The sequence below is a fragment of the Tachypleus tridentatus genome, chromosome 4 (assembly GCF_004210375.1).
Source record: "Tachypleus tridentatus isolate NWPU-2018 chromosome 4, ASM421037v1, whole genome shotgun sequence".
Taxonomy (NCBI): domain Eukaryota; kingdom Metazoa; phylum Arthropoda; class Merostomata; order Xiphosura; family Limulidae; genus Tachypleus; species Tachypleus tridentatus.
Genome location: NC_134828.1, coordinates 66,066,907 through 66,120,210, shown reverse-complemented (window position 1 = coordinate 66,120,210; position 53,304 = coordinate 66,066,907). Strand labels below are relative to the sequence as shown.

Sequence of the window (53,304 nt, the reverse complement as noted above, 5' to 3'; positions counted from 1 at the left end):
TCTAAGTGTTTCGATATTGGTCAATCAATCGTAGTTTTCTTCTTTTTTTTGTAACATGCGTATCTGTGATATTAGTTATTTTCGATACCGATTTGCTTCATGCTGAATAAGTTTCCCCAAACTATAGAAACCATTCTTGAGTTTAAACACTGAGCTTTTGTTAAAGTAGTCGATTCTTAACTTCTAACCCTTCTTTTAACTATTCCGTAATTGCTGTAAAATGTTCACAATGTTCAAATCTAAAATGTCATATATAATAGTATATCCTATCCGTTGTCTCAGCTACGTCCCATTAACCGCCTCTTTAATGTGTCATATAAAGTGTTTGTTTGTTTGACGTTAAGCACAAATCAACACAATGGGCTATCTGTACTCTGCCTATCACGGTATCGAAACCCAGATTCTAGCGTTGTAAGTCCACAGACAGACGGCGTTATATAAAGATATTTCTCATTTTAGTATAAACAAAATTACACTTTTCGTTAACGTGTTAATTAATATGATTTAATCTAATTTAATTAATGTACAATATCGAATGAGTCGATAGTCTCTGTGAGACAGAAGTGAAACATTCTTCTATAACCAATATTATTGATTTAAGCTACTTCTAAAAAATTATTTTGTCTTCAAAAATATGTTGCTAATAAAGAGGTTGAGTTCGTTATATTAGAACAATTTTGGAGTCTCATCATGTTGTCACGTCCGGTCACGTTCTATCTGACAACTTTGAATCTTGATAATAGCTCTACATCATATTTTTTCTTGCAAAGTGCTCCGACGTAAGGCTGTTATCCCAAAAGCATACCACCCTTCCTTGCAGGCTCTCAATAATCTATTTAGTGTACGAGTAGGACGGTTTTCCATTTCAACAGTCTTATGGAACAAAAAACCACAGGTTTTGACTATTTAGTCGATAAGTATACCTGTTTCATTATATATATAATTATTTATCTGCTTGAGGTCTACGAGTGTTGGACGTATATCTTGTGAAAGCGACTTCTGTAAACTAGTGATATGCTGTCGCTTTTTTAGATGGAGATATTTCTAATTATGTTGCGTACTGTTTCCTGGGGCATGCGTACGGCTTTTGCCACAGATCTCTATGTTTGTGGATTCTCAACCTATTACACTTTGCTTACTGTGGTTGTTGCACTGTTACCTGTTGCAGGTCTCTTTCTGGATAGTACACTTTGCTTACTGTGGTTGTTGTACTGTTACCTGTTGCAGGTCTCTTTCTGGATAGTACACTTTGCTTACTGTGGTTGTTGTACTGTTACCTGTTGCAGGTCTCTTTCTGGATAGTACACTTTGCTTACCGTGGTTGTTGTACTGTTACCTGTTGCAGGTCTCTTTCTGGATAGTACACTTTGCTTACCGTGGTTGTTGTACTGTTACCTGTTGCAGGTCTCTTTCTGGATAGTACACTTTGCTTACTGTGGTTGTTGTACTGTTACCTGTTGCAGGTCTCTTTCTGGATAGTACACTTTGCTTACCGTCGTTGTTGTACTGTTACCTGTTGCAGGTCTCTTTCTGGATAGTACACTTTGCTTACCGTTTGTTGTACTGTTACCTGTTGCAGGTCTCTTTCTGGATAGTACACTTTGCTTACTGTGGTTGTTGTACTGTTACCTGTTGCATAGGTCTCCTGTTGCAGGTTTTTCTGGATAGTACACTTTGCTTACCGTGGTTGTTGTACTGTTACCTGTTGCACTCTTTCTGGATTACACTTTGCTTACTGTGGTTGTTGTACTGTTACCTGTTGCAGGTCTCTTTCTGGATAGTACACTTTGCTTACTGTGGTTGTTGTACTGTTACCTGTTGCAGGTCTCTTTCTGGATAGTACACTTTGCTTACTGTGGTTGTTGTACTGTTACCTGTTGCAGGTCTCTTTCTGGATAGTACACTTTGCTTACTGTGGTTGTTGTACTGTTACCTGTTGCAGGTCTCTTTCTGGATAGTACACTTTGCTTACTGTGGTTGTTGTACTGTTACCTGTTGCAGGTCTCTTTCTGGATAGTACACTTTGCTTACTGTGGTTGTTGTACTGTTACCTGTTGCAGGTCTCTTTCTGGATAGTACACTTTGCTTACCGTGGTTGTTGTACTGTTACCTGTTGCAGGTCTCTTTCTGGATAGTACACTTTGCTTACTGTGGTTGTTGTACTGTTACCTGTTGCAGGTCTCTTTCTGGATAGTACACTTTGCTTACTGTGGTTGTTGTACTGTTACCTGTTGCAGGTCTCTTTCTGGATAGTACACTTTGCTTACTGTGGTTGTTGTACTGTTACCTGTTGCAGGTCTCTTTCTGGATAGTACACTTTGCTTACTGTGGTTGTTGTACTGTTACCTGTTGCAGGTCTCTTTCTGGATAGTACACTTTGCTTACTGTGGTTGTTGTACTGTTACCTGTTGCAGGTCTCTTTCTGGATAGTCCTTGGTTCTGAAGCTATTTCACAATCCTTTATTCTTTAATGCCGTTAAGTGTAAGGAATATCCGTCTCTTAGAAATTTTAAATAACCGATCTGAACACATATTTATAATTTTAGTGTATGAGTATTTTACGTTGAAAAGGGTTGTTATATAAAATTCCTAAAAAAGGGTCAATTTTTTCTAGTAGTATAACATTGGCTACAAAAATACGTTTAAATGTATTTCTTATACACTGTGTACCACCGTAACTTTATATCTACTGTAGTTTTCATATGACTTATTGATTTGTATATTGAAAACTGTTTTAATACCGTTTGTTTGCTTTTGAATTTCCCGCAAAGCTACACTAGGGCTATCTGCGCTAGTAGTCTCTAACTCAGTTATGTAAAACTAAGTTGAAGGCAGCTAGTCATCATCACCCACCGCCAACTCTTCGGCTACTCTTTTACCAACAAATATTGGGACTGACCGTCACATTGTAATGCCCCCACGACTGAAAGGGCAAGAATGTTTGGTGTGACGGTGGTTCGAACCCACGACCCTCAGATTGTGAGTCCAGCGCCCTACTCATTTGGTCATGTCGGGCAGTTTTAATACCGAGAAGTATAAATACGGAATTAGTAAATAAACCATTTTCAACTTTTCATTTTTCACAACTCAGTTTCGGATAACCACCGTCCATCTCTTTGTTGACTGCTCTCAGAATATCAAAAACAAAAAAAACTAATAAACTCAGACAGTCGATAAATAAAATAATATTTCGGTCTTGTAGACGTCTACAGGAGTTTTATCATTCTTTGGTAATTTTGTTATCGGTCGTTAAATTATTAGTTACCAGACTTGCTAGCTCAGACGGAAAACATGTAATTCATTCTTTCATAAAGGAACATAAAGTTGTTTGATTATGAAACATGCTGTCATGCTCCGATTTATCAGTTCTTTTTCTTTCCAGTCTTCTCTCTCTTTGCTGTTTTCTATTAAGTATTAGTGCTGTCAATCGAAATTTATAATCGTAATATTGTATTGAAAAACAGACATGAAAATAAATTGAAAAAATCAAAACCAATGAACGTAGAAAAGTCGAAATAAAAACAACGGTTTAACATTGTCCTTTGATGTATCTAAGGAAGTTTCAATGCGTTTTGTTATTATTATTAGTTGTATTTCCATACATATATTGTTTTCACGCTGAAGTTATTTTAGAAAATCCGAATTGCCTATTATTTGTAACCAGTAGTTGAGATTTTTATCTGTTTTGTTCTGTAATTTCAAGATGTTTGGCTAAATTTCTAATACCGATATGTCACTTTTATCTGTTTTAAGTTGGTTACTGTTCATTATCTTATGCTTAAAATTAAAACAAACGGAACACTGAAGACAGAGAATTACTGAAAGATAAAGACAGACATTATAGTTTATTAAAATTACATTTTGTCAATTGAACGTTAATTAATTATTTGCGATATTAAATAAAGTTCTATTTTAACTGTAAGCATTATGATTAAGCTACACCTTGAATTTTTTTATATGTTTAAGATTGCTAAAGCTCACATAAGGACCTTTAAAAATCGAAATGTTGTATCACAGTTTTATATTCGCCATCAACCTGTCGAGCTTTTTAAAGCAACAAATGAAATAAGTTGTGTCGTATACTTGGCGAAGGGACACGCCTTGTAATTTATTCCGATAGAGTAGCAGTACTTCATAGCGTTATGCATAAGAATAATCCATAAAATTCTCTCCCTTCTGTGGCAACATAACCGACACAACAGCTGTTCTTCTGCACAGCTACTACTACATCTACTATTTTACTAGTAATTTAGGTTGATAATATATAACTATGTCTGAGTGCTCAATAAAGTTGTCTTCAAGCATAACCAAGTTTCGCTTTTTTGGTGTTTTCGCTAACACACCACATCTATCTTAACACACCACATCTATCTTAATACACCACATCTATCTTAATATACCACATCTATTTTAATTTATCACATCTATTTTAATATACCACATCTTGTTTAATTTTATAAAAAGTTCTTTTTGTTGCGTAAGCGAAGTCTTAATGTATATCATGTTCTTATTATTTTTCATAAGATACTCCAGAACATTTGTTTATTTGTTCTGAAGTTATGCAGAAAGCAACATAATGAGCATTTGGGCTCTGCCCACTAAGGGTATCGAAATCTATATTCTAGTGTTTTAAGTCCGCAGACATGCTGCTGTGTCACTGGGGGGCAAAATATCCCAGAAATATGTTTTCGTTTCAGTTTATTGTTCAAGATTTGACAACTAAGATTGAGGAATAAGAACATAGTTTCTGTTCACTCTTAATCTTTTACATAAATTTACATCAAGCTTAAACGACTTACGAAACTATGAACATAAAACTATGGAAACTACCACTGTTCTGCCTTCATTGTGGATATTTTAAAGCGTTCATTTGTTTGTTTGTTACTAAGCACAAAACTACACAATAGGCTATTTCTGTTGGGCCTACTACAAGTATCGAAATCCGGTCAGTAGCATTATAATTCTTCAGACTTACCGCTATGTCATGGGAGCATTATCAAAGGGAAGAGAACAAATAGTACTGAGTAATGTACTGGACTTCACGTAAACAGATTATTCTAAGTTAACATGCATGCCATCAAATACGACATCTTTTGGCCCGGCATGGCCAGGTGGGTTAAGATGTGCGACTCGTAATCTTCGGGTCAAGGATTCGAATCCCCGCTGCATCAAACATGCTCGCCCTTTCAGCCGTGGGGGCGTTATAATGTGACGATCAATTCCACTATTCGTTGGTAAAAGAGTAGCCCAAGAGTTGGCGGTGGGTGGTGATGACTAGCTGCCTTCCCTCTAGTCTTACACTGCTAAATTAGCCCAGATAGCCCTTGAGTAGTCTTGCGCGAAATTCAAAAAATAAACGAACAAACGACCTTTTTGTAAGTGTTAGGTACAAGACATTAAGCAATCACTAAAAGTAATTCAGATTATTTACGTATAGAGAGTTTTTCTCAGGATTATAGTAATTTTGGGACAGGTCATGAACTACTGACCACAACAAAGCAAAACTATTTTTATTTAGATTGGAGGTCTCATTAAGTCACCAGAACACAAGGATTTAGCGGCGCGACGAGATTTCATGTTACACGTGTAGCAAAAGTAACCGTTGCTGTTATCTGTTGTTCGATGGATAAGGAGGACCGTGGAACTGGTCCAACCAGTAAAATAGATAGTTGTGTACGTGCAAGGACTATCGTAACTCCTAGATGACGGACATCCTAATTTTTTTTAACTGTTCAATCTTTGTTTTATTCTATAACAACATATTAATAAACTTCACGTATAATTAAGCATTTTTCTCCCTATGAAAAAGATCGACTTTTCGAAAATGATCGAGTTATAGGGTTTTATATTTTTGTCTAGAGCTATTTTCTGAACCCACGTGTTTTTCTAAGACCGTAAATGAAACTTCATCTAAAGAGCATGGACTCATATCAGTTAGCTATACCCCTTCATTTCCTAACACAGGTTTTTTAGGTGACTCTATGCTCGAGTACCTGAAGAAACACTTAACATTTCTTAACGAACACCAAATTCTTTCAAAATAATACAAACGACTATGATTATTATTCTTGCACTTTACCAAACGTAATACTACCAGATATTGCGCATTTGACCGAACGTTGTAGTACCAGATGTTGCGCACTTTACCAAACGTAATACTACCAGATATCACGCACTTGATCAAACGTAATACTACCAGATATCACGCACTTTACCAAACGTAATACTACCAGATATCACGCACTTGATCAAACGTAATACTACCAGATATCACGCACTTTACCAAACGTAATACTACCAGATATCACGCACTTGATCAAACGTAATACTACCAGATATCACGCACTTTACCAAACGTAATACTACCAGATATCACGCACTTGATCAAACGTAATACTACCAGATATCACGCACTTGATCAAACGTAATACTACCGGATATCACGCACTTGATCAAACGTAATACTACCAGATATCACGCACTTGACTAAAAATAATAGTACCAGATATTTTACTTCTTTAATGAGCAGCATGGTTGTTAATATTGAAAGCATGAATGTGATTTAAGTTCTTTATCAAACGGCAAGAGGATTAAAAGTGGAGCCTATGTGATGACAACTGCACACTGTTCCTCTCAGAATGAAACTATTACAGAGATTAACATCGCCGATAAGGGACTGTAGATGCTAATTTTTTGCAATGAAACCCAAAAGTTAAAATAACTTTATACTTAAATGTTACTAATATTAACAATTGCTCTTGTAAAATTTGATTTTTTTAAAAAATAAACTTAAAAGTATTTTTGTGTTATAATGTGTTCCATCGTCTGCAGTATATTTTCTTCGTATTTATATAGAGGCCCAGCATGACTCATTAATGACTATTACGGCCCGGCATGGCCAGGTGGTTGAGGTGCTCGACTCGTAATCTGAGGGTCGTGGGTTCGAATCCCCGTCACACATGATCTCCCTTTCAGCCGTGGGGACGTTATAATGTGACGGTCAATCCCTCTATTCGTTGGTAAAAGAGTAGCTTCAGAGTTGGCGGTGGGTGGTGATGACTAGCTGCCTTCCCTCTAGTCTTACACTTCTAAATTAGGGACGGCTAGCGCAAATAGCTCTCGTGTAGTTTTGCGCGAAATTCCAAAAACAAACAAAACAAACGTATTTGTATAACAGAAACTTCATTCGTTCGCAAATAATAAGTTGCAGGAGGTACAATACTATCTTTCTCAGTCTGATTACGAAGACATCCAGATTTTAAAGTTTGTATCCAATTTTCAAAAACTATAACTTTAGAAGTTTTCGTTAGACTTCTACAATTTGCTCATTTTTTTCCACTCTAAATTCTTGTATGAACTTGCATAAAACAGAAAATCACTATAGGATCTTATGATCGAAATAAGTAATTTAATAACATTTTTTTTTCTTTTCTTGTTGCAAAGCTACATATTAGAGTACTCGAGATCTGTCAATTGCAGGATATCGAACCTCAGATTTTAGCGTTGTAAATCTGTGGAACCTGTGATCCGGAGGAACATTATTCTCAATAAATTAGTTGTTATTTGTAGAACATCAAAGTTAAGCTTACTTTCAAGTAAGTCTCACATGAAACTACAGCTAAACTAATCTGTTACAACAATCTCAACTAAATACTTGAATATGGAACCTATAGCATCATAAAATGTGGAAATTTTCTTTACTTATTTGTTGATTTTTATATTATTCGCCAAAACAAAAGTAAGTAAAGAAAAATTCACAGATAAAATGCCCGCTAGACTGCTGAAAAATAATGAATAATTAATCATGACGGTACAGTCACATGTTTTTCAAACACCTAAAGTCCTTTACATTATTAGTGACGGTTTGTTTGTTTGTTTTAGAATTTCGCACAAAGCTACTCGAGGGCTATCTGTGCTAGCCGTCCCTAATTTAGAAGTGTAAGACTAGATGGAAGGCAGCTAGTCATCACCACCCACTGCCAGCTTTTGGGCTACTATTTTATTAACGAATAGTGGGATTGACCGTCACATTATAACGCCCCCACGACTGAAAGGGCGAGCATGTTTGATGGGACGGGGATTTGAACCCACGACCCTCAAATTACGAGTCGAACACTTTAACCCACCTGGCCATGCCGGCCCTAACCTATTTGGAAAAACCCATTTATCATATATGGGTATAAAATTAAATATATGAAATCTGTTTTTGAAGATTTTGCACGTATAATATTAAAGAAAATTAAACAACACCTCTAAATATACAATTAAAATAAGATGTAAAGATGACACAGAACTTTGCTACAGTTAATGTGGTATCATCATGCGTAACTTACAATCGTAAAACACAATATAAATAAATATACAAACAGGGCTGTATCGTAGATAGTGAGAGAATGCTTGTTTGTTTCTTTCTTTAGAATTAAGCATAAAGATACACAATGGGATATCAGTGCTTTGCCCACCACAGGTATTGAAACCCTAATTCTAACGTTGTAAGTCCGTTGTAACTTGCATGTAGATGACACGGTTGCGGGATTCACATCTACAAAACACACACATTTAATTTTTTTAATCACATTAACTCTATACATCCCAACATCAACTTCACATGTGACCAGAAAGAAAGCAATCAAATATCATTTCTTAACCTCAAAATTACAAGAACCGATACACAATTTAAAACATAAATCCACCAAAAAATCACCCATACTGGACTATACATTCCTTGGGACTCAGCACATGAAACAAAACAAAAATTCAACATACTAAGAAACCAAATAAACATAGCCATAAAACTATGCTCACCAGATAAAATTAACGATGAATTAGACAACATAAAACAATACTCCATCAACATCAATAAGTTTTCTCCACAAACCGTAGAAAACATTATACGCGCACACCTAGACAAAGCAAAATCAACTAATAAAAGTAAAATATATTCCACGAATTAAAAAATCACGAAACTATATACTGCTGCATATCATATATTCCTGACATCAGCAGAAAAATAACCAACATTTGGCAAAAACTAGTAACAAAATATGACATTCCAGTTAATACCAAATTTGTTCAAAAACCAGGCACAAAACTGAGGTCTATACTATGTAAAACCTACACTGACAAACACCACACCAACATTATTCATAAAATACAATGTGATAACTGCCACGACTTCTATATTGGAGAAACAAGTAGAAAAATGGAAACCAGATTCAAAGAACACAAAAAGTCACCTTCACACGTTTTCGAACACTGCATATCAAATAAACATAACATAACCATAGAAAACACCAATATACTAAATAAAGAAACAAACATAAACAAACGCAAAATTAAAGAAGCTTTACTTATACAACAACTCAAGCCCGAAATAAACCAATACAAAGGAACACCTTTACACCTATATTTAAAAAAAAAATATATATTTTTTCAAACATCTAAGCACGCTCTCTACATTCCTGCACTCAGTTACACAGCCCTCTTCAAACATTTGGTCAGGTACCGGTTAGTTACCTCTTTCTTTCTCTGTGAACCTGACGATGACCGAAGAAGGTCGAAACGTTGTTCGCTCCTCTAGGTAAAATATTTTCTCAACCCAAACGAGCCGTTTTTACATAAATATATTTCTTTACAAGTGGATTTTCTCGACATCACAAATCATTCATGATTACGTAGTTAACGACAAACAAGTAAAATGATGTGGTAGATATAAATGCTGAGGCACACTCAATATATAGCTGTCATTACTCAAAATACTACATCACAAACGTTGAAATATTTAAAACAATTAATCAGCTTTTATAACACCGTTGGGCTCACTTATAACAGTTAATGTTTGTTTGTTTTGAATTTCTCGCAAAGCTACTCGAGGGCTATCTGCGCTAGTCGATCCTCATTTAGCAGTGTAAGATTAGAGGGAAGGCAGCTAGTCATTACCATCCACCGCCAGCTCTTGGGCTGCTCTTTTATTAACGAATAGTGGGATTGACCGTCACATTATAATGCCTCCACCCCTGAAAGGGCGAGTATGTTTTGTATGACGGGGATTCGAACCTGCGGCTCTCGGATTACGAGTCGAATGGCTTAGCCACCTGGCCATGCCGGGCCGTAACAGTTATTAAGGAGTTATGTTTTAGAATGGTCAGTGTCAGAAGTTATCTTACAGTTTTTATTTCTTGAACCTTACAACTCTGTTTACTTTCCAGTGCGAATATTTATAGTAACTGTCATGCAGAGACTGATCTAACAACATACCAGAAAGAAAAAAATCCCCATAAACCTTCTTCGAAGAGTATGTAGTTTTGTTATTTTTATGACAAACTTAACTTATGGGCCACCTCTAGATTTTTCCGGTAAAACTTGAGAGGCCAATCCACATCTGGTAACTGTTAGTTGTGTAAAGTACATATAAGTGTATTTTTGTGGCTATTTGTTGTTTGAGGACAGGATTGTTGTTTAATGTTTTTCAACCACGTGCTTTATACAGCTAAAAACCAGCACCGTAGCACTATGTCAGTACAGTTTTTAATGCACTTTAACAACAATACCTGTGTGGAGGTAAACAAGCATGACCTTGAATTTCGACAAGATTGCGTAAATGTAAAGACTCGCCGAGGACATTGACTTAATATATATATCTCATTTAAACTGATAAACAAGGAGGCGTGTTGCTAGAAGTTATAATAGGATTACGACATTAACATGAGAAAGTGTGTTACCATGTGCATTTTGTCAATTGATACATTAAGATTTATGCCAGTAACATCATGACCCAATTTCGGCAAGGTAGGATGTCGTTTCATATATCTTTTTCATATTATTTCACTTGATTTATAGTGTTTTGTTTTGTTATTAATTATTACGGCACTTTCTGGGATATTGTAAAAAAAGATGACTTCCTGTTTTCTATCTGGAACTCAAACATTTGTTGTTTAAGAGTACAGTTGTTTACAAATATAACTCACCATATCTATACGAATAAGCTGTATTCTTTAATATACTTTAAATGTGGCAATAAAGAATGGATTTTATGTCACTAAGTTTAACAGTCAGTAAAACAACTGTATCTATTCATGCACAGTATGCAAAAGAAACATATTCAATCATAGAGTAAAGAAGAACAAGTGTTTAAGTATGAAAGTGATACGTATTTTATAAAGTATTTCATCTGCCTAATGAATGTAACGGAATTATGAAAAGTATTACAAGTGAGAAACATTCCTATCGTTAGAAGTGATATGAGTAATCATAGCTTTAATTATAATCATAGCCTTTAAATCGCAACTGGTTAAACAAAGTCATGCTTTTGCATTAATATCTTTTGTTTGGACAAATCCTCACTTGAAAATCATAAAGGCACCCATGTACAATGTAATATTTACGGTATAACAGGTGTTCTAGCATGTAAACAATCAAGTATGATAAATAAATAACTGTCAACAAAACATTCCCCCAATGTGATTCACTTCATATGACCGCAACACGCTTATTTTCATTTAGAAACTATACAAATTCTATCATGCATTTGAAATCCAAAAATTAATTCACTATCCACTTTGGAATTGTTTATCTCATAGTCTGCCAGTTTCTCTAGTTTATAGCCTTTTTCTACTAATGTCTGCAGGTACACAAATATCCTTTTTTTTACGGATCATCTTATTGATGAACATAAGTCATTTACGAATATGCTACCACGAAGTTCTAAATTAAAGAAAGAGTTACGACAGAGTTTATTTTAAACACTTGTTACCTGGTTATGTACTATTAATTTCGCATGTGAGAAACAATTTTGAACAAAAACAAAAACAACTAGACTAATAAATAAGTAAATTTAGTTTTCCGAAATGTGACCCGGCATGGCTAGGTGGTTAAGGCATTTCACTCATAATCTGAGGTTCGCGGGTTCAAATCCCTGTCACACCAAACATGCTCGCCCTTTCAGCCATGGGAGCGTTATAACGTTTTGGTCAATCCCACTATGCGTTGGTAAAAGATAAGCACAAGAGTTGGCGGTGGGTGGTAATGACAAGCTTCCTTCCCTCTGGTCTTACATTGCTAAATTAGTAACAGCTAGCGCAGATATCCGTCGTGTAGCTTTGCGCGAAATTCAAAACAAACCAAAACTGAAATTGTATAACCTCAGAACCTAATTTTAAAGTAGGTCCATGTAAATCTATATTTTCATTACACAATTTCAGAATACTAAGTTTCGTTTATATATGTGCTGTTGTGCAGCTATATAATGTAAAAAATTGAACAGTGGCTATCGACATTTGTACTAAAATCCAATGGATACATTGCTATCATAGGGACTACAAAGCATGTTTGCACAAACAGTATGTTTTAAATTAGGCTGTCGTAACTCTTGTTTGTAAGTTAGTCTTTATAATTTCTACTTTTTTGTGTGAAAGACAATGTTTCAGTCCAGTGGCCACCTCCAGAGCAGCAGCTGTCTTCAATTTTTTTCAGTGTTTTAGCTTAGTTCTTCTTCTACAACATTAGCTCTTTTCAAATCTCTTGTAGTATTTCAGTCTAGCTATTTTCAAATTTTTTACAATGTCTTAATCAATTTTTTTTTCCTATTGGAGTTGTTAAAATGAGTTAAAAGATGAAAGACATTCATTGATTTTATAAATAAGGCACAGTTTAAGGTTTGTTTACTGAAACAAAAGGGCGTTAACCATTTTAACCAGGGAATAATGGAAGGTCTTAATTTTTTATTGCAGTTTGTACTACGAAGTTATTTTGTAAAAGATCCAGACAAACAAGAATAAAGATGGAGATATTTGTATTTTCTGTGAAATATTTATGACGAGAAGTTCTGTCTTCTGGTTTACAGGTCACCTATAATGATATATAAAATTGAATATAAAATAAAATTTAAAAGATATATGCCTTTTGAACCCTATAAGCATCTTCGAAAAAAAAAAAAACTTTCTTAACTGCAATAAAGCAAGGTTAGGTTTTTAAACTTTCATTTTCTTTTACAATTATTAATTAAAGTTGCCTTACACCGAATTAACTGGATCTTGAGTACAATCCAGTGAAAGCTGTTTTTGTTATCACATAAATTTCTTTTAGAAATTACAATAGTAGGTTTCCCTATCAAACAGACGCGTTTGACACCTAAAAAAGAAACTGTGGAAAAATATACCTTCAACATTATACAACATAACTTTAGTTACAAGTCTGTGTTAGCTTTTAAATAAAAATTAAACATTTGCTTTTAAAGGTATCAGAAAACATTTAAAGCTATCTGTTTAGAAAAAAAAACACAAATTTTTTTGCAGAAATATCGTTATATTTTTCAAGTTTTCATTAAGTATTTTGCCCGTGGATCTGAAAACCCTAAAATATAGGTTTACTTTCGAAAATTCTCTATCAGTTTGACGAAGTGTAGGTTTGCATTTATGCATCTATCCTGCGTAAATAACGTACACAAACGTGGTTTAGCATTGTAAAAATAACTGATTATGAAACTCGATAAAACTTGATATGATTTTATCATAATTGGAGCAATTCATTACTTAACCATTTCTATGAAAGCAGTTGAATTATTTATAAAAAAAAAAAAGAGAGAGAGAAAAGCCGAACTTGCTGACAGGTGTAGATCGTAAAGTTTTGATATCAGGTTTTAGATTGGGCAATTTAATCATACTGGACCAATTACAATGCACGTTATTTAATAGTGTTGTAATAATTTAAATTTCGAAAAGGGTGAAACATTACCGAATATTTACATAAAAAAAAATCGAAAAACTGAACTGTATTTCACTGGATTTGGTTATTTTGGCTATGTTGTTGTCATGTTGTTAAACACAAGGTCGCAACCAATGAGCTGTCTGTGCTCCGTACACCACGACTATCAAAACTCAATTTATAGGGTTCTAAGCATTTAGATTTATCGCTAAGCCACTGCAAGGCTAAATTGTGACAACATTTCTTCTCGTAACACAGCTTCTACAAAGCTGTTCTTATACTAATTAATAGTGATATTCCTTTAAAAAAAATTGTCTTAATTAATAGTGATATTCCTACAAAGTATTATTAATCCGAATTACTAGTGATAATCGTAAAAATCAGTATTGATCATAATTAATAGAGATATTCCTAAACAGTAGTGTTGATCCTAATTAATAATGATATTCCAAAAAACAGTGTGATTCAAATAATATGATATTCCAAAAAAGCAGTGTTGATCTTAATTAAAAATGATATTCCTACAAAGCAGTGTTCATTTTAAGTAATAGTGATATTCTTACAAAACGGCGACGATCCTTTTTAATAGTGATATTGCAACAAAGCAAAGTTGTTCGTAATTATAAGTGATTTTCCAAGAAATTGTGTTGGTCCGAATTAATAATGATATTATTACAAAATAGTGTTCATCCAAATAAAGTGATATTCAAACAAAGCAGTGTTGATCTTAATTAATAATGATATTCATCCAATCTGCGTTCATCTTAATTAACAGCGATATTTATACAAAGCAATGTTGATCCTAAGTAATAGTAATATTCTTACAAAGCACTTTTGATTTTGATTAATACTAAAATTCTTACAAACCAGAGTTGATCCTAATTAATAGTGATATTCTTATAAAGCAAGGTTGATTCTAATAAATAATGATTACCCGAAAAAGTTGCTTTGGTATTAATTAATAATGATATTGTTACACAGTAGTGTTGATCGTAATTAATAGTGATATTCCTGCAAATAAGTGTTGATCCTCCATAATAGTAGTTTCCCACAAAGCAGTGTTGATCTTAATTAACGGTTATATTCTTACAAATCAGTCTTCACTCTAATTAGTAGTGATATTTTTACGAAGCCGTGTTGATCCTAATTAATAGTGATATTCTTAAAAAGCAGTTTTGATCCAAATCATTAGTGATATTCCTACAAAGTAGTGTTGATCCTATGTAATAGTAATATTCATACAAAGCGATACTCCTACAAATCAGTGTTGATCCTAAGTAATAGTGATATTCCAACTAAGCAGTGTTAATACTAATTAATAGCAATATTCTTACAAAGCATTTTTGATTTTGATTAATACTAAAATTCTTACAAACCAGAGTTGATCCTAATTAATAGTGATATTCTTACAAATCAAGATTGATTCTAATAAATAATGATTTTCCAAGAAAGTTGCTTTGGTATAAATTAATAAGGATATTCTTACAAAGTAGCTTTGATACTAATTATTTATGATATTCTTACAAAGTAGCTTTGATACTAATTATTTATGATATTCTTACAAAGTAGTGTTGATTCTAATTAATGGTGATATTCTTACAAAGCAGTGTTGATCCTAATTAATAGTGATATTTTTACAAAGTGGCGATCATCCTACTTAATAGTGATATTCCTAGAAAGGAAGAATGATCCTAAGTAATAGTAATATTCTTACTAAGCAGTGTCGTTCCTAATTAATAGTGACATTCTTAGAAAGCAGTGTTGATCCAAATGAATAGTGATATTCTAACAAAGCAGTTTTGATTCAAATAAAGTGATATTCCAACAAAACAATGACATAAATTAATAATGATATTCCTACAAAGCTGTGTTAATCTTAATTAATAGTTTTATTCTTAAAGAGCAGTGTTGATTCTAATTAATAATGATATTCCTAGAAAGCAATGTCTATCATAAGTAGTGGTGATGTTTTTAATAGCAGTGTTAATCTTAAGTAATAGTGATATACTCACAAAGCTTTGTTGATCCTAATTAATAGTGATATTTCTACAAAGCATTGTTGATCCTAATTAATAGTAATATTCTTACAAAGTTGTGTCGATACTAATTAATAGTGGTATTCTTATAAAGCAATGTTGATCATAAATAACAGTAATATTCCCAAAAAGCAATGCTGTTCATAATTAATTGTGATATTCTTACAAATTAGTTTTAATCCTAAGTAACAGTGATATACTTACAAAATTGTGTTAACCATGAATAATAGTGATATTTCTACAAAGTAGTGTTGATACTGATTAATAGTGAAATTCTTACAAAGCACTTTGATCCTCAAAAATACTAAAATTCTTACCAACCAATGCTGATCCTAATTAATAGTGATATTCTTTCAAAGCAAAGTTGATTTTAATTAATAGTGATTTTCTTACAAACCAGCCTTAATCCTAATTAGTAGTGATATTCTTACGAAGCCGTGTTGATCGTAATTAATAAGGATATTCTTCCAACAAATGTTGATCGTAATTTATAATGATATACCTACAAATCAGTGTTAATCCTAGTTAATAGTAGTATTCCCATAAAATAGTATTGATCTTAATTAATGGTTATATTCTTACAAAGCAGTGTTGATCCTATTTAATACAGACATTCTTACAAAGCACTTTTGATTCTCATTAATAGTGATATTCTCATAAATCAGCCTTGATCCCAATTAGTAGTGATATTTTTACGAAGCAGTGTTGATCTTAATTAATAGTGAACTTCTTACAAGCAAAGTAGATCCTAGTTACTAGTGATATTTCTGCAAAGCAATGTTGATGTTAAGTAATAGAGATATTCTCAGAAAGCAGTGTTGATCCTATTTAATAACGATATTTTTTTTAAAGCAGTGTTGATCAAAAATAATAGTGATATTCCTACAAATCAGTGTTGATCCTAATTAATGGTGATATTCTTACAAAGCAGTGTTGATCCTAAGTAATTGAGATATTCTTACAAAGCAGTGTTGATCCTAATTAATAGTAATATTCTTACAAAACAGTGTTGATTCTAAGTAATAATGATATTCTTACAAAACAGTGCTGATGCTAATTAATAGTGATATTCTTACAAAACAGTGTCTATCCTAATTATTTGTGATATTCTTAGAAAGTAATGTTGATCCTGATTAATTGTGATATTCTTACAAAGCATAAACAGTGAATAGACAGTTGAAATAATCTGTGTTTTGAATTTTCTTACAGGAATCACATTTCAATGAGTTGTTTGACACAAGTTCTTTCAGGTAGGAGATTATCTGGTCATACGTAGTGAGAAGAAAATTTATGCATCTTGCCTTAAAAGTTAAACTTTCAATAAGAATACAATAATTTTTGATGAAGTATTTACATGGTAATTTATATTTTAAATAAATAAAATAATTTCATCATTCTCTTGAATAAAATGCAAATTTTTATTGAACAGTTTGATTTATTCTTCTACAGTAATATGTGAAGTTTAAGAGTAAGGAACACAACGAATAGGCCTAGTGACCTTGTCATAATAATCTATATTCTTATTTTTGAGTTCTACTATAACTTCGGCTTTGGCCCTTGTTAACAACTCTAAAGTATTAGTTTCACCGTCAGAAGGACAATAAAAACCCCGTATTTCGTTTTTGTCACCACCAGTGGGCACGCACCATTCCTTACAGAAAGAAACAGGTTCCGTTGAGAAACATACATTTACACCATGCTCATGATAAGCAGTTTTGTTCCAATAACACGAATCGGTCATTAACCCGGGGTGAAATGCCGGAACTTTTTAAAACTTGTAAGGACTTGAAGATGGAAAGATGACCAGCTTTTGAGATTGTTGTAACTGCTGGCTATACTCATCAGTTAGTGCATAACTGTTGGCAAAATCCTCACTGTCCTGATAAAGACACATCTTTGGACCTAAGAATTCTTCGTAACTTTCTCCATTGTAATCTCCACAAAGACCACACTGGCTTCCACTATAGGAAGATGACACCTAGTGGATGAAGTTTAAAGAAAAACCTTTCAATTTAATTACACTTTTCTAGTTCGTATCCATCTTACAACTGCTACTCTAAGTGAATACTGATACAATTTTACAGAAGAGCTTTGACAGACAACTATGTAAACACGGGAATATGCCAATCTTAAAATCAAAGGAAAAGTCCATACCATAAGTTTGTTTTTAAAAGGTCTTACATATTTGCAAAAAAATATATTGATTTATTCTACGTTTCTTCGCATATTTACAGACTGATTACAATTAAAACTACAGTAAAAAGGCCACAAAGAAATTTAACTATAAGAAATTTTTGAGTCATTATTCTTACCACAATTTTCGCATTCTTTCCGTCGTAGCTCACAGTTACACGTTCATAAACAGCTTCGAGATATATGCTAGGATACTCAGACACTGAGACAGGGAGATGTGAATAGATGATCACCGTAGATAGGCCAGTTTTCAATCTTACGATATGACCTAGCTTTAACTCTCGCAACTTTCCATTGACTGTAAACGTTACGAACTGCTTTCTGTCTGAAGGACTCAGAACGATGTGCAAGTCTGATACAATTACTTCGAGAACCTGGTGTATGAACACAAAACTATTTATGTATATATATCAGTATCACCAAGAATATATATGTATACATATACGAAATATGTATTGATAATCTAACTACATATTTGACGTTCATAAGAATTAACTCCAACTAATACTGCATATAAAAAATGTTTATATGTAGTAAAATTAAGGAATGGTCTATATAAAAAATAAGCTTTTATAAGAGGTTAGGCAAAACAATAGGTTATATTGAAATAGGTTTATAAGAAGTAAGAACAAGCAATATTCTATAGAGATAAATATTTATAAGAGGTAAAACCACCAATATTCTATACAGGAAAAAAGTTTTATAGAATAAAAAATATTTATCAGGAGTAAGATCATGCAATATTCTGTATATGAAAACGTTTATAAGAAATAAGAACCACCAATATTCTCTAAAGGAAAAAACAAGTAATTCTATCGTTGATAAGAAACAAAATATTTTTGTAATACATAACTTAGAGCATTTGGTAAGTCGAAAGTAGGCTTACTTTATAACCAACCAAAACTAAAGAGAAGATAAAAAAACAGATGATGACGAAGCAATAATGTAGTAACTTAAATATGAACCTAACCTTTTCTTTTGTGAATGGATCTGTCTGGTTGTATAAAATTACAAATCGTTGATATGGAGAGCAGTCGTAGGACAGGACATACCGGTTTGTGTTGTCCGGTATAAGAAAATCAACCGTATCAAAAGTACTGATGTAATCTTCCATCAACCTGCATCCATCTGTTAGAAAACATGGAGGCAGTAAATACAGTTTAAAGTTGAAGTGACCAGAAAGAAAACGTTAACTATTAATTATAACATCTTTTTGTTTGAAGAAATCCACTCGGCACTTATAATTGGTAGATATAATCAAAATTACAGGCAATATATGAAGTTGTTTCTTTTCTCTTATTATGCGTTGTTATGAAATTTGTTTTTATTTCTATTCAGGTTCATTATTAATTGATCTTAAATTTACTCGATATTATCAAACATCAGAGGACACTAGTTACAAGTTTCTTAAGGTAGCCACGGGATCTGTGTTGTATTTCACTTTTGGAAAAAAATATAAATCATAGAAACATAGGTTTATGCATTAATCTTATTAGTACTTTGGGTACCTTAATTGTATCTATATTGTGCAAAAAAGCTTTCATTAAGGCACTAAATAGCTAGCTCAGTATGGTTGCTCTTAATTAAATAGTAGGACTGAATGTTACTCTTATGAAGCACCCAAAACTGAGATTGCGGAACTTGATTGTGTGAGACCACGTCTCAAACCCGAGACCCTCGAATCCTTAATCTAATACACTTAGGCCTTATTTCGTCATATACGGTAATAAAGAAAGGCTGTTGACAATAATAACAAACTACAAGCCGGAAATGAGATTTTTTTTATAAATAGATTAAAGTAATGTAATTGGTGAAAAATAAAAATAAGAAAACGAACGAAATTCTTGATAACATATGTGAATTTGTTTTAAAAATAAAGTCTTAACTTGCGATACATTCAAACTATTAGAAAGAGGCAAATATTACACACACACTTACATGTAGTGTTTTCATTCATGAAGGTATTCATAATATTTTCTGACCAAGGGATTAACGTCGAAGGAGGCTCTACATAAGGTAAATATACCTTAGTATAAAACGTGTTTTCCGTTGGCGTCTGGACGTACAGATTAAACAAAGGCATTCCTGGTATTTGTTCTACAGCCACTAATTTGACAGTGATCCTGTTGATTGGGTTGTAAGCAGAAACTGGATCAAAATCCATGTATGGGTAAAAAGTCTTCTTTATGAACAAATCCACTTTTTGTGTAAGGTTCACCAACATGACAGGAACCTATAAATACACCTCAAACTCGTGAAGAACTGATTTCACATTCTACGTTTGGACGCTTAAATTTGCGTCTAATTACAATATTGAAATCAGGTGTTGAATGTATTGGAAGATGATTGTAATTTAATTTAATTTAAAGAAATTCGCTCATCACTTGAAATGCATCCAACTTAAACCTGTCAAGTACTATTAATACGAGTTCGAATGGTTAACGTGGTTTAATTGAGAATTCCAGATATTTTCATCTTAAAACATTTTTTCAATGTACCACATTTTGCTCCTAGTAACTAATGAAGTGGAAAAAAGAGTTATTACATCTGAAACGTTGTACACTTAAGTCTACTCCATTCCAGTTTCCACTTTTTTCAGTAAATATTATCCACCTTTGTCGACCCTAACATTACTACAGCTAAAGTAATTTTAAATTCAATTCAGTTTAATTTGTGTAGTCATATTAAGCTAATTATATAATACTTCTTAAGCGTTCCCATTTTTTAGTTACGTCAAGCCTTACCATATACTCAGAGCTGGATTTAGGTGCTATGTTCTCCGAAAGAGGACCAGAACAAATTCTCCTCCTAATTCACTGTAGGATTAGTTCTCATAGTTCAGTCTGTAAATACCATATTCTATCACTGTGAAAGCTATCTGCTTTTGGAAAAAATAATCCATATTTTGCTAGCGCGGTCACAGAGCAAATAAGCTCTTTTCGAAACTGTGAAATAGTGGTTTCAAAAGAAAAACAAATTATTATTTTTAACCAGGACTTTAAGAAAATATTCCGGTTACCTTCCCTTAAATCCTGGTCTAGACAAAAACTTTACCAATTAAAGTTCGAAAATTGTTTAACTTGTGAATTCACGCATAAGTTTGCTTTTTAGACAGTCCAACTGGGGTTTATTACACATCGGACTATTCCATGAGAGATGAATGTGTATCAACTTCTATTATTGACAAATAGCATTTCTAAAATGTTCTCGCTAAAATAAAGAAATATCACAATCTTTTGATTAAAACTAATAAAACAAAATTATTTTGGTGTCTCTTCATAGTATGTTGTAGCCTGTAAAAATCTTATCCAAAAAAATTAAGATTAAGTACTTACATTGCTGTAGGTTATAACCATAGTCATATTATTCAACATACTGCTGTCTTCAATAGCAAGCTGACAAGGGTAACTTTGACTCTTTCCGTCATTGGTATCAGAGATGCACTGCTTGTAGTACCACGGTATAGGGCGCTGTTCACTAAGACCGGCAACACCTGCGATTCCAGTGACAGTGGGTACATTCAAGGAAACGAAGCTTGTGTCAATGGGGCTATTTAGTTGTTCATGGCTCTTTTTGGCAACAAACTAAATAAAAATATTATATAAACTTAACTGAAGAAGCTCTGTAACGTTAACATTTTACGATACCAAATTGTATAATTACATATTTAAAAAAGTTTCGAAAAAAGATTCTATACAAGCGTATCACACATAAATGTTTTTCTTGATACCAAGTTCTAAACGAAATGTAATTATTATTTGAACTAAGATATATTTAGTGATAACAGTGTTAAAGCCTGCGACCACAAGTGTATTAAACTCATTCTTTGGCTCTTAAGTCTGTTAATTTGGGCAAAACGATGTCTAGCTTAACAAGTATAACAGACTAGTTAAGAAAGTTATCAAACTTGTTATAATTGTAATAGCCAGAAAATAAGGAAAATATATCAGAAACATAAACATGGGTGATACAAGTATGCTAGTATCATACCGCAATATATATTAATTCTACTACTTGAAATAAACAGGACAAACATTTAAGTACAAACCTTATAAGAAATACCATTCTATTAACCATTTTGAGGAAGAAACCAAAATTATTTCACTGACGAAAAACTCAATTGTTGTTTCGTGATGAAGAGAAACCCACTTGAAGTAAAAATGTATCTCAGGACGGCTGGTATGGGTATTAACACTTTTACCAAAATAAAGCGTAGAACAACATTTGGACCTTTTTAGGTTATCTTCAGGTTAACAAAGAGATGATGTTGCAAACTCTTTGTTAACATGAGGGTAGAAACGTTGTTCCCCGTTTTATTTTGGTACCCATACCATATCATATATTTTATAAGTGTTAGTACCCATACCAGCCGTCCTGAGATACGTTTCAACTGTTGTATATAAAAATATTTAGGTCTAACTTTAATCGTGTTTTTCTATTTTCACACTTTTGTCTCTTAAAGAAAAAGACACAAGAAATGTAATATTTACATTGATATGGATTTGTCCTTCTGAAGAACGCTGTGATCCCCAGTTTATCTCCCACTTTGATTGAATACGTTGTTCCAGAGCTGAAGTTGGATCGAAGTAGAACTCATTCAGTGTAGGTGGGTAGAGAGTAGTGCCATCTATATACACCTAGAAATGTATTCGTTAAAATCACTATAATTTACATTTATATTTATAAATGTATATCTGTAACATGTTTGTAACGTAGTCTAAGAAAATACGATCAACGAGTTCGATAAAAAAACCAATGAAAATATACTCTTGTATACTGAGTCTACAGTATACTGTAGACAACTATTGTTGTTGTTTTTATTCAAATTCTATCAGCAATAAACACTGTTGAGTTACAACAATATGTTCTATGACGTGTGTCTCACCTTCTTATAATACTTCACATTTTAACATTACGTTAAACATCTGCACAAAATAATGCAAGTAACCATGGCAGAATCGCCTTAAAACCAGTGTCCAGTTTCTATACCTAATCTGATGAGATACGGTATTAAACAAAATGCTTCCCATCTAGTGGTTTACAGCAAACAAAATGTATATTTGCGATACATTTATACGTTCTTTATTTAAAATGTGTAATGGATTAACTTGGAGATGCATCACAAAGCATCTATTATTAAATGTGATATTTTTCAAGATAACAATGAATGAAACTAATCTCAGACAGGTGATAATATTAAACCACAGAAATGTTAGCTGGCACGATAAGATATTTAGTTGTGAAAATATAGGTGTTATGTAATACTGCAGTAAAAGCGATCTAACTTAATTGAAATTTCTAAAGAACTCTAGATTTGAATAATTATAAGACTTATTACATTCTTTTATCACAAAACATCTTACAGCTGTATCTCTGACAAACTGAAGCGAGGTTACAACACATTATAACAAATCGATCAAAATCCAATCACCTTTGTTTGTAGTTAAGCGTAAAGCTACAAAATGGGCTATCTATGCTATGCCCACCACGGGTATCGAAACCCGGTTTCTTGTGTTGTAAATCCGCAGAAAAACCGCTATGCTACTTGGAGCAACTCGAAACACCCTATACATTCCTCCAAATTCGTTTAGCGTGCTAATGTTTAAAGTGACTCGCTTAATTTTATCCAACAAAACAAATAAATACCAACATATTCTTTTTACATTGACGTAAGTAAAAATATATACCTCATATGGCAGTGGTCCGTACGGTCCAGACACAGACTTTTGGAAGTGTGCTTGGGTCAAGATAATAACGTTGTCAATAGTGTAAGAGTAAATGACATCCACAATATATGTTACTGGAGTTGATCCTTTACCTTCAACCACAACACATACACCGTAACTAACAGATGTATCTACTGCTTCTACTGGAGTCATAGAGGATCTGTAGGATTCCCAAAAAGGTTGAGTCTTAAGATATAAGTCGTGGATTTTTTTTCTCAAGGAGGGGATAGTGTAATTGGGTCCATAAATGGATTGGTAGGCTCTCTTCCTGCTTACTTCTCGTACGTACTGTGTGTAATCTTCACCGAGTTGAGGTTCTTGTGATCCGTACGTGGGATCGTGCTCATAACGCATTCCTTCAGTTTCTTCAAATTCCAACCAGTCATAGTGAGCAGTAATTGTATACTGGAAAAAGTGGTTTGTTAAACCGTGCTACTTTTAGCTTATCTTTACAAAACAGAGATATTTCTTCATTAACTCTTTGTTGTTATGTCACTAAATTGATATTTAAACGAGCACTAAAAACGTGTCTATAAAACATTAAGAGAGGGCACTTAGGGCTGTTAATGCAAGATGAAATAACATACTTGTATTAGCTACAGTGCTCAGTTGGTTATTTGAAGGTTTATGTGTGTAAATTTTAATTTATAAGATACCATATGTGATAACTAATTTGTTTAGTCAGCATCTTTAGAATAGAGAGCATGGTTTAATAGCATATTCTGACAAAATAATCCGGTTACTTTATTACTTACTCAGTTTATCTTCACGTTACCTAAACAATGGGAAATATTTCAGTATAACCACTGATCAACAACTCGGTCGTATCAAACTACTGTTTTAATGTTAATTAAGGGAAGTAATTTGAAGATTGTGTACCAACGTGTCGAAAGATTAACATTATTAAATTTTTGATAAAATAATCTGTTCTCGTGCTTTTTAATTTCATTCTTAAATGTATATATACACTCTGTTTTGAATAACGTAGCAACACTTCCTATAGTATTATTCTAACCCTGTACTACAAAAACTAATTATTTTGCAAGACAGCATTGCTCTTAAACATAACAAAAAACTTAAACAAATGAATAGATGTCTTGTTCATTTTCTCATGCTCTTTTTAAAAAACGTTGAAACTCGACAAGTACTAAACTATATTTTACCTCTGTGATTGACTGGTGATAAACTATATTTTACCTCTGTGATTGACTGATGATAAACTATATTTTACCTCTGTGATTGGCTGGTGATGGTCTTGATCAATCCAGACAGAAAACTCTCTGTATTTCTTTCCGGGATTGTTGATCAGTTCCAGAAAACCAGCTAGGTAACCCATTTGTGTTGTGGTAGGACTCAGATAGAATGGTGTATCTGACCATATTGTCTCGGATACACCCTGTATATGGAATCCTAGCCCAAGTGTTTTGTGGCCTATTCTCCAATCGTACTAGAAAAGAATAGATTTAATATTTACATCCAACATATGGTACATACCTATATTCCATCTACCTAGAATTATTGATGCAAATACGGAAGATAATTGAATAAAAATATATATAATATTTGGAAGCATTTTAAACACCTGTAGTATAATATGGTCTCAATAAGTGTCCAGAAGATGTTAAATATGACATTCGTCATTTCTAAATCAAAATGTTTTCAGATTATTCTTAAATACAAGTACTGCAAGAACTGTCTGTTTTGAATGATATTCACGGAACCCGAACATTTGCGTTTCCAATAGCCCTTTTCACATCTTTCAACTTTTGTCGAATATTTTGAAATGTATTTCCTTTGAAGCGAGCTTAGAGTTGAAATTTTGCTACTTTAATGTATAGGATTTTTGAAGATAATTCGCTTGAATGGATAATTCATGATTTTGTCTTCAGGAACGAAATTTGTTTGTTATAATCCATAGACACGATGGGTTTTAGCCTATTTTTGGAATGTATCGCTTCTCTAGGCTTAAGTTTTCTTTTATTGAACCTTCTTTGCAAACAACGTTTAGGTACAGCTTGTTTCACGAACAGTTTCAAGGAAGTAAAGATCGGTGGTACAAAAGGTGGTGAAGTGGCTTTATACAGTAGCTTAAAGCCTATTCATTTTATTAATTAAAAACAAACAAGTCAAAGGCAAAACCACTAAACACTACATCCTGAATCTATCGAAATGTGGACCACTTTTAACCAGAGTCAACCTGGAGTTCTCCCATTTGTACCTGATAAAGAAAGATCTATCTTTCGATAATGTTCTGGTTGTAGGGTTTCGTATTAGGAGAAACAGTGTGTATTACGTTGATAACACTTCCCGAGTTCATATATCCACTAAGATAAAGGTGAACTCATTTATACCAAAAATGTTTCGTAGCCATATTTCACTGATAATTGCTCGGATAAAAATGGAATGTGTAAAGCTGTAAAGCAAGGTTTCCAACATTAACGGCTATATGTGTTAATTTATACACAGGTAGTTTTTATCGGACCAAGTTAGCAAGCAGCTATTTTCTCCGTTTCGCTTCTTAACTTGGACTTTGATGTCCTGAGTAATCATCGCTACTGTTTACGTACGCAATATGGCCACCTACAAAGAGGAATATCTTTTAGGGACCAAATTATCTTAAATTAACGAATCAATGTTTCAACGTTTTCTAGGAACTTGAAATAAAGTAGACGTTTATTTTGTCTTTGGAACTGTCTTTGACTGAAGTAGAATCCATCGTGTTGATAGCACAGTTACAGTACAGCCGCACGACGCTATTTAAACTACTACTTTCTTATTATTTTAAAAGAGGAGAAATAATAATTAAATCAGGGATAGTTTACAATACGGTTTTAAAACACCTTGCACTATGTATAAACGTATTTTAAGAAAACAACAACTGTACGTCCAGTGAAAATTGTGTTCCCCTGGGCAAGTAGTTTTCTTATGTACAGAAATTCTGAATATAACAGCTTTTTTATTGTCACCCTGATATTCGATTCTTTTTTTTAATGAGGACAGAATAATACGATTTTATAGGACATTATTAATTATAGATGTGTTACCTTAATTTTTTCGAAAATTTAACACTTTTGACGGTTCCTCATTGTCAGCAACTTTGTATTTATAAATAATAATAATGTAAACCAATTTTTCCCTTGTAGAGAAATAACATCGCTATTTTATCGAGAACAAAATATATTAAACTAAACAACACAATCCTTAGAATAATGTAATTATAACACAGGTTCATAGCTGCTAGACAAGTTTAGCCGTTTTTTATTCTTAAATCTAAATAAGCTCCTTCTTGCAGTAGATGAAAATCAAAAGTTTTTTAAGATTTATAACAATTATCAATTTACGGTACATAAAAACTGAGGAGTTTTCAGTCTAGAGGAAAGTGGTTTTAACTTCGATTACGCATTAGAAAACATTATGTGAATTTTGGCAGTTCAGACTGTGCTGAAAATCACGAGTTATGAACTAACGAGAAGTAAAGTCCTTCTACCAGGAACCTTCCTCACTAACACAATATATTTTGATCGTTCCTCAGCGAGATATATAACATTTCAAAAACTGCAACAGTTCCTTTAACTGTTATCACAAATTAAGGATGTCAACTTGATAATTGCCTAATATTAAAAACTGTATTAAAACAGAAAATAGTTCTTAATATAATAAGAATTATTAATCAGAAATGTCAAGAAAACCCACTTGTAGAGAAAAATATATGTAAAAACGACTCGTTTGGGTTGAGAAAATATTTTACGTAGAGGAACGAACAACGTTTCGACCTTCTTCGGTCATCGTCAGGTTCACAAAGAAAGGTCAGTTACCTCTTCCTTTCTTTGTGAACATGACGATGACCGAAGAAGGTCGAAACGTTGTTCGTTCCTCTACGTAAAATATTTTCTCAACCCAAATGACCCGTTTTACATATACAGCTTGACTTATGATAAACATAAATTATAGGATTTTGCAAAATTATAAAAAACAAAAGAAATTTTTAACAACATAATATTAAATATAAAACAAAATGAATATTTCGTCTACTCTTGGAGAACAAAAATAATTTAAAAAAATAATTACCTTCAGAGGGATGGGTAGTGTTCTGATAGGGATATAATCACCCAGAAAGTTCTCCGAAACTGGTACATCAAGAGTGGATTTCTTGATGAATGTTCCAGCGTCACTCTTATGATAGAAGACCTTGGCTAAGTTTGGCTTGATGGAGACACTTACAGTTGAATATGGTTTTACTGTCAGACTAAAATCTATCGGTAAAGTAATGTGATTCAAACTGGAGATTGTGGCCCCATACATCTTCTGGTCAGCCGGATTGACGATAATACCAAAAACATGAGAGGAGGAGAATACGCTAAATAAATAAAAACCGTTTGTGTTACAAATAATAATAAAAGAGATTATTTCGTAAAATGAAAGAAAGGAATATTTACTGATAAAACCTTATAAAGTTGAAAATGAATATTTTTCCAAAAACATGATTATTATTATAATTTAAACAAGTACCTTGAACGGACGTGAGCTGTGATCTTCCAGGTGGTAGGAAGATCTTTTGATTGAGAAGTCACTTCATAACGAACATTTTTGACGTGGAAAGATAAAATAAATGGCCGACGGTTGGAAACGAGCAACGGAAAACCGATTTCAGATGGAACAACTTCAAATATCCCTTCTTGTGTAATTAACTTCGTATAATAGCCACTAAATCCAATGCTTATTTGTTCCTTTATTTCTTCGAGATATTGGTCGACTGCAAAATATTAAATTTCTTCTTATTTAGTTTGTCAAAAGGTTAGTTTTAGTAGTTTAAAAATCAATAAATGTTTTTAAAATTAGATACTATTAAAATCTGTCATATCTGACATGCGTGTGTCATGCAACCATGGGTTCGAAGCTACTATACCGAGAGAAAAGTAAACTATATACCTGGAAAAACAATGCTCGTGCCATGTGATTATAAGAATAAATGGATTAAATGTATAACTGAACGTGAAATGTAAACAAGAAATGGATCAGTTTTTCAAAATCCAAATATCTTTAAAAGTAGATTCCAAAGGTTTTTTTCCTATTTTTTTTTATATAAATAATAAAATTTTGTATTTAATGTTAATTGAAATATTCTACAAACATCCCCCCCTTGAGTTGCGGTACATTTTCTACCAGTGTCTATCTACGCAGTCTATGGATTTAGAACGGTAGAATCCGCAATTCGATTTCATGCGGTGAACAGGACGTAAGTTGTCCAATGAGTAACTTTATGCTAAAACAAGAGGAAATGCTCAATAGCCGCGGCTGTAATTAGATCTCATATCGGTCAAGACATGGAGCTATGAGGAACAAGTTTGTATTTGAAATACTCAGAGTCATTTTATTAGCCGTCTTGCCGTTGCTAACAATAAAATAAACTACAACTACATATAAACAGATATTGAACATAAATCTATTTAAAACACTGCCGTATTCACTCTACCTAAATTTCCTTACGCAAGTTACTGGTACTTATATATGAACACGTTAAATATATTTCTAAGTCCTGAATAAGAAGTTAGCACACACGATCACAAACAAAAGTTGTAATAGTTTTGAAACTAGATCCAACTCTCGAGCACTTTCCAAAAGTCCACCATTCTTATTCTTCACTAATGTCTTCATTTACAATCCATCCCTTAGGGAGGAAGATCTGAAAGTTCTCGGGTTACCATGACTTACTTAAGTTTCTTTAAAATTTACATAATCTGATGCAAAAGTAAGGGGGTACATTATATTACAAAGTTGTTAGCACGATATGACTAATCACGTGTGTATGTGAATAATACACAGACTATTTTTATATTAAATTTTCATACGAAAAAACATTGATTTTAGTAATAATTTAACCATCAATAAATATTAAATCGTACATTTTTATGTGAAGTGAAATATCAGACATTTATGGAATTATTTTGTTTTCTGAACGCTACCTGATTTCAAAACTTCCAAAACGTAATCCTCGTCCACAGGAATATATGTGGTCCGACCGAAAAATGTGTACAATATGACTGCTTTTAGTTCTTCAGGTTCTCTGATATCCAAGTCCAGCTTCTCTCTAATTTTCTCGATCGTTTCATGTATGGTACCCTCCCTGTAGTGTTTTGGCCACAGATAGGAAAACAATTCTGATAATATCACAGAGTTTTCGAGAGCTGCCTTTATAACATGATCCACACCTTTAGCAGATAATCCTACCTAGAATAGATAATTACCGTATGATAACATTATTCATATTTGAGTTTTTTTTATAAATTTCCAGTTTATTTGAATTTAGGACAAATGAAATGTTTTTGAAGATTCGCAAAACAAACAGCAACAAAAAATCAAGTAAACGCAATAATATAAAAGATTATAAAATAACATCAATAACTATTTAAAATTATTATTTTTATTTTTTTACAGTAAACATACACGAAAAATAGCCCATCAACTGTATAAAAAAAACGGTTGTTGTAAACATTTAAATTATTTAAATTTTCAGCAGGCTCACATTAAAATACTTATATTTGAGTATGTAATGATTTCTTACTTTTCCATACTTTTAATTCATAATGATAATGATTTGGAAATTTTACCAGCATTTTGTTGCAATCTCCTATCACAAACTTGAATGATAGCAGATCTGAGTGAAGTGTGAGATGTTTCACGTTACGAAGTCAAAGCGACCTTAAGTATTGGGACTCTGCTCAGACACTTGTGAAAAGAGTTGTCATTTATATAAAATCTGCAATTATATGTTTATTCACTCTTTACCATATCAGTAGTGACAAAACCGAACTGAAACAACTCCAGAAGTCCTTATCCAATCTGTAATTATTTTTATCTAGTAATTCATTATTTTGACAATTTTAGATAAATATTTTTTACACTTTCCGGGTTTTTATCGTTATGTTTTTTCTCTTTACTTTTGTAGAGTTTTCTCCACTTTTAATACAGATACTGGAGTTGGCTGATAAATAGAAATGTTCTCAGGATAACAAATAAAACTTTAATTAAAATAAAGTGCAGAACAATGTTTCAATCTTCTTAAACCATCTTCAGGTTAACAAAGAGTTTATTCTGTACTTTATTTAAATTAAAGTTTTAATGCCAATACCAGCCGTCTTTCAAATACATTTTTACTTCAAGTAGGGTTTCTCACCATCATCAAATAAATAACACTGCTAAATGATGTTTAATTTCTTATAAGAAGCTTGTATATCTAATCCATTTCAATAAGAAAAAACGGTAACAAAATCAAACTATATTCTAGATTATCAAAGTAGTTGACGCTTTACCATTATGGGAAAGTCTGTATAAGGACCAGTGTTGTGACTTATATCAAAGAACAAAGCACGAGGATACCAGGAAACATTACTTTGGACTACATCATAGTGAAGCCTGAATCCGTAATCGCGGGGAGCTAGCAAAAAGTAAAAATATATTTCCAGCGTTAAATCCTAAAACTTCTTTAGAGCTTAAAACTGTATGCTAACAGTTATATGAGTCATAATACTAATTATTCTCTTTGATAAAAATATCAGACTATTATTATGACTCTCACATAACTGTTGATTTACGGTTAACAAAATTCACTTTTTTTTTTTTTTACAAAATAGAAAGGAGTATATTTACGTTATCCCAAGATGTTTTGTTAAGACAATCTGTTAACGCAGAATTATTTTAACACCACTAATATTTAGTTCCATAATACGATCTACAAGGTATAAACTTTAAAAATGGTACAAAAAAATGTTTCCAAGATTATATTTAAATATCAAAAAAATGTGTTATTAGCCATAATGACACGTGACTTAGAAATATCATTTGTAAAACCCTTACCATCGTAGAAATCTGTTGAATAGGAATGCGAATATTGTATCCCAAGATCTACAGGTTTAATGGAAGCAACTACCTGTCGAATATCTTGAGCCCTATTTACAAAAATAAAGTAAGTCTTTAATCAGCTCGAAAGGGTATAATATGAAAACTCAGTTTCTAACCAGTTCTGAAGGTTAGAATATCAAAATTCGTTAATGTGTTGTTGTGCTTCTTATTGTAAATAAGAATTTAAATAAAAATGTTCTACTTGTATCTACATGCTTCTCAGTGGTTCAGCGGAAAGTTTGAAGGCTTAAAGCCAATATTTTGCAGTCGTGGTGGGCTTGCACAGGTAGCCCTTTGTGTAACTTTGTGCTTAACAGCAAACGACATAAATGTATTTACAAACATTTTAATTTTTTTTTATTTTCTTATAGCGGTATTTCTGCGGATTTGCAATGCCAGAAAACGAGTTTCGATACCCGTGATGGTTAAAGCACAGACAGCTCATTGTTTATCTTTGTGGTTAACTACAAACAAACAGCCTTTTGTCTTATATATTGTGGAATTTCATTTCTCCCCTTACATTTATATACAACAAACCTGCAGTTATTTAGTTATTAAAATTAAGATTCAACCAGTTCTTTAAAATATAATCCCAAAAATTCATAATTTAATTTTCTTGCCTCTCTTCATACGGAAACATAGTAGAAAAATAGTCTAGAATATTTAAAATGTCATATTTTCTGTGTGATTGTAAAACTGTTAATATTTTTAGCCAAAAGATACCAGTTATTCAAGTGAAAATATATTAATAAGTAAATTATTGGTTTACTATGTAGTTCTTAAAATATGAAAGTGTGTAATTATGCAATTTAAAACTAAAAATACCAAATTAATTTGTTTATATATAATTATTTAAAAGTTTTTCTTTGAAAAGAGTTGTGACAAAAGCAATTATTTTAAAGACATGTAACCCTAAATTTTCATGCACGTCTGTCTAATACTGTTAAAAAATATACGTTCTTTTACATATATGGAACCACTTCAATCTACTTAGTTAAACACGGCCCAGTATGGCGGTGGATAAGGCAATCGACTCGTAATCTTAGGGTCGCAGGTTCGAGTCCCCGCCACACTAAACATGCTCGCCCTTTCAGCCGTGGGGGCGTTATAATGTGACAGTCCATCCCACTATTCGTTGGTAAAGGAGTAGCCCAAGAGTTGGCGGTGGGAGGTGATGACCACCTGCCTTCTCTCTAGTCTTACACTGCAAAATTAGGGACGGCTTGTGCTCATAGGCCTCTTGCAGTTTTGCGCAAAATTCAAAACAAACCACGTAAAACACACGATATGTTAATTATTTAGGGCGCAAATCGTTTGGGCCCGACATGGCCAAGTGTGTTAAGGCGTTCGACTCGTAATCCGATGGTCGCGGGTTGAATCCCGCTCGCACCAAACATGCTCTCCCTATCAGCCGTGGGGGCGTTATATAATGTAACGGTCAATTCCACTATTCGTTGGTAAAAGAGTATCCCAAGAGTTGGCGGTGGGTGGTGATGACTAGCTGCCTTCCCTCTAGTCTTACACTGCTAAATTAGGAACGGCTAGCGCAGATAGCCCTCGAGTAGCTTTGCGGGAAATAAAAAAAACAACAAAAAAAAACAAGTGTTCCTTTGATGCGAACCTCCAAGAAACGAAAATGATATGTATTAATTAACTGTACAAAGTTGTTTTCTAAGTATTATTTAATTTCTAGTATAAAAATATTTGTAGAAAATAAAATTTAATTCAAACTCAAGTTATTACTTCTAGTTTTCTAATTCTTAAATAATGTTTCGTAAAGTCACGGCATCTGGTGGTGGTGTTTGCTAACTTTTTTAAAAATCACATTTTCGTACAGTGTTTGTTTCAATTTTAAACATTATTTACAGGTTAATAATCACGGGTCACATTGATCGAGAACATGAAAAAGTTTTGACAAATAAGACTTGTGGTATATAATATGAGAAATATCAGAATATACTTTAAATAATGTAGAAATTCTTCATTTTCATATGAAAATGTATAATTAGCATCTGGAATTATATAAAAACCCTTCTTTTAAGTTTCTTCTCTTTGTACAAGGTATATATTGGTACAGTAATATCTAAAAAATCTTCAATTACAAAATTCTTAGTGCTGATTTAATTATATCACATGGTTCTTACATCCTAAATGTTCCATAATATATTTTTGTCTGTTGTATATAATTAACTCCAATATGAGAATAAATTCAGAAATAAAAGAGACAAATATACTTACAGACTTTGCAAACACGGGAGAGTTGAATTACTCAATGTATTCAATGACGTGTAGACAAAGTTGGCAACTTGCTTGTTCCGTTCACTCCACAGTTCACTGACAACACGTTCTAATAGATGGATTGGAGGATTGTTGTAAAGTAAGACTGTGAAAGCAGCTATTCTGATCTCGTAAGGTTCAGTGGGGTTAAAGTATATGGGTACCATTGTCGATAGTACCTGTTCAGAAAAGGAAATATAGGATAAGAGGCCCGCCACAGGTAAAATACCACTTTTAAAACTAGCAAAATCTCTCGAAAAAACAAACATTTGTAGTATTTCTATGTTTATCAATAATTTAAATGAAATATGAATAAGAAATGTACATACTTGTTAATAACCGAAGGTTACATTACGTAAATGAATATCTTATATGTACATTTCTTCCTCCAATTCATTTTACAAAAAAAATGTTTACATTTATTCAACTAGAAATGTTTACTTAGTTATATTGTTTAATACTCGACCATTATGTAAGCATTCTTAGATAGATGACCCAGTTCGCAAGTATTATTTTGGTGCTTTTAACTCAAGTTCGTAAATATTCTTGGATGTTTAACTTGGTTTGTAAATATTTTTGGGTTATTAACCTATTTTGAAAGTCGTTCTAGGTACTTGATCCAATTTATGAATGTTTTTCATTGGCTAACCTGGTTTATAAATATTCTTTGATGGCTAACCCAGTTTGTAAATCTTCTTTAGAACTCAATCAGTACTTGTTAAGATATGTTTACAAATGTACAAATAATGATATTGATTATAAATATTGCCTTGGACTGATTCTATTTGTTATAACAATAGAAAGCTATATTTATTTAGTACGTACACCACCTAAGATATCAATGTTCTAGGTGAAATCTTAGAAGAGATAATGAGTGAGAACACGTGATATTGAAATCTTAAGGTCTTATTTGATGCACTACTACACCAACTCTTAAATCTTTCAGCCATTTCCTGTCAGAAATGAATTTACAAGAAATATTAATTCCAGATAATTTAAGAATCTTTCGATTTATTGATTAAGAATACGGCTTTTATAAAAGTTACTTTAAACTTTTAAATTACATCGAAATATCAAATGTTTTGGATGTCACGGAACATAAGTTCCACAGCGAGGATGTGATATCCTATTTTTGAGTTTTCTATACTTTGTTCGATTGAGATACAAAAACAAAACTAAAGTTCAGATTTCATCTTTCAGCAAAATCACTTCATATAGCTCGAAGCTAAGACAAAGTTTGACATATGATACTCTTCCAGAAGTAAACTAGTATAGTATAGGTAAGCAAGTATTGCTTACCTTCACAGGATATCTGAAGATGAAAAGATGAAGAGAGTATATTGTCACTTGGCGGAGAAAGTTGCAACTAGCTGCAGGATTTTCCTCATCTTGGAGAGCTATGCAACTTGGAGTCTGACCAGTGATGTATGGTTTTAGATGGGGGAGAGCCCTTGGATGACTAGTGTGAGACAAGGCCTGTATATAAGCTACCTTTTTGTAGAATTCATTTGTTGACTCCAAAAGATGTGCTATTTTCTGGAAGATAAGAGGGAGAAGCAAGTAGGTTTAAAATGAACAACGCTAAAGAAGTTAGTGACGTGTGATATGATTCATTTTGAATTACGATATGACACAGTTTTATTTCAGTATAAACAATAGTTTAGAGATTGATCTTAACGTGGTTAGTATTCATACATAAGCTTACCAATTATTATGATAGTTAAGTATCAAAACATAACTAACTTTTAATGCACAGAATACACGTATCTTTCTGTCAATAAGCTTATGGAAAGGTGACATTTTACAAAAGACGATATTTGGCTCGCTGTTATGGAAGTCACAACTTGCAAGTATTTAATGTATAGATGTATGTTGTATAGATAAACAAATACAAATTACTATTATGTATACATGATTAAAAATAAGAGTGTTTCTAGTAAAAATGAAAATATGAAAAGAGATAAGGAATTTTACTGACTGTTAGACGTTGTGAGAATTACACCTAATATCAACATTTATCTCCTGAAATAATATAAAATAAATTAGAATAATTCTTTGGATTTTGTGCATAAAGAGTAGCAAGAGTTTGTTATTTTTTAACTGTCTAATTAAATACAATAGTGTCTTTTATGGCTTAAGTGTTTTTTTTATTTATATTGTTTAAAAAGTGAGATGTACATAACTTAAAATATTACCTCTATGTACTCTACAGGATTACAGACAGGAGAAGAAAGCCAAGATTTGATCCTGTTCCGTCTTGTGTAGGAGCTAAATATAGAAGATGGTGGAGGATCATGTTGTTCATCAAAGCTAAAGTGATGATGCTGATGGGTTTGCATCCTTGGAATTACGCACGCTTTACGAATCAGTTTTCCGAAAGTAATGCATGCCGAAGTAAAAAGTGTACGGTTAACTTGGACTTGGGGACTTTGAATCAGTTCCTGTTGAGAGATTGAAAATATATTGAAATTATAAAAAGTTTCTAAAATAATTTTAATAAATGAAAATTTGTTGATTTGTTGATTAATTTGTTTTTAAGAACAGAAAAATGGAACTTGTATTGTTTAAATAACGTATTAAAAGTATATGACCTTGATTTTTTATAAACCTTTTATTTTACATTTTATAAATTAAAATATTTCAACGTCTTATTACCTATCGTTTTTTTTTTCTGAATCTTATGATTCTTAACTTTCACCATTAAGCCGGAAGAAGCCGTCCCTCGAATACAAACCGTGCAGATCAAGAGGTCTGTTCTGGAATTCCTAGCAATTTGTTGTAATCCCAACTTTCATTTTTGTTATTACTGTCATTTGGATCGCAGAAATAGATGTGTATATTTACAGATGACAATACAATTGTTATAAAAATTTATCTTTTTAAAGCCAAATAATATTTAAGCTCCTCAACATGCCACCTTCCTTAAAACGAATCTCCGTACTTTTTAAACATATGGGGAATGATTGGTCCATAACGTAATCTGTATAAACATTACGAAATTCCTTTAAATCAAAAATAAGTTGAATGACACACTCCTTGTACATGGGAAGCCATTTTACACTTTTGTTTAGGGAACTGGGGATATTTTTGTTTCAATAGTTTTCAACATTGATCTTTAACAGATTTGTCTGAAGAATGACATTTAAAGCAAATAACTAGTTGCAAAGAATGGAACTTATGTCAAATAACCAATTGTAAAACTATTCGAATGAATTTCAGCTGAAATGAATATATTTTCATATTTATTATACACTTCAGTAAAAAGATACGATGGACTCAGCAGATAGCCCGATATGGCTTTGCTATAAAAAACACGCACAAAGAAATCTGAATTTGTTATTTAAATATAAATTTGTGGTTTCACTTCATTGTGCTGTTCTACTAGGAATGAAGTATTGAGTATTTTAAATTTAAAAAAAAACGTTTTGTTTAACAATTCTGTCCAAACGTTTAGTGAATAGCTTCACACCATTTGTCTCAGCTAATATTCTGAGCTTCATTAATTCAATATTTGCGGAAAGTTTGTCTTTGACTTTAATATCAAAGGTACAAATTATTGGAATTTACGAGTTGCTTTTCTTAGTGCCCTCTAATGAATTAGCTGAAACGAAGGTAATACTCTTGTGTAGAATCAAATGTTTTAATACAGATTCCATCGTGATACCAATGATCTCATTATAGATTAGGAAATCATACAGGTAGAATTTATACTTACAAAAATAGCCTGGATTGTATCTTCAGATGGGTAGACTAGTTTTTTGGGGAAACTTTCTATAACTTCGCGACCTTCGTTCGCAGTAAGTAGTTCATGTCTAATCAAGTCTGTGACAATAAGAGCAGCATCATTGCTACCACACTCAGACAGAGCGTCCAAAAATATCTTCCTACCAGAAAAGATAAATCAAAGAACGATTAGAAATGACCATAACCAGAGAGGAATTATAATTGTGTTTAGTTCCCACTACTTTATGTATAGATGAAATATTTTCCGTGCTTTTGTACTACATATATTAACCACATATTTCCTTTAAAAACTACTTATTCTTAAATACATTCGAATATACATATATTTCATGTTTTACAAATAAAATATTTCTGTTTAGAGTTGTCTTTTTAAAGAAATAACATGTAGTCCTAGGTAAACTGTGGTATTACCTCATTACTTGTTGCTTCTCCGTCATTCGAGCAGACAAGATTATCTGTTCCACCAAAGGCTTCAGATGCTCATATGACAAAACAGATATGGCGTTAATCAGACCGATTGTTTTGTAAGGGATGGTCTCCGAGTTGGAGAGGTCAGCTTGATAGATGCCATCAGCGATACTCTCCAAGATCTGTTTCACTGTAGTTTTCAAGTACTCTGGATTAGAATAACTGAAGACAGACATAAAAGGGATGTCCATGGACGAATTTACCTTCAGCCTCTGTTTTGATAACGTCTTAAAAGGAGTATCATCATAAACTGGATGTTTAGATAGCATGATACCTTTTTTAATCCAAGGGGAAGAAGGAAAACTGTAAGACAGTTGAGGTAAGGTTGAAATCGATGGCAAGTGAAAGGATAAATTGGTGTACGTTACTGGCTGGGACAGCTCATAAGATACGGTCTGGGCCGGGATGACGGACAAGAGCGTTAGGTTTTGGCTGTTGAGGAAAAGTATGCGTAAATTCAGACGTTTATTTAAGACTTTATTATTGTTGTAAGAAAATATCATACTAGCTGTAGATAATGACAATGTCAGTGAAATAAGTCAGGTTAAACTCCTACAACAAAAATATAGGATTGAATAAAAATGATACTGCAATTGTTACTGTCAATCTAACAATGCTGACCGATTTCAAAACAATATCTCGCATTCTTTAACATGCTACGTCACGTATAATAAGATCAATCCTTGTAATATTTGTAATAAACAAATTATCCAAGGAAAATAAGAAAAAAAACATTACCAAAACGTAAAACTATTTCCAACGTATACTTGTAGTAAATTTCTCAGTGATTTATTAAAGTCAATTTTGTTTGAAATATCTGATAATACTTTCATCATAATACTTTATTAACTTGCATGACAGAAAAAAAAGAAATTTATTCATCGAGTTATTTTATATTATTATAATTTATGACCTAATGACTCTGATTGGTCGAAGTTTTATCCCTAAAGACTTCAAACTTTTACTTTTTGTTTTGCTCTTCATCAATATTCCTTGTTTAACCGTTTTCATCATTAGATGGCGTTTCACAATTTTAAATAACCAAGTAAATAACCAAACACACAGAATGAGTTAATAAACAAACTATTTAGTGATATATATTTACACCTATTTATTTGGATAAATACAATTAAAATATCAAACACATTTACCCATATGATTTTTTTTCACCGACTCCGACTCCTGGCTGATTTAACAGTTTTACTACAATGTTTGATTGCAAGTGATAGGATACTTTTTACACATTTTTGTTTAATATAAACTGCATACAATAGTCGTCATAATACTTGATGTTTTTTTTTTAAATCAATGTCAGCGTATATCCCATACATAAATTTAGTTATGACAAAAATACATTGAAATATATACTCGTTTCTTTATTTTTTGAGCAGCTTATAAAGAACTAACTTGACAAAATTTTTTGTTGATTTCTTAATTTAGAGTCTTAGTTGATTAAAGAGGTTGTTTTTATTTAAAACATTGGCGATATCACAAAAATAACTTAATTCAAAAACGATTTAAGTTCAAAATTGAATAAATAGTTTTAACATTATTTATACTAGATTTTATGCACTTGGCTTTGGGCTAGGTGATCCCACACTATGTCACAACTTATCAAACTTACTACCCTAATAAGGACTCACGCTTCCCTCCTTCTCACGATCCCCTTGCACCCCCGTCAAGAAAATCGTAATGAGCAGACAATAAGCAAACTATTCTATCTGGTCAATACGGGTCAATACGAATAGAAAAACAGGTTGTTTACGAACCACGGTTAACATTGAAACAAAAAAAAACAAACAATTCCCACAGAAAAAATATTTCACACTTACTATGATAAAATCACCACGTCATCACGATAAGCAGAATATGATGTTTTTCCATAGTGTACAAGGCTTTCAATCAGTAGGTCATCATGTGTTCGGCTAACGTTGTAGTTAGTATGAGAATACGATTTGACAATCATATTGTCCTATATAAGGAAGATATTATATGATACTCATTGTGATTAGAAATAGCAAAACATAGAAATAATACTTATTGATCACTAGACATTCTCGGCATAAAAAAGATTTTCTTTCGTAAAATTTCTTCAGTGGAACAGCGCTAAGCCTACAGACTTATAATGTTAAGATACGTGGTTCATTTTCCTGCGTGGATTAAAGACATAGCTCAGTTTGACTTTATTCTGAAACACACACAAACAAATATGTTATCTTATAAATGTGAGAGTTTTGAAGTCACACATTAACACTGGAGAGCAGTTGAACGACAAGCAGTAGAATAGATCATCATATTTCCGGGCAGTTTGTTCGTTGGAATTCCCTTCATTAACATTTTTTTTTATTATTTGTAATTCCTGATTTGTAGATTTCTATTCTACTTTATTTGATTTTCAAATTATCAAAATTTTTATTTTAAATTCATTATGTTATTAACAAGTTTGTTTAACTATAATTCTATTTGGTTCAAATTACAATATATTTTGGATTCAAAACAATTAAAATTAAGATTTTTTTGTTAAATTACACTGTAATAATAATTCATATTAAGAGCAACACCGAAAATAGTGCCTTTTAACTTGTTTTTGTAACAACTTTTAGGCTTAATGGTTTTCCAGTACTCCATTGATTTTGGCAATTAATCTGTTACTTTAAACTATTATATTCTATATAAAAATAACGTTTCATTAAATTTTTTACTTCTTTCCGTCCTACTCAATTGATCGACTGTAGTTTAGCACGAAAAAGTTATTCGGCGGTAGCTTGTGGGAGACAAAATATCTAAGGTACAGGTTTTACACTAATTTTGAGGGGCAAATTAAGAAAAATCTGTAAACGACAACAACAGCAGCAGTAACAGCAACAACAAGAACTAAACTGAAGTAAACTTGTTTTGATAACAATTTTAGGTATTGTTCTAGTTTTAAGACCCCTACCGGCTCATAGCCTCTTGGACATCCAGTGCAGACGTGATGAAAGTGGCCTGTATATTCAGTAGAGGAAGTTTTTTCCGATGGCTGGGAACAAACGTGTGGGCATCCACGGATATCATGACTGTAATGAGCATACACTGGTCTGTATATACAGTTTTTATAATCTCTTGTCTTTGTGATGTTCATAACCTCGCCATAACTGGGGTAGAAACGAGATGGAATAGAATGGATCACGTACCTAGTTTCACAATTCCCTCCGATACCATCCTATTAAGAAACATGAAGTAATACAGTAACACATTATAAACATAACAATATCATGCATCAGTATATGTTTCTTACACATTTATCGGCCTATTATTAGAACGGTATGAATTTTTGAGAGGTATATTACAAACTTTTTTGTTTTCCATAGATTAGGCACATACATTTATTATTATAATTTTCTCACTTCTCCTTTTTATATCCACATTTCTAAAGCAGAAAACTTTATACATATTGATATGCTCGTTGGTTATTTCCAAACAATGTTTAATATAATTACAATGTTGTAGCATGTATCTGAAGTGCCATGAGCAAGGTTTCCTTTTTTCTTTAACTTTCCATCTCTATTCGGTAATCTTCATTCTACAGCTGCATATAGCACACCTACAGTAATTTACTAATAGCGTCCATGTAACGTGACAATGAGAAATATTACACGTTTATTCACTAGCTAAAACAGCCTTTTCAAATAATAGTACACCTGTTTGATTCTGCATGTTTGTTATGTGATAAATACAAGCAAATACCGTAATAAAAATAATAACTTAAGTGGATTATTATCTTTATGTTAAAAATTTGTCGAGGAACCTTTCGACTTTTATCTTCACAAGCAAGTAAGTATATTGTTAGCAAAAGTTATAAGAAGGCAATTCGGTACATTACATTGTAATCCACTACTGTTTCAATGACAAGTAATGTACTGTTGTTTTAGTATATAAGTTGTTCATTGCATTCACTGCAGTATTTTTCAAACATTATTACTTTACCTTTAACCTACAGACGTTACAAAAAAAGTTCGGTCGTTCAATAAACGTTTAATGTAGAGATAACTCATTTAGATTAATGTTATTCTTTATCACAGGCAAATCTTATTTTTTACTACTTTTACTAATTATAGCGATTTTTATTTTATATAAAACTTTTATAATTTTATATTTTTGTGTATGGTGGCTATTGTTATACAAACATACTTTCGGTAGTCACCTTCATTCATGTATTGTTGTGGAATGTGCTAAGTTGGAAACAACAATGTATCTGACAAAATGGTTTGGTTTGTTTTGAATTTCGAGCAAAGCTACACGAAAATTGTCTGCGCTAACCGTCCCTAATTTAGCAGTGTCAGACTAGAGGGTAGACAACTAGTCACCACCACCCACCGCCAATTCTTGGGCTACTCTTTTACCAACGAATAATGGGATTAACCGTCACATTATAACGCCCCCATGACTGAAAGGGTGATCACATTTGGTGCGATGTAGATTCAAACCCGCGACCCTCAGTAGAATACCTTATCCAGCTCGCCATGCCGGGCCCACTGACAAATTAAATTAGCAATACGTATAAAGATCATTGTACAGTTTTCTATTTAAACACCATAAATTAAAGGAAATTTCAAAATTTCTAAATAGTGAGAGTTAAACTGTTTTTCTAAATCTTCAGTGCTATAAAAATGAAAGTGAGCATGATAAGTTCGGGAAAAACGTACCTCGTGAATTAAAGTTAGATATTTATCACCACTTTGCTTTTTCCATTTTAATTGGGCTGGATAAAATTAGTGTATTTAACACTAAACACTCATTAAAATAAACTATATTTTGCTTTGAAATTTTCTACTTTGAGTCGAATAAAAGTACCATTTCGTTAAAAAATGTACTAGCTGTGGTATAATTAAATTATTCATTTAATAAAACAAACTATATATCATTTAAATATATTTTTGTGGTGTAAGTATGACAAATCTAGATACTTAGAATAAGCTCATTAAAACTAAAGATATTTTAATCTAAAAATTTACTAGTTGTAGTTTAATTTAAACTACCTACTGAACAAACGAACCACTTATAAAAGTTATCTTCACAATAGAGCAAGCTGTTTCTTCATTAAAATTAACTAGCTGTGGTCCAAGTAAAACCAAACACTTATTATAACTACCTAAATTTCAACTGAAATATACCCGTTGCGGTATAACTAAAACTGACAACTCAATGCAACAAACTAGGTTTTAACTATAACTGTACTAGTTGTGGTTTATGTAAAACTATGTACTCATTAAAACAAATCATATTTTAATTAAACAGTTTCTAGTTGTGACTTAAGCTATAAAGCACTAACCAATAGTATGTGATAAACTATTGCCAAATTAAAACTAAACACTGATTAGACAGAACAAGTTATATTTAAGTTGTTTTTTTTTGTTTTTTTTAATTCTAGTCATCACTACCCACCGCCAACTCTTGGGCTACTTTTTTACCAACGAATAGTGGGATTGACCGTCACATTATAACGCCCCCACGGCTGAAAGGGCGGGCTTGTTTGGTGCAACCGGGATTCGAACCCGCGACCCTCGGATTACGAGTTGAACGCCTTAACACACTTGGCCATGCAGGGCCCCTAGATCTTTTAAAATTTAAATTATTTTTTAAATTTCCAATAGTATAGAAAAAATATCACATACAAAGTATTTTGCACGAACTTCTTATTGCTAACTTATGGATGAAATAAATTTATTCTTCATAATAACAATTTTATTTTGCTCTTTTGCAGGATGTTACAGAGGGCAAAAGAGAGTCATGAAGTCGCTATTCCAAGAATTTGGCGTGAACCCACTGACCACTCAAACAATTGCTACTTCTGCATAGTGGACCCTTCTAAACCTCGGGCTGGCAAGAATGAATATGTATTCGGACCTTTCATCATCCATTACCCCAGTGTCACACTGTCCGAACGCCTTAACACGCTTGGCCGTGCCAGGCCCTATATTTAAACTAAAAGTACACTAATTGTGTTTTAAGTAAAACTACATATTCATTATAACAAACCATATTTTGAACTAAAATTGTGATCTCAATAAAACTCGATTATTCCATGTATGCTTCAACTGAAATTGCACTTGAATGATATAATTAAATGAGCTTTATTATAATAAAATTATAATATACCTAATACTTAAACTAGATTTAAACAAAGGTGTAGAGGTTGCGGTTAAATTAGAACCTGCTTTATTAGAAGAACCAGATTTTAACTATAAACAAACCCATGGCTATGGTCTGATTAAAACTTCAATTTATTGGAAAAATACTGTATTTTGAACTAAAAGTCGACCAGTTCAGTTTTTAAGTGCTTGACTGAAGGTTTGTTTCATCGTAGCATTAAGCAATGCTTTTTATGAACACATGAACTTAAAGTATTTCAGTGTTATGAAAAGTAGAACTTATTTATATTTAAATAATAATGAATTATCTGTTATAGTTTTAATGTTGCTGCCCAACTGCCACAAACATCGAAACATCGATTGCATTCGTAAATGAAGAAAATAGATTGTTTAGGAAAACTAGATCTTGCCTCATAGACATTGTAGACATTTGCGTACTTGTCTACTTGTGGTACTGTGTTTTTAATGGGAGAGACAACTGGATTCTTCTGGTCTAAGTTGAGCTGCATTGTTGCCATAACACTTTTTTTGAAGTTGACCGACCACTGCGGCTCCGACTCTTCAGCTTCCATTGACACCACCTATAGGTGTAAAAAGGAAATACAATTTTAAACCAGCTTGTAAGGTATTGTAATTGTTTATTACTCTTTCACAATAGAAATATATTTTAGAATACAATATAATAGGAGTATTTAAATTTCTGTAAATGTTAGTGTTACAAGCAACCATTTTGTTTACTTCGAGGCTAATTGTAAACATATGATAGTGTAACAAGTAACTGTTGTTGTGTGCTTTAACGCCACTCGTAACTATGTTTGTATACTTTAGAGTTGTCAACAAATTAGTACAACAAGTAATTGCTTTGTATACTTCAAGGTTAATTAGCGATATGTGATAGTGTAATAGCTAATTATGCGTATTCGACTTTAGTTTTAAAAAGTGACTGTTGTCAGTACTTTAAGGTTATTTCTTGACAAATGTTAATGTAACAAAAAATAGCGGTAACTTATATATACCGTATTTCCTGGCGTCGAAGACGCACCCCTATTTTGATTAGCTAAATTTTGAAGCAAAAAAGAAGATAAACATAAGGAAAAGGTTGCAGCACTTCCACCATTATTACCAAGAGATTTCGTGGATTGTTTTGTGACTTACGGTACATAAATCCTCTTGCTTACTTCTCGTTTTTGTGAGCTGTACGCTTATCATATCTATGACTGAAAGTGTATATCTTATTTCACCACTGGAATATCTGTATTATTACCAGTAATAACGTTACTGTAAGCCTATTCTAGGAGTGTCTTTCTTTTTTGTAGAAGTCATAATATGGGCTGTATTTAAAAAAAAAAAATGATTCAGTAAACTGTGACAGAGAACTCCTACCGAGAACAGGTCTGTTTGAAATCGTTGCATAACAACTGATCAGAGTGGTATGAACGAAACCAAAACAAACTTACGATATTTTGAAAATGACTGCTGTTACCGGGTAGTGTTTCCGTAATTTTACTTTTAATACATTGTTATAATGCTGTCTTAATATCAAGATCGTTTCAGGTGAGTAAAAATGTCATTATTTAATGGAAAACAAACAGATTAGACCATCGACTGGTTTACATTAGGCCACTGCGGAAGCATCAATAAATTTTGTGATCATGTATGATTATCTTGTTTATTTTTTTATTTTATTTTATTATAGGTTACATTTCATTTACTGAGAGTTTATAAATAGTTTGATGTATAGTGCTCTCTTATACTGACAATGATGAACTAAAATATATACTCAATACATATGTTTTTTATTTGCTTTTCCAACTCATCAGCATTTTCGTTTATCACATAATCAGAAGAGATAATTTGGTGTTTTGTCTGTGAATTTCATGTATCCAAGTGGCGATTCATTGAGCTTTTACTATTTATGTACATAAAACGAATTAAAAGAATCATCTCAGAAAAGACATAGTAACTCACTATTTTCATAATTTTTTATGTATACGGACATTAACTGCATGTGTATATGTTTCACTGATCTTTTTTATTGCCAGTTCTCATATGTGCCCTTGGAAATTTTTACTTCGTATCACTAATAATCTTCCAAATGTTATTTCAATCATCACTATTCAAAAAATGCCTCAGGTTTGGCAACTGAATTACAGTAGACTCTTTTTGGAATTTCAAACGAAGCTAAAAATAACAGTGCTTTCTCTTCTGTTTAATATATTTGAAAATATTGCGTATTAAAGTTATCGTCAAACTGTATAATACATAACGATTTTACTAGAAATCACTTTTAGTTTGCACACTCTCTCGGTTTTCGAAACCTAGCCTACTAGGTACACTACTCGCACAGGATATATTTTTTACCACTTAACATCACTGCTCATAATCTACATTACTTGTAGAAAAGCTAACTTCACCACTTAACATCAGTGCTCACAATCTACATTACTTGTAGAAAAGCTAACTTCACCACTTAACATCAGTGCTCACAATCTACATTACTTGTAGAAAAGCTAACTTCACCACTTAACATGACTGCTCATTATCTACATTACTTGTAGAAAAGCTAACTTCACCACTTAACATGACTGCTCATTATCTACATTACTTGTAGAAAGCTAACTTCACCACTTAACATGACTGCTCATTATCTACATTACTTGTAGAAAAGCTAACTTCACCACTTAACATGACTGCTCATTATCTACATTACTTGTAGAAAAGCTAACTTCACCACTTAACATGACTGCTCATTATCTACATTACTTGTAGAAAAGCTAACTTCACCACTTAACATGACTGCTCATTATCTACATTACTTGTAGAAAAGCTAACTTCACCACTTAACATGACTGCTCATTATCTACATTACTTGTAGAAAAGCTAACTTCACCACTTAACATGACTGCTCATTATCTACATTACTTGTAGAAAAGCTAACTTCACCACTTAACATGACTGCTCATTATCTACATTACTTGTAGAAAAGCTAACTTCACCACTTAACATCAGTGCTCATTATCTACATTACTTGTAGAAAAGCTAACTTCACCACTTAACATGACTGCTCATTATCTACATTACTTGTAGAAAAGCTAACTTCACCACTTAACATCAGTGCTCATTATCTACATTACTTGTAGAAGATCTAGTTTCACCACTTAACATCACTGCTCATGGTTTAAAGTTTAAAATGATTGGCAACTTACCACACCATCTTCTATATGAAACAAACAAGGTCTGGACAGTTCCTGTTGGTATATCACGGAACTGGTGTGCTCCTTGAAAATTGGTGCGTGGTACGGATCAGGAACTTCCTGGTTAATGCTAGCCACTCGGACATTATCCAGCTGGACAGAAAATAGTTTGTGATCAGACAAAATATGGCGTAACTTGCGTTAATTGGAAATAATTAAATTAAATAATCTACAACATAGCTTGATGTCAGATGAATACTTATCACTGAATCAAAACTGCCATTTTACATTTAAACATTGTGTTTCTTTTATATTACTAAAAGATTAAGACTAAAACACCAATTCAAGAATTCCTCTTTCACTATTTATCAACGATTTGTTTTGTACTAATTCACGTCTTTATACTATGCTGCACCTTTGTCAAATACAATAACGTAAATAATGTAAAAACTACTAAATCTAAAATGTTCAAGAGAATTGTGAATAATTTAAACTTCCTTAACCTTCAAAGTATTCACAATTATTTTTTTCAAATCTTATTCATAACTGTTAAATAATAATTTATAAAATGAAATTGTACTTTTCTCTAAAGAATTTAAGACATATTAAATTTTCCAAACAGATTTACTCAGTTACTTAAAATGATTGCTTTTGAAATTTCAGGCAAAGCTACACGATGGTTATCTGAGCTAGCCGTCCCTAATTTAGCAGTGTAAGACAAGTCATCACCACCCACCGTCAACTTTTGGGTTACTCTTTTACCAATGAATAATAGGATTGACCCTCAAATTATAACGCTCCCACGGCTAAAATGGCGAACATGTTTGGTGTAACGGCGATTCGAACCCGCGACTCTCAGATTACGATTCGAACGCCCTAACCACCTGGTCATGCCAGGCCTTTACTTAAAATGAGTTCTTATTGATGATTCATTACATTATCCTAATTTATTACCTCAGAAAAGTAGAGTTTAACACGCATACGTAACTCGTTATTGAATATATGTAAACAATCCTTGCTACTTTATTCCAATACACATACCCCACGGGTCTGGCTCGAACGTGGCCTAGTAATTATCGTACCGGACTAGGAATCTGAGGGTCTCAGCTTCGAGATGTAGTGTTACCAGATATTTTTCGCACTTTCAAATGTAGATTGATTACACGAATAGCAATTAATTCCTCTGTTCGGTTAAGACTAGTCAATTCTGATGGTGGGTGCCGTCAACTTGTTTTCAGATTGCCCAGCCACTACTCTCATCTGTTTATTTAGGTGTAGTTCAGTTGAGGAAACAAACAAGCGTTTACTTACTGTTAAAAGAACACTCTTCCTGGTGTAGCTAGTCTGAGAAGTGACTAGCTGCAATATCAAATCAGCTAAAATTTCCAATCCTGAACATTGATAAACTAGGGTAGGAACCCCACTCAAAGTTCTGCTTTTGTATATATAACGATACTGTCTTCCAGTAGAAAAGACTTAAAAAAGACAAAAACACATGGTTGCAATGATAACATTGAAGAACACTGTAAGTGAAGCCGTGAAAATGAAAAAGCGTTAATTTGGTTACAGTTACTGACAATAAAAGTTACCTTAGTAACCAAAAATATTATCAAAACCTGAAATTGTGACTTGGTCGAATAAAGCAACATCTTACATAAATAAACGATCATACAGCATATCAATATACAACAACTTTTATATTCTGTTCAGGTAATTCAGCTTAACCATTAAAGTAAAACATCATACCTATTTAAGAAAGAGTTAAGGCACTAAAATGTAAGCTCTAATTGTTGAAAGCTTAAATCTTTTTTTAGATATTCAAGCAGATATAAACTAACCGAAATAAGCAGTACTACGGGAAGTTTTTTAAAACTTGTCTTCTATTTAACAATTTAATTCACGATTAACAATTAAATCGGAATAATCAATACCATTTCTATTGTGATTCAATTTACAGTTTGCATACTTGTGGAATGGCAAATTTACAGGTAGTTTTTACTTACCAGATGGATGAAGGCCGTTTACAGCCGCTGAAACAGTAATACATATTAATTAGAACACAAAGATATAGAAGAAAATGTTTGTTCCTAGTTAAGCTATGATGGTAAATAATGCAAGAAGTAACTTTTATAATAATGTATTAAGTTATCAAAAAAGTATAAATGAAGAATGTGAACAGTCTTAAATACCTAAAAACACGACAGAAGTTTTATTAACTCTGTAAAAAGTAGCACACACACACTCTGTCTGTACATATATATATATAAACAATAATTACTATATCCCTTTATGAAGGGTTATCAGTAGTCCATTACAACACTTCTTATAAAGTCCGCTCAAACGCGAAAGACTCGAAGATACTGCTAGATCAAACTGTCTAGTGATCCGAAAGATCTCAGCTTGTTTTACCTATTTTATCCTCCTAGAGTGGACTGTGAGGTTCATGAAGTTTAATTTTCGCGGGATTTCTTTAAATTTATGTTACAGCATTCACTTAGAGATGTTATTAAATCATAATTTGGTAATATGTTTTTTCTGTAAAATGTAGAAAAAATTTCTTTTGGTAGAATTTAGATGTTTGAAGCTCCATTAGGATAAAATTCTTACAATATTCAACCATTGGTCTTTACTAAGTTTACCTTTTGATGGAGTCTAGTTTTATTTAAAGCTGCGTTAAAAAGTTTGTCATAGCATCAGACTTGTAGTGTTATGATGTTCAATTTATTCGATTTATTTTGCTAAACTTTATAGGTTTTTTTTTAGATTTATGTTTCAAAAAAGAACATAATATTTTCCAGTCTTGGCGTTGTTACAACGTGGTCGGTAATGAGATTCGTTCTTTGTTTAATATAACCTAATTTCTTTGGTTCACTTCGAAATAAGTCAAATTACGAAATTTAAAAGGTTGTTTAATTCCGGAAATCATCTAATTAGTCAGCATCAGTATCTGAAAGTAACAATCAATTGATTGATACAATCTCAAACACCTGCAAAGTAAGAAATTTTACGTCATACAATAAATAATTATTATTACCTTTAAAAGGTAAGATGTTTTAATCAAATTTATATAAACTTAAACGTGATCTAAATATTAAATGCCTAATTACTGATAAGCACATTTTGTCATTAATACATTAGCACTTACCCACGAGAGCGAGCAGCAATAGAGCTAGCATTCCTTTCATTTTGATGGAAATAAATGAAGGTAGCAATGGAACAGCCAGTGCAGTTGCGTTTATATTAAGCTTCTATCTGTTAGCTCAACCAATCAGAAATGCAATCATTAGAATCAGGCGATTACTTCTAAAAAATATTTCAAGTCAAGATTTCAAGGTCAGCGTGTACATACGTATACTTGCTGACTTTATGTTTCTTGTTGTTTTTTTTCGTCGGTGAAGCTTACAGAGTAAACATTTTAAATGTTAGTAATCACTTTAGTTTAAGTCTGCACTTTTACGTTCTCTAAGAAGAAATTAGTTCAATGAAATCTAAGAATTTTAAGAGATGGATAGTTACATAATTCATAGTTTCTCCTGGTGTGTTTGGTTTGGTTTTTGAATTTCGCGCAAAGCTACACGAGGGCTATTTGCAGTAGCCGTCCCTAATTTAGCAGTGTAAGAATACAGGGAAGGTAGCTAGTCATCACCACCCACTGCCAACCTTTGGGCTACTCTTTTACCAGCGACTAGTGGAATTGACCGTCACTTATAACGCCTCACGGTTGAAAGGGCAAGCATGTTTGGTGTGACGGGGTTTCGAACCCGCAACCCTCGGATTACGATTCTAGTGTTAATAACCTGTTTTATACGGTCTGTAGCAGAAAGCTGTAATTATTTATACAATTAATTTTGATAATATCCTGCTGTTTATCAAAATTTGTAGTACATATTGAAGGAACTTTGACATTTTCGCAAGTTGAAGTAAAAACGATCTTTATTCTGCAAATAATAATAAAAAAACATTTTTTTATTTCTGCCAAAGTTTCGGCATTGCAGTTTCGTCAGAGTTGATAATTTTTGTATATTTAGTTCTGTTGAAGCCGTAGTGGCGTAACATTAGTTGAAATATAAAAAAAAAAAACTTGATATTATTATTTACTGTAAAGCAAAATTAGTTTTCCCAACTTTTATAAGATTCAATTGTAAGCTGAGCCCAGTCACTGCGTGATGAGTTATTTCAGTCCAACCACAGATCATGAACCCATTGTATACTGAGTTATTCCAGTCCAGTCATAAGATTAATGAGCCCATTTAATAATGAGCTATTCCAATCCAGCTATGGAGCATAATAGCAGATTGTGACTGTGATTATCTTTATATATCTATATAATAAATGCAGAAATATCCTATGAAAATGTGCTTGGATAACAATCAGTCCATATCATTATGCTTAATGACAAATAAAAACTATATCATAATAACTACTCTATTAAAAATTATTAAAATATAGAGGTTTAATGAAATTAAGAATGTTTTGCTTCGTAAACTAACGGTCATCATTTTTGTAATTTATAATTTTAACCTAAACAAAATGAATGTGGTTAATTAATTTCATAAGTAGCATTAACCACTTATTGAGTCATAATTTGACCAGATAAGTTTCTGAGTTCAATATTTTAAGATGCTTAATCATCGCAAATCGATTTCACATTATTACTATTTCCTTATTTTTAGTTATTTATGTTTGCATACAATGGATTGAAATATTTAAGATAGATACGGAATATTCCTACCAAAGATTCAAGAAAATAAATATATTTTAAATAAAAGCCGTACTTGTTGACTTTTTGTTTTGTAACATAGGGATCATAGATTAACCTAACTGCTGAGCACGGGTCACGCTGACACCAGCGTTAAATATATGTCTCTTCAGCATATGTAACACTCTATCTTCATAACCTCGATACATTAGTTAGCGGATTTCTTGTAAAGTAGTAACAATTGAAGCTTTTCAGGCACTTCGTTAGTTAATCACGTTATATAACGTGAGATCTGTATATGTTTATTAAAATAACAAATATTGGAATTAAAGTAAAAATATTTATATCTTGTTCTCAAGTTTACCAAATATTTATATCACATAATGTTATTTCTGTGATGTACTCTGTTAGGTAAACGATTTTTATTCCTAGATACGTCTTAAATATGCCCCCAGTAACTCTGCTTACGTCCCTAAAAATCAAGTTTTGATACTTTCGCTGGACACAGCATAGCTAGCCCATTGTGTAACTTTGTGTTTAAAAACAAACAATCATAAACTCAGAGCCTTGACAACTTTACGTAAATTTACATATATAAGCCCTCCACTGGCACAACGACATTTCTACGGACTTATAACGCTAGAAACTGGATTTCGATACACCTTGCGCGCAGAGCACAGATAGTCCATTGTGTAGTTTTGTGCTTAATTCCAATCAAACAAACAACATATGTAAAATCGTAAATAAGAAGAGTCAAGTCAAAATTAATCTAAATAACAATTGACATTACCATGTTATGTAGAAAATAAGTATAATTCCGTACGTGAAAGTGTTCTGTTTTTGTACTTATTTCGCCTAATGATGCCAAGTTAACAGTGACGAAACGCCCCGTGTTGTATCAGCTTTCTCTTCATCAGTTAGTTTTCCCTATTATCATTTACATTAGATTTTGTTTTACGCCTTCATATCAAGCTTTAAACTCTTAATGTGTTATTTGAGGAATCTAAAATTGTATTTTGGTGTGAAGGAATGGCATATTCTTATGCATGTGTTATTTTTTTCTTCTTTAACTATAATGGGAAATTCAAATTATATAGTGTCATGGAAATACTTAAACTAGTTACAAAATTAATGCAAACCACACAAACATACGTAACTTATTACATTCAACAGCTGAAATTCTGTAAAACGTCAGGATTACACTCGAATTTTTGACGTAAACCTGAACATATATGA

The 53,304-nt window shown here is 32.5% G+C and overlaps 1 protein-coding gene across 1 annotated transcript; it reads right to left on the bottom strand.

Moving 5' to 3' along the window:
- Positions 1 to 17,141: 17,141 nt before the first annotated feature.
- LOC143248142 (vitellogenin-3-like) lies at positions 17,142 to 50,573 on the bottom strand. Its single transcript, XM_076496573.1, has 25 exons — positions 50,515 to 50,573; positions 49,373 to 49,399; positions 48,681 to 48,844; positions 47,382 to 47,522; positions 44,586 to 44,756; positions 40,983 to 41,246; positions 39,877 to 40,016; positions 37,988 to 38,476; positions 37,548 to 37,716; positions 36,028 to 36,273; positions 35,132 to 35,368; positions 33,794 to 34,011; positions 31,511 to 31,602; positions 30,967 to 31,091; positions 29,620 to 29,884; positions 28,166 to 28,409; positions 27,725 to 28,013; positions 24,888 to 25,103; positions 23,618 to 24,061; positions 22,421 to 22,567; positions 21,266 to 21,514; positions 19,869 to 20,163; positions 18,901 to 19,058; positions 18,050 to 18,304; positions 17,142 to 17,715 (listed from the first exon to the last, which is right to left on the bottom strand). The coding sequence occupies exons 1-25, from the start codon at positions 50,552 to 50,554 to the stop codon at positions 17,506 to 17,508; spliced, it is 5,295 nt and encodes a 1,764-aa protein (XP_076352688.1). The 5' UTR covers positions 50,555 to 50,573; the 3' UTR covers positions 17,142 to 17,505.
- Between the last annotated feature and the right edge of the window lie 2,731 nt (positions 50,574 to 53,304).

Coding starts and splice junctions, on each gene's coding strand:
- LOC143248142 (XM_076496573.1), bottom strand. CDS start 50,554: ATGAAAGGAATGCTAGCTCTATTGCTGCTCGCTCTCGTGG. Junction 48,845..49,372: donor AAACGGCCTTCATCCATCTG/GTAAGTAAAAAC, acceptor GTCTTTTTTAAG/TCTTTTCTACTGGAAGACAG. Junction 20,164..21,265: donor TGGTTATAACCTACAGCAAT/GTAAGTACTTAA, acceptor GTGTATTTATAG/GTTCCTGTCATGTTGGTGAA.